At 37.0% G+C, this 71,366-nt stretch overlaps 6 protein-coding genes and 1 non-coding gene across 9 annotated transcripts in view; 4 read left to right on the top strand and 3 right to left on the bottom strand.

The window, feature by feature from the left end:
- The window catches only part of LOC104113732 (ATP synthase subunit epsilon, mitochondrial), a 2,482-nt gene extending 209 nt beyond the window's left edge, over positions 1-2,273 (top strand). Inside the window, exons 1-2 of the mRNA XM_009623995.4 lie at positions 1-35; positions 2,011-2,273. The exon at positions 1-35 is cut by the window's left edge and continues 209 nt beyond it. Of these exons, the coding sequence (XP_009622290.1) occupies positions 1-35; positions 2,011-2,039 (64 nt within the window). The 3' untranslated portion in view covers positions 2,040-2,273. The remainder of the gene's footprint in view (positions 36-2,010) is intronic.
- A 3,805-nt stretch (positions 2,274-6,078) lies between these two features.
- Positions 6,079-14,207, top strand: LOC104113731 (exocyst complex component EXO84B). Its single transcript, XM_009623994.4, has 7 exons — positions 6,079-6,462; positions 9,936-10,033; positions 10,243-11,296; positions 12,014-12,529; positions 13,084-13,272; positions 13,365-13,501; positions 13,781-14,207. Exons 1-7 carry the CDS (start codon positions 6,295-6,297, stop codon positions 13,941-13,943), a joined length of 2,325 nt encoding a protein of 774 aa, XP_009622289.1. The 5' UTR covers positions 6,079-6,294; the 3' UTR covers positions 13,944-14,207.
- A 29,128-nt stretch (positions 14,208-43,335) lies between these two features.
- LOC138908694 (glutamate receptor 2.7-like) lies at positions 43,336-46,660 on the top strand. Its single transcript, XM_070199378.1, has 4 exons — positions 43,336-43,519; positions 45,151-45,356; positions 45,446-46,588; positions 46,647-46,660. Exons 2-4 carry the CDS (start codon positions 45,233-45,235, stop codon positions 46,658-46,660), a joined length of 1,281 nt encoding a protein of 426 aa, XP_070055479.1. The 5' UTR covers positions 43,336-43,519; positions 45,151-45,232.
- LOC104092332 (receptor-like protein kinase) lies at positions 46,251-53,795 on the bottom strand. 2 transcript variants are annotated; one of them, XM_009597916.3, is made up of 3 exons: positions 50,283-53,795; positions 49,779-50,169; positions 46,251-46,818 (listed from the first exon to the last, which is right to left on the bottom strand). In XM_009597916.3, the coding sequence occupies exons 1-2, from the start codon at positions 53,251-53,253 to the stop codon at positions 49,823-49,825; spliced, it is 3,318 nt and encodes a 1,105-aa protein (XP_009596211.1). In that variant the 5' UTR covers positions 53,254-53,795; the 3' UTR covers positions 46,251-46,818; positions 49,779-49,822. The 2 variants fall into 2 exon arrangements, with proteins under 2 accessions (XP_009596211.1, XP_009596210.1); XM_009597915.4 differs by lacking the exon at positions 46,251-46,818 and having other exon boundaries at positions 49,544-50,169; positions 50,283-53,794.
- LOC104092333 (glutamate receptor 2.9-like) lies at positions 46,657-48,413 on the top strand. The gene is made up of 4 exons (XM_009597918.4): positions 46,657-46,785; positions 46,879-47,191; positions 47,293-47,699; positions 47,797-48,413. The coding sequence occupies exons 1-4, from the start codon at positions 46,678-46,680 to the stop codon at positions 48,361-48,363; spliced, it is 1,395 nt and encodes a 464-aa protein (XP_009596213.3). The 5' UTR covers positions 46,657-46,677; the 3' UTR covers positions 48,364-48,413.
- A 3,125-nt stretch (positions 53,796-56,920) lies between the features above and the next one.
- On the bottom strand, positions 56,921-65,049 carry LOC104092335 (cell wall integrity protein scw1). Of its 2 annotated transcripts, XM_009597919.4 has the most exons (9): positions 64,755-65,049; positions 64,493-64,672; positions 64,332-64,407; positions 60,660-60,792; positions 60,282-60,396; positions 59,780-59,871; positions 59,605-59,674; positions 59,413-59,495; positions 56,921-57,355 (listed from the first exon to the last, which is right to left on the bottom strand). In XM_009597919.4, the coding sequence occupies exons 1-9, from the start codon at positions 64,869-64,871 to the stop codon at positions 57,262-57,264; spliced, it is 960 nt and encodes a 319-aa protein (XP_009596214.1). In that variant the 5' UTR covers positions 64,872-65,049; the 3' UTR covers positions 56,921-57,261. The 2 variants fall into 2 exon arrangements, with proteins under 2 accessions (XP_009596214.1, XP_009596215.1); XM_009597920.4 differs by lacking the exon at positions 59,780-59,871 and having other exon boundaries at positions 60,282-60,413; positions 64,755-65,039.
- A 3,244-nt stretch (positions 65,050-68,293) lies between these two features.
- On the bottom strand, positions 68,294-68,410 carry LOC117278841 (U5 spliceosomal RNA). Its single transcript, XR_004509201.1, has one exon. It is a non-coding gene; the product is annotated as a U5 spliceosomal RNA (small nuclear RNA).
- Between the last annotated feature and the right edge of the window lie 2,956 nt (positions 68,411-71,366).

Here is a 71,366-nt window from a genome sequence, read left to right as displayed (position 1 = left end):
CTCCAAATGGGTCGATGGCAAGCCTCAGAAACCCAGTAAACAATCCGCTTCCACTTTTTTTTTTTTTTTTTTAATTTGTGCTATGAAGTTAAGATATTTTGCTTAATACTGATTTGATTGCTCACACAGCTTTAGATCTTTTCGTTTCATTTTCGTTTCAAATTCGCTTATTAGGGATGGACGTGTATTTAGTTTAGGGTCTTCTATATGAATTCTGGCAAATTTGTTATTTTGAGGTAGCATAAGTAGCTGTTTGCTTTGAGATTTCATTTTCCCAGAAGGAACATTCGGTTTTCTCATTCACTATTTCAGTTCTAAAATCAGTTTAAGACAGGTTTCTACAGATCAAATCTTATAGTTAGACTGAGCGCACCAATTTATGTAACTAACTTATATAGGAGGGAGGTGGATTTTGACAAGGATTTTGAGTGATGTTAAGTTTGCATTGAGCTCTATTAATCAGTGATCTCAGAGCCAACTGATTTAGTTTTTTTTATTTTTGATTTCTTCCCTCTTGGTCGTTTAGCTTATGCTGGATTTGAGTATTATTCGTCCTAATATATGTCCCTTCTTGCCATTGTTTTCTAATTTAACTATTTGGTATTTGGTTTCTCCTCTTTGTCAACTTATAAATAGCAATCAGAAATATCTTACCAATCCAATTGGGTTTTTTCTAAATGGTGTTAAATACTTCATTTTCTTATCCAACCAAGCCAACCACAAATTATTCTAATTAATTTGGTACTGCTCAAGTGGGGGGGGGGGGGGGGGGGTTTATATGTCCTCAAGACATGATCCTTTCTTGCCACTGACGTCTAATTTAGTTATTGTGTTTTTGGTTTCTTAGTCTTAGCTCTTTGTTGTTTAGCACTTTAGCTTATTATGGATTTGACTATTATATGTCCTCAAGACATGATCCCTTCCTTCCGTTGTGTACGTAGCAGCGCAAATTAATTCCAGTGCAATTACACATCTTACCACCATCTGCTCTAGTTATAGCTGATCTTTCAACTAGAACAATAATATCATTCTGTCTCCAACATCTTATCGATCATCAGAACATATATCATGTTAGTCAAGGTCTTAGATTTCCAGGAATGTGCTGGATTTGGTTTCTCTTATAGGCATTAAAATTTTCTGTATTTAACTCTTTTTTGCTGATAGAGGATTAACCAAGTGTTCAAACATAACCTTGTCTGTCCTTATCCACCCCAGTTCTTGCCTTGGCTCATTATGAAAAATATATAGTGTGTTTAGTTTTCCATGTTAATATGTTACCTTGAAAAACTATTACTTAATAGTTATTTTCCAGTCTTTGGTTGAGTATAAAGACAGGGGACATATGATAAGGGGGGCCGTAGAGATGGTGCGTTGGTGATATTTTGGGGTATTGAAAGTTCGATAATAATGTTTATCATGTTTACATCTTGAGTGAAACAGAACTGGATAGAGGAGGAAGTGGAGGATCAGAATGGTGAGACTCTATTAATAGATATTAACGTGCGACTGTAATCTACAGATATGTTACAGACATGCATGTATCCGCTCTTTATATTTTGCTTCTACATGCTGAGTCAATAAATGGTTGAATTTATGAAAATTTAGGAATTCAGCATGTTGTGTGACTTTCTTCAGAAAAATTAAAAAGAGTAGTCTTATTAGCATGGCTGTTCACATGTTGATGTGGTGCCTTGGATACATAAAATAAGCAAGCCACCACTTAAAGATTGGTACAATAAGGCAGAAGACGAAAGTCGTGCACTTGTGTCTTATGTTTAATTTGCTACTTAATTAGTGTATTTACATGCAGGATTAAGTTCATACTTCTACATGATTGTTGTGTGTTCCTTTTGGTGTTTCAAATATTTTTTATTTTGGTGGGTCGAGGGGTGTGGAGGATGGGGTTGACTAGTCCGTGCATTCGTTATTTGCTTTACTTGCCTTATTTTGGTTTTAGAAATACTAGTAGTTTGCTCACTGACAAAAGTTTTTGTCTTAACTTCGTCACAGCCATCCGCTCAGACACCCCGGAAGATTGAAAATAAGGTTGAATCTCAAGCATTTTTTCTTCTTTTGAGTGAAATTTGTACTGCCTTGGCACTATACAGAGTGCTTATCTGCTGGAGGTTGAATTTGGGACATTTTAACTTTCAATAATATGGCCAATAGACTTTGATCTTTTCTGTTGGATGGAAATGAGATAATCTTTCTCGTGTTTATGTTGAATCTTCTACAACAACAACACACCCAGTATAATGCCACTTTATGTTGAATCTTCTATTTTTTTTTAAATTCAAGTGAATTGATGATCACTAATTTGCAATTACGCCTAGCGGTGAATTTAATACGAGGATGCTCTAGCCTGTGTTTGAGTAGGCGAGAAGTTAACAAAATTTTGCTCGTAGCTAAAGCGACTGTCTGAAACTGGTCGTTTTTCGTTGCCCTGTCTAAAGAAATGTGAAATTCTTATTGGTGTCATTGTTGAATTTCTTTCTTTATAAGGAGAGCCAAGTCCTTGGGGCCATAGCTCTCTGAATGTAGTACACCGAGTCACATAAAATGTGTTGAAATTCTATTAGTTTTGATACTAGAAGCAGCAATAATTAAACGTTGCAGATTAATTATAAGAAGAATGTCAACGATGTCATCTCAACAGGAAGACAACTAATATTGACGTGTTTTAATCAGATACCAAGCCATATCATTGTCTTTCTTTTAAGCTAATTAATTGGTCCTCATCCGTTATTGCCCCATTTTAAGCTGACCATTCCAACAGTAGCTTATTTTTTTGGGCAATCTTGTCTTTTAACCATTCTTTTCTTTTCCTTCTCTCTTATTTTCTGAGAGGGTGTTGGACTTGAGAGTGTCTTGGAAGATGAAGAGTAAAACTTAACTAAGCAACTGGTAAGTGGTTGAGTTGGTGAATGCTGTTGAACAAAGAGAATGAGTACATGTAAAACAAAAACAAAACAGATAAACCATTGGTATTCTTTCGGTTTATGCCACATGTACATCTCTAGACTCCAAGTATCTTCATACGCAGGTTTAAAATGAAATACAATTTAAATTGCCTACCATAAAACAGATTATTCCACGCACAAAAGGTCCTCTTTTTCTTCTTTTCTATGTGTTTTCTTATAACGGGATTGTGAACTGTGCGAAAGACTGTGAAGCAGCCTAAATTGTTTTTGGCCCCAAGTTTAAGGTGATGATCAACTGCTTGATCATTTTAAACAACTAGCTTTTATGTAAAATTTTGTAGAGCTTTCCCTTTCCTTTTAGTATTCTCTTTACACCAATGTTAAACTCAATACAATCAACTGTTTACAAATTAAATACACGTTTCATTTCATTTGTGAATTTTCGCTGTTGGTGTTTGGAAGTTTGAAGAACTCTTTTTTCTTGCTGACAATTAATTTTGCCTATATTGTCGAACAATATGTTTTGGCTTGAATTTTTAACTTGATGTCATCATATTATTCGTTAAACCGTAAATTTCTTGTTACATATAAGTAGTGATTAATATTTCTTATCTGAAATTTGAGAAAAATGTTACCAAATAGGCATAGATATAAGCTTACTCTAATTGAATGTTTTGATACTTAGTGATTGTTACTATTAACACTGTCATTCTACATTTATACGATAATATTGACTGGCCACAACATTTAAGATAGTAATTTGACTTTATGTATTTGTTATTATATTTCAATATTTTCAAAAGACAAAGGGTGTGTTTGGTACGAAGGAAAATGTTTTCCAATTTTTTCATGTTTGGTTGGCTTAAATGTTTTAAAAAATATTTTTCTCATGAACTCATTTTCCTCCAATAGGCCAAAATTTGACGAGCTAAAAATACAACACAAAATTATGCTCGCTAGTCGAATATAGTATAGAAAATATTGTATCCACAGGGATTAGATTTAAACAGTGTTTTCGTAGCTTCTAGTTTAATTGTTATCCAAGATGATCGCCAATTTAGATTTGTGTGATTAAAACTAAAATTAACTAAAAGTCTAAACTATTGACTAATGACAATCACAATAAAAGTAAGCAAAGACGATATTAATTGGAGAAAATAGGGGTTGATTGGATAGGTGTAAGATATGGAAAATATTTTTTAAAATTTTTTTTCAACATTCTCCATCCTATTCCCTATCCCCACCAAGCCCAAACCACCCCTACCCCAATCACCCAACCATCCCAACCCCTACCCCCACCCACACCAACCTCGTTCACCACCCACCCTAAATAGAAATATTATTAAGAGTATTTTATTTTCATGTTGCAAATAGAGTACTTTTTTTTAATTTCAACAAAATGAGTATATTCTTTTCATGACGTAGAAAAAAATACTTTCTTTCATTTCAATAAAATGAGTACTTTTTTTCATGACGTCGAAAAAGTATTTTCTTTTATTTTAACAAAAAAGAGTACTTTCTTTTCATGATGTAGAAAAAATATTTTCTTTCCTTTCAACAACCTAAGTATTTTCTTTTCCTGATGTAAAAAAATATTTTCTTTCATTTTAACAAAAAGAGTACTTTCTTTTAATCATGTAGAAAAAATAATTTCTTTCATTTCAACAAAATGAATACTTTCTTTTCATGATGTAGAAAAGTATTTTCTTTTATTTCATCTAATTGAGTATTTTCTTTTCATAATATACAAAAACTATTTTCTTTCATTCAACATAATGAGTAATTTCTTTTTATGTTATAGAAAAAATACTTTCTTTTTTAACAAAAAAAAATATTTTCTTTTTAGTTATCGAGCTCAAATTTCAACGTTGTTCGTGTGTGAAAAAGTAAAATAGCACATTAGTTCCTTTGGGTTTGTGTGAATTTTGAAAAGAATAATTAAATTCTTGAAAAAAATAGAATCCGGGAAGGGGGGGAGTACAGGAAACGCGAGGATTTTGGGGAAGGTGGGTTGAAGAGAGTAACATAAAAAATTATTTTCCTAAAAATATTTTATACTCTCTAACCAAACACTAAAAAATTTTTTGTGAAAAAAAACTTTCACTCACAGACTAAACAAGGAAAAATAAGTGATAAAATCACTCATTTTTCGTGAAGATATTTTTCAAAACAATTCCTCCGTACCAAACACACAAAGTCAGAACTTGCTTTAGAACAAGACGCTCAAAGAAAAACTAAAGACATGTAGATTTGCTTGTCTGACGAGGCTTGGGTGTCATGTGCCCTTTACGCTCTCAAGACCCAAATACAAGACTTACCTCACTGTTTTATGTGCAAACGTGTGTGATTTGCCTTGTAAACCTTGAAACCCCGTTAGTTGACATTTCACATACAAAACTCAAAAGCCCTCATAGTTATTCACAAATGTGGGATTAAAGACTTGCAACTCAAAACCAGAGTCCTAATATAGTATATTCTCCGTCGATGGACACAACGACGAGTACTTATGGAACCTTTCATTTGAAAACAAATAATCGGTGTTAAAATCTCAACGCATGTTAGGGTAAAGGTAGTGTTCCATTATATACTAAAGTACAATATTATGAATTATTTCTAAATTATTAACTTGTTGGAAGCATATCACGTTGGGATTGTATTATATGATTGATAATAGTAGCTTTGAGAAGAAAGTTCAAGAATTGTAGTCGTAGATAGAAACATGATATTCTCCTTTATAAGGTTTGTATTTCTAGGACATTGTAGCTCATTTGAATCTCATGTTACTTTATACTTTTTTGTATTATTCATACTTATGTTGGCAAGTTTGAAAATTTTTGTTAGAAAATTTAATATTTTTTATTTTTAAAGTTATGTGATATGCTTGGTGATAGATATAATGTTCAAGTGCCGTAAATATTAAATAATGATTACTCCAAAAGTTAATTTGACATAAAAATATCATATTCCAAATCATGCTAATCTAAAATTTCACGTATATGGTGATAATGTCAAATATTTTAGAACAATTTAAAATGGAATAGGGAGTGAGTTATATAAAAGCTAAAAGGTATGGACCGCGTAAGGAAAGTTGAACAAACAGCACACGGAGGCAACCGGGCAGTAAACGTTAGCTAAGAAAGAGAAAATTCGGTGGCGTGGGTAGGCTGGCGATTAGCGAACCAAAACCCAACGCTATCAAACAAACTCAGCCCTCTTTTTCTCTTTCTACATTCCGCCAACCAACTAATCTCCTGTTGTTTCGTCAATCATAATCCATGGCAGCAATAGCAAGTCGATTAGATCTATAGCCTTTTGATTTTCCTATATTCAACCCTAACCATTCGCCCATTCAATTTTCTTTGATTCACTAGTCATGGCTTCCGTGAAATCCTCTCGGTCAAGAGCACACGCGGTCACTCCGTCTAAAGGAATCAACAAAGAAAGCGGCACCAAGCTCGAAGAAAATCTCAACGTCTTCAAATCCGATAATTTCGATGCTGATGCCTTTGTTCAGTCCAAATGTCATTCTCTCAACGAGAAGGTCCAATTCCTCAATTCCCCTCTTCTTTTCTTTGTTAATAATTGACTGTTAAATTTTCTTAAGTAAACTTATTCACCTGTGATTCATCTAAAATGTTGAGTTTCATTATTTTATTCGATCGGAAGGAGGGGGGGGTTAGAATTAAGCATTTACCTTAGGCCATAGGATTAAATTAATAAATATCTCATATTTTATTATGTTGCACGCTCTTTAGCTACACCACTTAGATACATTTGTATATGATGTAAAATGATGCAGTTATGTAGCTCAAGCTTGAAAATTTCTCAAATTAATTTACTCTTCATACGTATACTTCTTTTTATTTAACTTAACTACATCTTGATGTTCTATGCAAAATCTTGATTTGGATATCAGCTCGTTTTAATTCGGAGAGTTCATCTCAATATTCTTAGTTATTTACATTAATGCTAATGATGATTGCCAATTTCCGCCTGTCTACTAAATTACTGTAATTGTTTACTAGACTTGTTGCACGAAATGTGGTCATATGGAAATTTTTGTTAACAGTTGAGGATTTCTCCTTTCCTTGAAGCTCCATAATTTGATGAAAAATGAGGCTTTTTCTGAGTCTATAAGTTGTTTGAAGAGTTAAAGAGAGACAGAGACTATCGAAGCATTTTCGATTTTCATATATCTCTTTTCTTGTGTTAGACATCATTGCATTTTGAGAGGAGGGGAGGAACTGTTTCAACATACAGCTTTACATGGGTAAAATGTAATCCCCCCCGTGCATAATTGGGTGGAGAATGATGCTGAATGAGGAGGTATCGGATGACTGACCCATTATCCTGTCATTGGAGGCAAAAAAGTATGCAAGGATGAGTCATCTCAAAACTAGAGTAGTTGACAGCTGAAAATGCAAAATAGCGCCAAAGTTTGTTGCGGCTTTAAGGGCAAAGCATAATTAAAGAATTGGCTTTAACGAAAAAGCGCTAATGAAGAAAAACTATGTAATGCAACAAAAATAATTACAAACACAAACAACAATTATTTGGATTAAAGACTGAAGTAACTATAATAAAGCAAAATATATGAACTAAGAATCATACCAATCAAGTTAAAAGCCATTTTGAACTTCCAATTTTGATGAAAGGAAATAGTTTTATGTTTTCCAAAGCAAGTTTTTGTACTAAATTTCAATTTCTTATTCCTACTCCCCCAAAAAAAAATAATTTTTTTTTAACAATTAATGTATCAATTTACCAACTATATTATCTAATACTGCCATCTTAAACACATAGCCCATGTCTGATGCAGCACACCCCTTAACACCTTAGCTCCTGTGCTAAAGTTCTACTTAAGCGAGGCGTAGCGCTCAACCTTGCTTTACCTGAGCTTTAGGGCTTAAGTGCGCCTCAAACGAGTTTTTAACAACACTGCTCATAACCCCTTTTATCCCTATATAATGGACTATTTAATTGTTTAATACCAGAGGAGGTTGTATTAATAGCCAGGGGATGAGAGTCTTACAGAACTAGAATTTAGGAAGACTGATTCATTCTTTAAAAAAAAAGAATTTAAAAAGAATGATAACCCGTAAATTTTAATTACCGAATTATAGACCCTTTTATTTAACCAAATGTTTATGTGCTTAAACAAACTAAGAATATTGTTATATGTTTTTTTAACAAAACTAATTTTGTTCACAGAACCGCAGCACCAAGAGGGTACTGATAGTATGAAAAATATAGCTAGCTTGTCTCCTCTATGTATGAAGGAGTATATGAAGTCTAAGACTATATTAGCATCTTAATAGTATTGTACATTTTATAGTAACCACAACACTCTCTTAGTGCTGGTTTTATGATATCTATAATACTAACAAAAGAAAGTATTATACGTTCTATATTGCTTTGAGGTTTTAGTTTTTAAAATTAACAAATCAACGAAAATAAAAAAATATAAATTAGAATTAAAAGAATTATCCGAAGATGTCTTACCCGATGACTTATCCTGGGCGAGGATGACTCATCCAAAGCTATTCGATTATAGATTACCAGTCCGTGAGCCAAAACATTCTCTATTATTCATCAAAAGGCAGACACAAGCAGTTATACTAAGGGGTCGTTCGATAATGCATTAGAGAAAATAATGCATGCATTAGCTTACTAATCCCTTGTTTGGTACACTTTTTCAACCTATGTATTACTAATGCAAGTATTAGTTATACAACCTATTTGGTATTATCCTATGTATAACTAATACACAGCAAACCATGGTATTAGCAATACCAAGGCTATTAATGCATGCATTAGCATGGTTAAAGACAAAATTGTCCTTAAATTCCCTTAAAGCTAAAGAATATGGAGGGCACTTTTGTAAACAAGTAAACAACTAAAAATTATGCTATGTATTTTAATTTTTAATACACCACACTAAACAGTGGATAAGAAATAATCTCTGCATAACTAATGCTTGCATTACTAACCCATGCATTACTAATCCTTGCATTACTAGTACACCTTATTCAGCACTATTCTAATACACCCTACCAAACGACTCCTAAAGGTTATTATTGCCTCTATTTTACAAAGTAGCTTGTTACTATTGCTATCAGTTTACAAAAGAGGCACAGAAAATGCTCAAATTCTACTTCTTTCTCGGCCTGTTTCCCCTTGCTTCTACGTATAATCTATTCTGTTTAGAGGAGGCAATGCCACATGTTACTATACTCCTTGCTACTACATAATTTTCATTAGCACCTTTTCATGAGTGTCACTTTCTCTTGAAAGACGCTCTGAATTTTCATCATGCCACAAGACATGAATAGCTGTTGAGTCAGCTTCATATTTTAAAGTAGTAACGATGTTGCAGCTAGTTATTGTACTCCTTTCTGGTATCATAATTCTCTTTGGCACCTCTTAATGAGTACCACACTTGTTTTGGTATATGCCCTGAAGTTTGTTCCTTCCACAAAGACTTATAAATCGTCTGAGTCAACTTCATAGTTCATAATACAGTTTGAAACTTTTCATCTTTTGTTTTGATCAACCATAACGTCTCCTGCGAGTTGGGACTACAGGTAGTTGCAATGTTGACAAGTCGAACATGGCCATAAAACTGGAAATGGGTGAATGATAAGGATGATAACTACTTCCAGCAGCTACTTTCCGTCCACCAGATTTTGATTGTTCTTTTTTTTTTTTCCTTTTTTTCTTTTTTTATAACCGTGGTGTCCAAGCCAGCTTGCGTGCTTTGATTGTTCTGTTGCTTTCGTGGTCATGGTATGGAGGAAGGAATGCTTTTGAGTGTTAATAGGGAAAAACACTAATTCTCAGAATCTTTTAGATTTGGGAGAGGATTCAGCTCATTTGACTAAATTCATCTATGATATGAAAATGGTTTTAACAGCAAAGTCATATTTGGGTGTCCATAATTTTATCCTTGGTGTTTAAATTCTTTTGTGCAATGACTGTGGTGAGGTGTTGATAGAAATGTCCATGTATTTGCAGGAAATAAGGCAGTTGTGCTCGTATCTATTGGATCTGAAAAGGGCTTCTGCTGAGGAAATGCGCAAAAGTGTGTATGCCAACTATACAGCTTTCATTCGGTGAGTCCTTGATGTAGCTGCTATAGGACCCTCCTCCCAAACTGAAATACCTATGAATCAAGAGAAGTCTCCCATTGGGCATGAAATTCTGACCTACTACTGACTTTTCAACTGTTTCATATTCTTTATCTGTAGTCTGAGGCAACCTTGACTTCTGTGTTTCATCAATGCTTACCTGCTTTGTACTTCTTTGTCTATATTACTTGCAGCACATCAAAAGAGATATCAGATTTGGAGGGTGAGCTTTCATCCATGAAAAACTTGCTATCTACTCAGGCAACTTTAATTCATGGTTTAGCTGAGGGGGTTCATATTGATTCTTTGTCTGATGATGCTCCTGAGTCTACCTCCAACGGCTCTTCTAATGATGAAGTTAAGGAGCCTACGGACCTAGAGAAGTGGCTAACGGAGTTTCCTGATCTCCTAGATGTTCTGTTAGCTGAAAGGAGAGTAGATGAAGCATTGTCGAGTCTTGATGAAGGAGAACGCATTGCATCTGAAGCAAAAGAGAAGAAGACGTTAGGTCATGCTGTGCTTTTGTCACTACAAACTGCCATTGCTGAACGTAGGCAAAAGCTAGCTGATCAGCTCGCTGAAATTGCTTGCCAACCTTCTACTCGTGGTGCAGAGCTTCGTGCTGCTATTTCAGCTCTTAAAAAGCTTGGGGATGGGCCCCGTGCTCATAGTTTACTCCTTAATGCTCATTACCAGAAATACCAATTCAACATGAAAAATCTCCGTCCATCTAGCACCTCTTATGGAGGAGCTTATACTGCCGCCCTTTCACAGCTGGTATTCTCTGCCATTGCTCAAGCAGCGACTGATTCATTGGCTATTTTTGGTAAAGAGCCAGCTTATACATCCGAGCTAGTGATGTGGGCTACTAAGCAGACAGAGGCATTTGCACTTTTGGTCAAAAGGCATGCATTAACTTCATCTGCAGCTGCTGGTGGCTTACGAGCTGCTGCAGAATGTGTTCAAATAGCTTTAGGACACTGTTCTTTATTGGAAGCTCGTGGGCTTGCACTTTGCCCTGTGCTTCTGAAGCTTTTTAGACCTAGTGTTGAGCAAGCGCTAGATGCCAACTTGAAACGAATTGAAGAAAGCACTGCTGCTTTGGCAGCTGCTGATGATTGGGAACTCACGTATCCACCATCCGTTACACGTACATCCGGTAGGCCAGCCGGTGCTGTTCTTGGCTCTACAGGGGCATATCAGCATAAACTTTCAAGTAGTGCTCATCGTTTCAATTTGATGGTTCAGGTAATGCTATTAACAGAACTGATGACCTGATAAAGCTAAATATAATAATATTTCCTCGTGAACACCTGCTATTTGGTCATAGACACAGCAGCTTGCCTTAGGTGCTTTCCCTGCTAGCAGAATTTGCCCTTTAATCCTCCACAGTGATCGGAAGACAATCTTTATCTTCTACTCTATTTATGTGGTAATTTGCAGTTTTTGAGCGCACTTGCATCGGTAGAAGCAGGAAATTTGATTTCCTTGATATGATCATGAAATGACATCACTGCAACATGAAACTGTGATCAACATCTTTTTAGTTGTGAGATCTGAAAATATTTTATACAGACTGACCTTTATGGAGCATCAGAAGAGCATGTTTCTCGTCTTATCATCCCTAGAATATAGATCCAAATTACTTAAACCTTGTTTATGCCAATCTGTAATGTTGATGCCCTGCATTCCCTTTCTCAACTTTGTTACTGGTTCTTGGCTGTAGATATTCAACATAGATTATTTGCAAGATCTTACTCTTTCTCTTATATCAAAGTGTTACTTTTATAGTATTATCTTGATTTGTTACAGTAGATTTAGTGTCAATCTAGTATCAAATTTGTTTCTATTCATAGTATGGCTAGAACTCAATGTGCTTAGGAAATCATTTTGTGTATGATGTTGTTGCCAATGGTCCTGATGTCTTTTACTTTATTCATTTTGCTACTCCTGCTGCTTATCTAGGATTTCTTTGAGGATGTGGGACCATTGCTAAGTATGCAGTTGGGAGGGAAAGCTTTGGAAGGTCTATTTCAGGTGTTTAATGCTTACGTGAACACACTTATAAGAGCATTACCTGGCTCCATAGAGGACGAGACCAGCTTTGAAGGTTCAGGAAATAAAATTGTTCGCATGGCCGAGACTGAAGCTCAGCAAATTGCTTTGCTTGCAAACGCATCTTTATTGGCAGACGAACTATTGCCACGTGCAGCTATGAAGCTTGCTCCCTTGAATCAGGCTAATTACAAGGATGATCTTCAAAGAAGAGCTTCAGATAGGCAAAGCCGTCACCCGGAGCAAAGGGAATGGAAGAAGCGTCTTGTGAATTCAGTTGACCGGTTAAAGGATAGCTTTTGTCAGCAGCATGCTCTGGATCTTATTTTCACAGAGGAAGGGGACAGCCATCTCTCTGCCGAAATGTATATAAACATGGAGGGGAACGCTGACGAGATAGAATGGTTCCCTTCTCTAATATTCCAGGTGCAGTTTCCTCTTCCGGAGTTTTCTTATGTAATTACATGCCACTTTGAATAATTAGGGTTGTTCAACTACAAGAGCTGCTGAAAAACTGATGTCTTTATTGTGTGTTAGTTACTGCAGCTTGGAGTTTGCACCTGCTTCTTACCAAACATGAGCATTTATTAATCATTAACACTAAGAAAACAATTTTAAGAGCTTTGATCTTCAATTTTTTGGATACTTCATTATCAACACTAAGCAACCAGAAAATGAGATCTCAGCTCTTACACTCTTTGCTTAGTTTTTTTTTTTTAATTTAAAAGGAAAAAACACTAAGCAAACAGTGTAACAACTGAGATCTCTTTTTCTGGTTACTTATCGTTAACAATATAGTAATCTAAGTTGTAATCGACTAATCGTGATAAGAGCACTCCCTTTTCCTAGTGCCTATTCGTCTTTTTGTCTATTAGATTCCAACTTAAATATCCACATCTCGAGGTTTTAGTGGGAGTTCCTGTTTATACATGAGCAACTGTTTATGGTTGATAATCTGTGGTTATTTGTGATTCTGCCAGGAACTTTATGTCAAACTAAACAGAATGGCTGCCATAGCTGCTGATATGTTTGTAGGAAGGGAAAGATTTGCAATATTGTTGTTGATGAGGCTTACAGAAACTGTCATCTTGTGGCTTTCACAAGATCAGAGCTTTTGGGATGATATAGAGGAAGGACCAAGGCCATTGGGTCATCTTGGTCTTCAGCAGGTTTGTAATTACTGGTATCCACTTATCTTGTTTTGCTCCCCACTGCCAATATGTTTTGTAACACTTCATGTTTACCATTGAACTTTTTGTAGTTCTATTTGGATATGAAATTTGTCACATGCTTTGCTTCGCAAGGACGCTACTTATCTAGAAATTTGCTTCGGGTTGTCAATGACATAATCTCTAAAGCAATGTCAGCTTTTGCTTCAACTGGGATGGATCCATATAGGTATAAATTCCCCTCACTTTACGGAATTTCATCCTTTTGCCATTTATCTGATTCTGAGTATATTTTGGGATGCATTAAGGATCACTTCATTTGGTACATAAGAAGAAATAATCCCTATGCTCTGTAGATTAATACTATGCTTAATTTACGGTGTAAAACTCTGCATTTTTTGGGCAGCCGCTTCAACTTATGTCATGACTTACAGGGCAAAATCCTATATAGTTTGTATATCAAAATTATATATTTATGCTTTAACTTAACCGTGGATATTGCTGGCAGTGTTCTCCCTGACGATGATTGGTTCACTGAAATTGCTCAAGATGCGATGGAGAGGCTGAGTGGAAAGCCCAAAGTTGCTAATGGGGAAAGGGATCTGAACAGTCCAACTGCCTCTGTCTCAGCTCAATCTATGTCTTCTGTCAGATCTCACGGGAGTTATTGATGTATAATTAATTCTACTGCTGTAAAATATGTGATGAATGATTGATCTTGGTTTGGTTAGCAAGTGTATTGATAGAAAGCTTCTCGTCTTCCTTTTTATCTTTTTAAGGTTCCTTTTTATTTTTTCCTTGGCAAATTTGTAGATTGTGCTGGATGGTAGTGAGTTTAGGAAATTCTTTGTAGTGTTCATCAGGCAAGCATTTGGAATTTGTATATGCTGATTTTATTATTTGATCATGAATCCAAAGGCTCTTTGTCTCTTTTATATGTCGTTTACAGTCCTAAAAATAATTGGTAATATGATGCCAATGGACCGGGCGATCGAAACCCCTGTGAACAGCTCCCAAAATTGTCGATCTGTAAAGTTCTCTTCGGTTTTCTGAGATTCATTTCCTATCCAGCTTAAGTCTTGATGCAAATATCACAGGGAGAAACTGTCCAGTTATAATGAAGTTTGGTCAATTATGCTAATGCTTGCGTATCATGTTGTCCTCATGATTATAACAGCGGTGACATGCATAATCTCTTTTTAGTGTCTCTTTTTTTTTCTTTCTTTTGGGTAGAAAACCTTTCCGTCTTGAGCGATTGCTCTTCTGGAGAATGAGGAGTTTTGTTTTCTAGCAATTGGCTACCTAGTGTCATTTCCACTTTTTTGAGTATCAATCAGGATCTAATATTTGGATGATACATAAATCCCTCCTCATAATTTTCAGTTGCACACTTGAGCAAAAGTAGAAAGCAGCACGCTGAATTTAACTCTAGCATTTGAAAACCTCTTAGAGTAATTTTGAAAGTTAAGCTGATAACTTTCTTACTATCTGTGATGAATATTTTACTCTTTAGTTAAACGAAACTAAACCTGAGTGCACTAATAAGGTTAGACTTTTGCCAAGTAACTCCCACACTCACCCCTAATTAACACCCCACAGTCTAGAATGTTAAGAAAATTCATTGTAATGAAACTGATGTTAGCGCCTCATCGTAATACAAAAACTGTTATACTCTAGGGCCACCAAACAACTGCTTTTGTACATATATTTTGATAGATAGATCTCACTCCTAATTCTACTGTTAGCGGGTGCATTGAACAATGAAAAATGGAGAACGAAATTTTTTTAAAATAAAGATACAGAGAAGTATCAATCACACAACGAATTTCTTGTTAGTTATGCACAAGACCTCTAGAATCATTTACGGAGAATATTTTGTTAGTTCTTCAATCATTCCCATCCTTAGTAGGTTCTTCTATAAATTTGGGAACTTCCCATCCTCATCAGCTTCTGCCAAAGTTATGGACTTTCCATACTCAGTAGGTAAGTTGGAGACACCAAGCTTTCAATGATCACAATGTATCCTAACATCTGGATGCATGAAACCATTATTATACCACATTAAACTCTCCGATAATGCTCTTACCGCCTTCACCCATGACTCTAGAATCTCGTAATTCTTCATTAGCCACAAATCAGTCTTGTTCTCATAGTAACAAAATAGTCATAGATTCTCCCGAAGAACCTACTTCGCAATCAACATCACTACCTATGTTGGGCAACACTAAATCTTCAAATGATTCATCCATAAGGTTAAATGTAGAAAGAACTCATATTGAATTCTTATCACTAATAGAATTCTCAGCAATCCAATGGATCTTTTCATTCAAAAAAATTTCAGATTGTTCGAGAAGTCTTGAATCCTTCACCAAGAAATTAAAAGATATAAAACAATCCATTACAAGAATCCAAAATTTGATACCTTTTAAATGGATCTCCACGGAGAAAATGAAGTTCAGTATGTCTCAATAGAACCGGTGTCCTAAAACCAAATTTTAATAAGGGGCTTTATTTTATTTGCCTATGATGCAGATATCTTACATAATATCGTATAAATATTTACATTGATTTTTTTCTTTCTTTTTGTCTATAGTGTAGTAATCTTATAAAATATAATATTAATATTTATATTAAAAAATATTAGCCACGTATTTACAATGTGTTACCTTGGATCTTATTGCAAAAAATATTATTTACGAATATGAAAGTTTGAGTAGCTAAATTCAAAGTTCTAAAATATTTTTATTATTATTAAATAGACAGTCTTTCTTTTTATTTTTTATAAGAATTTTGTACTTTTATTCTTTTTTTATATAAGTTTCAATGCGAAAATAAGGAACAAAATTTATAATTATAAATATTTTTGGGCCCCCAAAATTTAGGCCTAAAACAAAGGCTTTACTAGCCTCAGCTTGAGCTGTCCCTGGTAGAAAGTCTAGCCCTTTTTATCATCATGGTTCTTGAAAAGAAGCTTATAATCAGGAGATTCTAGTTTCTTGGTTGAAAATTTGAGATGAATTTCTACAAATTGAGGACTCGAGACGAGGGAACACCAAGATTTAGAAACACACTTCATCCTCATCAATGCTTTTACAAGTAGGTACAAGAGTATTTCGGATATCATATCTTGGTGAAAAATTGAATCAGTCTGCCATTGATGTTCATGCTCTGTGCTTCGACATTGCGCCTTCCAAATTTTGGCGTGTTTCAATAATTTGAGTCAAATGGGAGAGTTGAGGTATGATTTGCCAGAACTAGTATATGAATTCAAACAGGAGCCGCGTTGAGAAAATTAAATTCTTATTAGTCTGTTATAGATTATACCCAAGATACATACGTATCTAATTAATTTTTTATTTTTTATTTTTTATCTTTGTAAATTCAAACAAAATCTAATCATATTGACATCGACAAATGAGTCACCACACGATGATCCACATTGGTCATTCAAAGAAATTTTGTACATTATTCTTTTATGAATAATTTTTTAGCAAAAGTTTTATTTAATAATATTAATATTATTTTATAAAATTATGTATTGCATGACTCGACATACACGTGTAACGTACATGCCAAAAGACTAGTTATTATTAAATAAATAGTCTTTCTTTCTATATTTATAAGGATTTTATATTTTTATTCTTTTTTCTATAAGTTTCAATATTGTCTAAGCAAAAATAAGAAAGAAAATTTACAATTAAAAATATTTTTGGGGTCCCAAAATTTAGGGAGCCTAAAGCAAAGGCTCTACTATCCTCCCTATTGTAGAAAGTCTGGCCCTTTTCATCATCATGGTTCTTGAAAAGAAGCTTATCATTAGGAGATTCTAGTTTCTTGATTGAAAATTTGAGATGACTTTTTACAAATTGAGGACTCGAGATGAGGGAACACCAAGATTCAGAAACACACTTTATCCCCAGCTGTGCTTTTACACGTAGGCGTAAAAGTATTTCTAATATCATATCTTTGTGAAGAATTGAATCACCCCGCAATTGATGTTCGTGCTCTGTGCTTCGACATTGCGCCTTACAAATTTTGGTGTGTTTCAAGAATTTGAGTCAAATGGGAGAGTTGATGAGTGATTTGCAAGAACTAGTATATGAACTCAAAGGGGAGCCGCGTTGAGAAAATTAAATTCTTATTAGTCTGTTATAGAGTATATCCGAGATACATGTGTATCTAATTAATTTCTTATTATTCATCTTTGTTAGTTCAAACAAAACCCAATCATATTGATATCGACAAATGAGTCGCCACACGATGATCCGCGTGGGTCATTCAAAGAAATTTGTACATTATTCTTTTATGTATAATTTTTTAGTAAAAGTTTTATTTTGATAATATTAATATTATTTTATACAATTGTGTATTGCATGACTCGGCATACACGTGCAACGTACGTGCTAAAAAACTAGTTATTATTAAATAGACAGTCTTTCTTTCTACTTTTATAAGGATTTTGTACTTCTATTCTTTTTTCTATAAGTTTCAATAATGTCTAAGTAAAAAGAAGAAAGAAAATTTACAATTAAATATTTTTAGGGCCTAAAGCTTTTCTACTAGCCTCCCTGTTGTAGAAAGTCCAACTCTTTTCATTATCATGGTTCTTAAAAAGAAGCTTATCATCAGGAGATTCTAGTTTTTTGTTGAAAGTTTGAGATGGCTTCTTACAAATTGAGGACTCGAGATGAGGGAAGACCAAGATTCAGAGACACACTTCATCCTCATCAACGCTTTTACAAGTAGGTGCAAGAGTATTTCTGATATCATATCTTGATTAAGAATTGAATCAGGCTGCCATTGATGTTCATGCTCTGTGCTTCGACATTGCGCCTTCCAAATTTTTGTCTGTTTCAAGAATTTGAGTCAAATGGGAGAGTTGGGGTGTGATTTGCAAGAACTAGTATATGAAATCAAATGGGAGTCGCGTTGAGAAAATTAAATTCTTATTAGTCTATTATAAAGTATACTCGACATATATACGTATCGAATTAATTTCTTATTATTCATCTTTGAAAGTTCAAACAAAATCCAATCATATTGATACCGACAAACGAGTCACCACATGATGATCCACATTGGTCATTCAAAGAAATTTGTACATTATTCTTTTATGTATAATTTTTTAGTAAATGTTATATTTTGATGATATTAATATTATTTTATAAAATTGTGTATTGCATGACTCGACATACACGTACAACGTACGTGCCGAAAGACTAGTTATTATTAAATAGGCAGCCTTTCTTTCTACTTTTATAAGGATTTTGTACTTTTATTCTTTTTTCTATAAGTTTCAATAATGTCTAAGCAAAAAGTAAATAAGAAAATTTATAATTAAAAATATTTTTTGGGCCCCAAAATTTAGGGGCCTAAAGCTTCTCTACTAGCCTCCCTGTTGTAGAAAGTCCAGCCCTTTTCATTATCGTGGTTCTTAAAAAGAAGCTTATCATCAGGAGATTCTAGTTTCTTGTTGAAAGTTTGAGATGGCTTCTTACAAATTGAGGACTCGAGATGAGGGAAGACCAAGATTCAGAGACACGCTTCATCCTCATCAATGCTTTTACAAGTAAGTGCAAGAGTATTTCTGATATCATATCTTGGTTAAGAATTGAATCAGTCTGCCATTGATGTTCATGCTATGTGCTTCGACATTGTGCCTTCCAATTTTTTGTCTGTTTCAAGAATTTGAGTCAAATGGGAGAGTTGGGGTGTGACTTGCAAGAACTAGTATATGAAATCAAATAGGAGTCGTGTTGAGAAAATTAAATTCTTATTAGTCTATTACAAAGTATACTCGACATACATACGTATCGAATTAATTTCTTATTATTCATCTTTGAAAGTTCAAACAAAATCCAATCATATTGATATTGACAAACAAGTCACCACTTGATGATCCACATTGGTCATTCAAAGAAATTTGTACATTATTCTTTATGTATAATATTTTAGTAAAAGTTTTATTTTGATGATATTAATATTATTTTATAAAATTTTGTATTGCATGACTCGGCATACACGTACAACGTATGTGCCGAAAGACTAGTTATTATTAAATAGACAGTCTTTCTTTCTATTTTTATAAGGATTTTATACTTTTATTCTTTTTTCTATAAGTTTCAATAATGTCTAAACAAAAATAAGTAAGAAAATTTATAATTAAAAATATTTTTGGGGCCCTAAAATTTAGGGAGCCTAAAGCAAAGGCTCTACTAGCCCCCCTGTTGTAGAAAGTCCAGCCCTTTTCATTATCGTGGTTCTTGAAAAGAAGCTTATCATTAGGAGATTCTAGCTTCTTGGTTGAAAATTTGAGATGGCTTTTTACAAATTGAGGACTCGAGATGAGGGAACACCAAGATTCAGAAACACACTCCATCCTCATCAATGTTTTTACAGGTAGGCGCAAGAGTATTTCTGATATCATATCTTGGTGAAGAATTGAATCACCCCACCATTGATGTTCGTACTCTGTGCTTTGACATTGCTCCTTCCAAATTTTGGTGTGTTTCAAGAATTTGAGTCAAATGGGAGAGTTAAGGTATGATTTGCAAGAACTAGTATATGAAAGGAGAAGGGAGAGAGGAGACAGAGTTCTATGTATATAAGACTCTTGTGGAGATAAGAAAGAAACTCATAAGATACAACTTAAACTAGACCTCCTAGATTGGCTTGGAGTGCCTATCCTTATCATGCCTCCTCAAGATGGGCTCAATCTCCTTGAGACCAATCTTGTTGACAAAGTGTGTAAATGATTGTTTAGGCAAGGCTTTTGTGAAGGCATCAACAAGTTGATCGCCAGTGGGTATGTGATTAACATAGAGCTCATTGCCTTCTACTTGATCTCGAACAAAGTAAAAAATAATAGCTACATGTTTCATACGACCGTGAAAAACTGGGTTGCAACTAAGGTAAGTAGTACCAATGTTATCACAAAACACCACAGGAGAACTGGATATTGGGATGTGAAGCTCCTTCAGCAAGTTGGTTATCCAATTAAGCTCCGCAACAACTTTATATTCAGCTTCTGTGGAGGATCTAGCAATTGTTTATTGCTTTTTGGAGCACTAACTTATGGGATTGTTTCTAAGAAGGATAACATATGCTGAAGTCGAATGTCGCTTATCAAGAAGTCCACCCCAATCAGCATCCGAGTATGCTTGAAGTTTGAGTGAGCTATTGGGATGTAAATGGAGACCATATGTGATAGTGCCCTTCAGGTAGAGTATAAGTCGTTTGGCAGTATGCCAGTGCTTCCAACTAGGTGCATGCTGAAATTGAGCAAGTTTGTTTACTCCAAAGCAGATGTCTGGCCGAGTAAAGGTTAGGTATTGTAGGGAACCAACAACTTGCCTATACAGTTTGGCATCATCAGGTGTGAAATTATTATTCAGTGAGAGTGCTTCACTGACTGACATCGGTATGCCAACACTGTTAGAGTTTAGCATGCTAAACTTTTCTAGTAGATCAGCAATAAAGCCACTTTGAGAGAGAATTAAACTATGTGCATTTTGTAGAACTTCGACTCCAAGAAAGAAGTGCAATGGACCAAGGTCTTTAATGGAGAACCTATCACCTAGGAGTTAAATGGTGGTTTGGACTTGAGAGGAGCTGGAACCAGTGACCACAATATCATCAACACAGATCATGACAAAGCGAAGCGAGTTAGGAGAGCATTTTATGAACAGAGAATCATTTGATTTTGCTCTAAGGAACCCACAGGAAAGAAGAAAGGTTTTAGCTCATTGTACCAAGCTCTAGGAGCTTAACGAAGTCCATAAATGGATTTATGAAGCTTGCAGACATGTTGTGGAAAGTTGAGGTTGACAAAGCCCGGTGGCTGCTGCATATAGACAACCTCATTGAGAGTTCCTTGCAAGAAGACATTACTTACGTCTAGTTGACGTAAGGCCAATTGAACGACACTGCTAGAGTGAGAATAAGCCTAATAGTAGTGTGTTTTTATTATAGGACTGAAAGTGTGATGCTAGTCGACCCCAGGACGTTGATGAAAACCTTTGGCTACTAACCTAGCTTTGAATCGATCAATAGATCCATCAAGTTTGTGTTTTACATGATAAACCCACTTGCAACCAACACCGTTATGTGATGGGGAGTTAGGAACCAAAGACCAGGTATTGTTTTTAAGAAGATCACTGAATTCATCTATGATGACCCAAAATATCATCTTTAAATTTAATAATTAATTCTATATTTTAAGACCTCGAAAAGCACCATTTATCATTCCTCGACTTGTGCGCTGTCCGTATAATTTTTCGGAAAGTTTTTATGTGAAAAATGGATTAAAAGGTGAAATAGAGCTTTAAAACTCAACTGGTTGACTTTGGTCAATATTTTGAGCAAATAGATCCGGATCAGTGTTTTGACAATTTCAGTAGGTCCGTATCATGATTTGGGACTTGGGCGTATGCCCGGAATCGAATTCAGAGGTCCCTAGCCCGAGATATGGAATTTTGATAAAAAATTAAAAGCTTAAAAGCTTAATAATTTTTAAGAAATTACTGATGTTGGATTTATTGACTTCGGGTCCGTATTTTGGTTTCGAAGCCCGGTATAGGTCCACTATAATAGTTATGACATATTTGCCACATTTGGTGAGAATCAGAGTTGATTTGACATGATTCGGACATCTGGCTGTAAAAATATAAGTTTTAAAGTTTTCTTGAAAACTTCCTTTGATTTGATGTCCGATTCGTAGTTCTAGGTGTTATTTTGGCGATTTGATCACGCGAGCAAGTTCGTATGAGATTTTTGGACTTGTGTATATATTTGGTTTGGAGCCCCGAGGGCTCGGGTGAGTTTCGGGTAGGCTACGAGATGAGTTTGAACTTAGAAAATCTGCTTTTTCTACAACTTCAGGCTTCTGGTATTTCCTTCATCGCGTTCGCGAATGTACTCTCGCGAACGCGAAGAGCAAACGGGGCTGGCTGAATCTTCCTTCTTTGTTAACGCGAAGAATGGGTCGCGAATGCGAAGCTATAGGGACTTCACCCTTCGTGAACGCAACCAACTCAACGCGAACGCGAAGCTTTTGAGGCCTGGGGGAGGGATCTGTTGTCCTGCTACGTGAACGAGCACTGGCACACGAACACGAAGGCCAGGAGGGAAAAAGCCTTTGCGAACGCGAAGGAGGACTCGCGAACGTGAAAGCCATGGGCTGCTATTCATCGCGAACGTGACATGCCCTTCGCGAACACGAAGAAGGCCTAACGCCTGTGACTTAAAACAAAACCAAAACGGGATTTTTCCTCTTTTTCACAAACCCTCAATTAGAACTCGGTTTAGGCGCGATTTCAAAGGCGTTTTTCACAATTTCAAACTGGGTAAGTGTTCTTCATCATATAGTGATTATATTTCATAAATCTAAATCTATATTCATCATTTATTTTGAATTTAGATGGAAGAAATTGGAAGTTTTATAAATTCTTCCAAAAACGAAAATTTAAGATTTAAAGGTCCATTTTGATATCGGAATTGGATAATTTTTGTATGGTTGAACTCGTAACGGAACGGGAGTTCGGATTTTGTGAATTTCTTCGGAATTTGAGATGTGGGTCCCACTGTCGAATATTTTAATGAATTTTAAATTTTTATCCGGAAAATTAGTACATTCATATGGAATTAATTCCTATGATTCGCATTGAGTATATTGAATTGTTTGTGAATATATTTGAAGCTTTTGGAGACAAATTTAAAAGAAAAAGTTGTGGTCGAGTAATTGATTGGATTTTGCAAAGCAAGGTAAGTGTCGTGGTTAACCTTGACTTGAGGGAATAGAACCCTTAAATTAATTGTTATGTGAATTGCATGTGAACGACGTATAGGCGAGGTGACGAGTGTCTATACATAGTCAAAGAAAATGACGCCAGTGTTGGTATTACCCAAAGGTTCAGGATTGTATACGGCATATTGTGACGCATCTCACATTGGGCTTGGTACAGTATTAATGCAAGATGGTAAGGTAATTGCATATGCGTTGCGGCAGTTGAAAGTTCACGAGAAGAATTATCCTGTTCATGACTTAGAATTGGTAGCCATTGTTCATGCGCTGAAGATTTGGAGGCATTACCTCTACGGTGTCTTGTGTGAGGTATTTACTGATCATCGTAGCCTTCAGTATCTGTTCAAACAAAAGGATCTTAATTTGAGGCAGAGAAGATGGTTGGAGTTGTTGAAAGACTATGATATCACCATTTTGTATCACCCCAGAAACGCCAATGTGGTGGCCGATGCTTTGAGTAGAAAGGCTGTGAGTATGGGCAGTCTTACGTATATTCTGGTTGGTGAGAGGCCATTAGATGCAGATGTTCAGACTTTGGCTAATCAGTTTGTGAGGTTAGATATTTCAGAACCCAGTAGGGTTCTAGCTTGCGCAGTCACTCGGTCTTCTTTATATGAGCGCATCAGAGAGAGGCAGTATGATGATCCTCATTTACTTGTCCTTAAGGACACGGTACGGCACGGTGATGCCAACTAGGTTGCTGTGGGGGAAGATGGGGTTATGCGAATGCAGGGTCGTATTTGTGTTCCTAATATGGATGGGCTTCGTAAATTAATTCTTGAAGAAGCACACAGTTTCAGGTATTCTATTCATCCAGGTACCGCCAAAATATATCAAGATTTGCGGCAACATTATTGGTGGAGGAGAATGAAAAAGGATATAGTTGCATATGTAGCTCGGTGTCTGAATTGTCAGCAAGTTAAGTACGAGGATCAGAGACCTGGTGGTTTGCTTCAGAAGTTAGAAATTCCTGAGTGGAAGTGGGAGCGTATCACTATGGATTTTGTTGTTGGGCTCCCACGGACTCAGAGAAAATTTGACGCAGTTTGGGTCATTGTGGACAGGTTGACCAAGTCATCACATTTCATTCCAGTGGCAGTTACCTATTCTTCAGATAGGTTAGCTGACATTTACATTCGTGAGATTGTCCGCCTTCACGGTGTGCCTGTGTCTATTATTTCAGATCGAGGTACGTAATTTACCTCACATTTCTGGAGGGCTGTACACCGTAAGTTAGGCATGCGGGTGGAGTTAAGTACAACATTTCATCCACATACAGACGGACAGTCAGAGCGCACTATTCAGATATTGGAAGATATACTCCGCGCTTGTGTTATAGACTTTGGAGGTTTTTGGGATCATTTCTTGCTACTTGTGGAGTTTGCTTATAATAATAGCTACCAGTCGAGCATTCATATGGCTCTATATGAGGCATTATACGGAAGGCGATGCCGATCGCCAGTTGGTTGGTTTGAACCGGGAGAGGCTCGATTTTTGGGTACTGATTTAGTATAGGATGCCTTGGATAAGGTCAAGATTATTCAGGATCGACTTCGCACAGCTCAGTCTAGGCAAAAGAGTTATGCCGACCGAAAAGTGTGTGATATTGCATTCATGGTTGGAGAAAGAATATTGCTCCGAGTTTCACCTATGAAAGGTGTAATGAGGTTCGAAAAGAAGGGCAAGTTGAGCCCTAAGTATATCGGAGCCTTTGAAATTCTTGAAATGGTAGGTGAAGTGGCCTACTGGCTTGCATTACCACTTAGTTTATCAGTGGTTCATCCGGTGTTCCATGTGTCTATGCTCCGGAAAAATCGTGGTGATCCGTCTCATGTGTTAGATTTCAGCTCAGTCCAATTGGACAAAGATTTGACTTACGAGGAGGAGCCGGTGGCTATTCTAGCCAGGCAGGTCCAACAGTTGAGGTCTAAGAGTTATCCTTCAGTTCAGGTGCAATGGAGAGGTCAGCCGGTAGAGGCATCTACCTGGGAGTTTGAGTCGGATATGCGGAGTAAATATCCACACTTATTCACCAGCTCAGGTACTTTTTTCTAACTCCGTTCGAGGACGAACGTTTGTTTTAGAGGTGGAGAATGTGATGACCCAAAATATCATCTTTAAATTTAATAAGTAATTCTATGTTTTAAGACCTCGAAAAGCACCATTTATCATTCCTCAACTTGCGTGCGCTATCCGTATAATTTTTCGGAAAGTTTTTATGTGAAAAATGGATTAAAAGGTGAAATAGAGCTTTAAAACTCAATTGGTTGTCTTTGGTTAATATTTTGAGCAAATGGATCCGGATTAGTGTCTTGACAATTTTAGTAGATCCGTATCATAATTTGGGACTTGGGCGTATGCCCGGAATTGAATTCCGAGGTCCCTAGCCCGAGATATGAAATTTTGATGATAAATTAAAAGCTTGAAAGCTTAATGATTTTTAAGAAATTACTCATGTTGGATTTATTGACCTCGGGTCCGTATTTTGGTTTCGGAGCCCGGTATAGGTCCACTATAATATTTATGACATGTCTGCCACATTTGGTGAGAATCAGAGTTGATTTGACATGATTCGGACATCCAGTTGTAAAAATATAAGTTTTAAAGTTTTCTTGAAAACTTCCTTTGATTTGGTGTCCGATTCATAGTTCTAGGTGTTATTTTGACGATTTGATCGCGCAAGCAAGTTCGTATGAGATTTTTGGACTTGTGTGCATGTTTGGTTTGGAGCCTCGAGGGCTCGGGTGAGTTTTGGGTAGGCTACGGGATGAGTTTGAACTTAGAAAATCTAGTTTTTCTACAACTTCAGCCTTCTGGTATTTCCTTCATCGCGTTCGCGAATGTACTCTCGTGAATGCGAAGAGCAAACTGGGCTGGCTGAATCTTCCTTCTTCGCGAACGCGAAGAATGGGTCGCAAACGCGAAGCTATGGGGACTTCACCCTTCGCGAATGCGACCAACTCAACGTGAACGCGAAGCTTTAGAGGCCTGGGGGATGGGTCTGTTGTCCTGCTACGCGAACGTGAGCACTAGCACATGAACGCGAAGGCCAGGAGAGAAAAAGCCTTCGCGAACGCGAAGGAGGACTCGCGAACACGACAGCCACGGGCTGCTATTCATCGCGAACGCGAAGAACTCGGTTTAGGCGCGATTTCAAAGGAGTTTTTCACGATTTTGAACTGGGTAAGTGTTCTTCATCATATAGTGATTATATTTCATAAATCTAAGTCTATATTCATCATTTTTTTTTATTTAGATAGAAGAAATTAGAAATTTTATAAATTCTTCCAAAAACGAAAATTTAAGATTTAAAGGTCCATTTGATATCGGAATTAGATAATTTTTATATGGTTGAACTCGTAACGGAACGGGTGTTCGGATTTCGTGAGTTTTTTCGAAATTTGAGATGTGGATCCCACTGTCGAATATTTTAATGAATTTCGGATTTATATCCGAAAAATTAGTAAATTCATATGGAATTAATTCATATAATTCGTATTGAGTATATTAAATTATTTGTGAATAAATTTGAAGCTTTTGGAGACAAATTTAAAAGGAAAAGTTGTGGTCGAGTAATTGATTGAAATTTGCAAAGCGAGGTATGTGTCGTGGTTAACCTTGACTTGAGGGAATAGAACCCTTTAATTAATCGTTATGTGAATTGAATGTGAACGACGTATAGGCGAGGTGACGAGCATCTATACGTCGTCAAATTAATTGTTTGCCTGCTTACTTGAAAAAAAAATCATAAATTATTTTAAATCATGAATTAATTATTATAATAATTATTTCTCTCCTATTCTTTGTCAAATATTAATTCTTGAATTCCTGCATTAATTGTTACATGCTATTTGAATTATGTGCCTTAATTGTTATTTGACATTTAGCATATTAAATATTAAACTGCATATTTTCTCTCTGATTTTCATAATAATTTGTTATTTGCCTTTGTTTGTTTCATAATTAAATCATAATTATTGTATGCTTATTGTCTTATAATTTTATATTAATTATTGTATTTATTGGGGAAATCTCTTCTATAAGGATTGGTAAATGAATATGTTGGAGGATCGGGTTGCACGCCGCAACAAAATTAATTATAATGAATATATTGGAGGATCAGGTTGCATGCCGCAATAGACTTATTAAAAGTCCATATTGGAGGATCGGGTTACACGCCGCAACAGACTTATTAAAAGTTTATATTGGAGGATCGGGTTGCACGCCGCAACAGACTTATTTAAAAGTCCATATTGGAGGATCAGATTGCACGCCGCAACAGACTTATTTCAAAGTGGACATACATATATATGTATTGGCGGATTGGGTTGCACGACGCAACAAACTTGATTAAAATGAATATATTAGAGGAGCGGGTTGCACGACGCAACAGAACTGAATGTGAATATATTGTGAGAGCGGGTTGCACGCTGCAACAGAATTGAATGTGTATACATTGTGAGAGCGGGTTGCACGCTGCAACAGAATTGATAAATATGATAATTGGTTATGACTGCTGAGTTGGCTTCAATTATTATAAATGAATTACCTGATTTATTTCTATTATTGTTGTTGTTACTAATATTGCGTACAGGTAATGTAAGTGACCCGCCTTAGCCTCGTCACTACTTCGTCGAAGTTAGGCTCAACACTTACCAGTACATGGGGTCGGTTGTACCGATACTATACTCTGCACTTCTTGTGCAGATTTTGGAGTTGGTCTCAGCGGCGTACCATAGACTTGCTCGGATTTCAGCTACCAGAGGAGACTTGAGGTATAACTGCATGGCATCCGCAGTTCTGAAGTCCCCGTCTATTTTACTTTAGTTGTGTGTTTATTTTCAGACAGCTTTATTTTATTTAGACCTTTATTTATATTTATTCTAGAAACTCGTGCACTTGTGACACCAATTCTAGGATAGTATTTAGACACCGTTATTTTTATGAATTATTTTACTATATTTCAAACTTTGCTTCCGCATTTTTTCCTTGATTATTAATAATTTAAAAAAATTAGTTAATATTATTCTAACGTTGGCTTGCCTAGCAGGTGAAATGTTAGGCGCCATCACGGTCCGAAGGAGGGAATTTTGGGTCGTGACATCATCATGCATAGCAGCCCGCCACTCAGGGTATTTCTTGGCTTGAGAAAATGTGGTAGGAGCAAGAGGTAGCTGCTTTGGTGAGGATACAACAAGGTAGTCAAAAATGACCTTAGGTTTGAAAATGTTGTTCTGTGCTCTAGTGACCATGGGATGATTGGAAGATTTCAACCTAGGCTGTGGTTGAGACAACGATGATTGAGATGGAGAAGACATATCAGTAGGTGAGTTAGGTGTAAAAGATACCTGTGAAGGAGAAGATGAACTTACAGATGTCTCTGGTGGCGTGTCACCCGCAATGGTAGGAGTTGAGGTGATCTCTGGAGTGACCTGTGCAGCAAGTTGTTCAAGGTGTGAAGGTGTAGGGAGTGGGATTGGTGTAGCAGTGTCACCTTGCGAGTTGGAATGTACAGAAGGGCTTTCTGAAGGATAGTTCCAAGAGTCAATATTGTGAGAAGATGCTCGGGCAAGAACGGAAAAGTTTGATTTGAAGGGAAAGATATGTTCAACAAAAGAAACATATCTGGAAAGATAATTTATAATTAAAAATATTTTTGGGGCCCCAAAATTTAGGGGGCCTAAAGTAAAGGCTCTACTAGCCTCCATGTTGTAGAAAGTCCAGCCCTTTTCATCATCACGGTTCTTGAAAAGAAGCTTATCATCCCTTTGCTCGAATTACCCCCGATCTTTTCTTTTCTTAGTCATAAATAATCTACCAATGCACCGATAACCAGAAATCGCACAAGCAGACAACCACGCGATCCAATCATAGACGGTGGGCCCCCCCACTTAGCTTTAAGCTACCATAAAGATTCCTCATTCTCAATTACCATGATCTCGCACCGTCAACTCGCCAAATTTCTCGTAGTCCCTTGTTAAACTTTTCATGAACATTCCGAATTATCATCCCTAATCATATGTTCGACACTTCGCCGGGTAGTAGGTAGAACTCTTGCAGATTGTAAGGAGGACTTATTAGGTGTTGAATGCCATGATTCAACAGAAGAGACTTGAGAGCAACAAATTCGCCTCCTCCATCTGTATAGAATGTTTTAATTAACATATGAAACTGATTTGTTATCATGCGAGTGAAGTTTAGAAATATATCCTTAACTTCTGATTTAGCTTTTATGGGAAATAACCAAGTGTATTTGGTAAAATAATCAACAAACACCACATAGAAACAAAAATTATAAAATAGAAGAGATAGGGGAAGGACCCCAAACATCAGAGTAAACAACATCAAATGGTTTCGTACTAGAAATAGTGTTTGCACCGCAGGGTAGTCGGTGACTTTTATTATATATATACATGAATTGCAAAAGTTGAAAGACTCATTATTCACTACTCGAAGCTTAAAGCATGAAACACAAGCTTTAGTGATGCGAGGTTGTGGATGACCAAGTCGAGCATGCCAAAGATGGAGCGATGGTAATACTTGTGTGGTGAAATGAAATTTTGGGAAACTAGGTGATGAACAACTTGCTGTAGATGGTCATTCGTAGAGATCTCCATTACTCTGACCTTGCAGAAGACATGCTCCCGTATTCAAATCCTTCACAAGAAAGGAATACGGATAAAATTCAATAGAGGTTAGATTTTGACGACAAAATTTCACAACAGAAATTAATCTTTTCTTAATATAAGGAGAGCACAAAATATTGTGAAGTTTAAAGGAATTGGGAGGTGAGGAGAGAGAAGTATGGCCTATGTGTGTGATAGGAATAGTTTTACCATCTCCAACAATGATTTCATCCGTACTTAGAAATTCAGTAGAGGCCTGTAGAGATAGAGAACTATTGGTAATGTGATGAGAAGCTCCAAAATCAACTATCGAGTTGTTGGAAGGGCTGGAAGCATAATCCATATGATTGGCAAAGTTGTCTTGAGCTTCAATTGCATTATGAGATCTTGAGTGACAGATTTGGCTATATGGCCATATTTATCACATAACTGACATTGGATACGTTGTTGGTTGTTGCGATTAGTGTAAGAGGGATTGAAAGAGGTAGGATATTGAGATGTGTTGTTACAATGAGGGTTGGGGTTGCCTTCTGATGTGTTCCTGCGATTGAAAGTAGTAGGGTTTTTATTCTTGGAATTAGAGTTGCGGGACTTTTGGTGAAATTGGGCAGTGATGATTGGTGCGACGCTCTTTGGTTCTGAATGTTTTATGAATATTTCATGTGCCAGCAGTTTGTTGTAAAGTTCTTCGAAGGAAATAGGGTTATCTCTAGCCCTAATAGCAGTAGAGAGTTCCTTGTAGTCAGAACCTAGACCACTTAGAACTTTGATAAAAATTTCTTCATCCGATAATGGGAAACCACTAAAGGCGAGATCATCAACGATTGATTTGATTTCTTTCATGTATTCACCAAACTGAACGTGAGTCCTTTTTTTGGTTGGCAAGAGTATCACGAAGGCCGAATATGCGTGAATGAGATTTATTGGCATAAGTGGTTTGAAGTATATTCCAGGCATGGTTGGCAGTGGATGCGTGAGCTATCAGAGGTGCTATTGTGGGATCAACTGATGCCATGATGGCATTGCGAACCAGACTGTCTTGCCTTAGCCAAAGGTGAAAGGTGTTGTTGGGAACTTCTTTGTTAGATTCATCTGGTATATGAGTGGGTGGAGGAGTGGATGAACTATCAACAAATCCACAAAGATCATATCCAAAAAGATATGTGGTGACTTGGGATTTCCAAGTGGAGTAGTTCGAACTCCCAAATAGTTTCAAGGAGAGTTGGCTGGCAGGATTGAAAGAGATGAGTTGAGAGGGTTGAACAATGCTGCTCTGGTTGACTGGAACGATGAGTGAGGAAGAGGTTGATGACAAAGATAGTGGTGTTTTGTCACCCATTCTGGAAAAAAAGGACAACTCGTGTGAGTTTATTTTAAGCTTTTGATACCATATAAGAGTTGATAAGAATTGTAAAAGGCTTGTCTATGTTGATTATAGTAGAGAAGTTTATATATTACTACAAGAGGAGAAGGGAGAGATGAGACAGAGTTCTATGTACATAAGACTTTTGAGGAGATAAGAAATAATCTCATAAGATACAACTTAAACTAGGACTCCTGGATGGGCTTGGAGTATCTATCCTTATCAATATATACATATCGAATTAATTTCTTATTTTTTATCTTTTAAAGTTCAAACAAAATCCAATCATATTGATATCGACAAACGAGTCACCACACGATGATCTACATTGGTCATTCAAAGAAATTTGTACATTATTCTTTTATGTATAATTTTTTAGTTAAGGTTTTATTTTGATAATATTAATATTATTTTATAAAATTATATACTGCGTGACTTGGCATACACGTGCAACGTACGTACCGAAAGACTAGTTATTATTAAATAGACAGTCTTTCTTTCTACTTTTATAAGAATTTTGTACTTTTATTCTTTTTTTTACAAGTTTCAATATTGTCTAAGCAAAAATAAGAAAAAAAATTTATAATTAAAAATATTTTAGACGCCCCAATATTTAGAGGGCCTAAAGCAAAGGCTCAACTAGCCTCCATGTTGTAGAAAGTCCATCCCTTTTCATCATCATGGTTCTTGAAAAGAAGCTTATCATCAGGAGATTCTAGTTTCTTGGTTGAAAATTTGAGATGGCATTTTACAAATTGAGGACTCGAGATGAGGGAACACCACGATTCAGAAACACAATTCATCCTCATCAATGCTTTTACAGGTAGGCGCTAGAGTATTTCTGATATAATATCTTGGTGAAGAATTGAATCGCCCGTCCGTTGATGTTCGTGCTCTGTGCTTTGACATTGTGCCTTCCAAATTTTTGTGTGTTTCAAGAATTTGAGTCAAATGGGAGAGTTGAGGTGTGATTTACAAGAACTAGTATATGAATTCAAATGGGAGCCACGTTGAGAAAATTAAATTTTTATTAGTCTGCTATAGAGTATACCCGAGATATATATGTATCTAATTAATTTTTTATTATTCATCTTTGTAAGTTCAAACAAAATCAATTATATTGACGTCGACAAACAAGTCGCCACACGATGATCTGCATTGGTCATTCAAAAATATTTGTACATTATTCTTTTATGTATAGGTTTTTAGTAAAAGTTTTATTTTGATAATATTAATATTATTTTATAAAACTGTGTACTGCGTGACTCGGCAAATACGTGCAACGTACGTGTCGAAAGACTAGTTATTATTAAATAGACAGTCAATCTTTCTACTTTTATGAGGATTTTGTACTTTTATTCTTTTTTATATAAGTTTTAATATTGTATAAGCAAATTTAAGAAAGAAAATTTATAATTAAAAATATTTTTGGGGCCCCAAAATTTAGGAGGCCTAAAGCAAAAGCTCTACTAGCCTCCCTGTTGCAAAAAGTACAACCATTTTCATCATCATGGTTCTTGAAAAGAAGCTTATAACCAAAAGATTCTAGTTTCTTGGTTGAAAACTTGAGATGGATTTTACAAATTGAGGACTCGAGATGAGGGAACACCAAGATTCAGAAACATACTCCACCCCCATCAGTGCTTTTACATATAGGCGCAAGAGTATTTCTAATATCATATCTTTGTGAAGAATTGAATCTCCCCGCCGTTGATGTTCGTGCTATGTGCTTAGACATTGCGCCTTCCAAATTTTGGTGTGTTTCAAGAATTCGAGTCAAACGGGAGAGTTGAGGTGTGATTTGCAAGAACTAGTATATGAATTCAAATGGGAGTCGTATTGAGAAAATTAAATTCTTATTAGTCTGTTATAGAGTATACCCGAGATACATACGTATCTAATTAATTTCTCATTGTTCGTCTTTGTAAGTTCAAATAAAATCCAATCATATTAACATCGACAATCGATTCTTCACACGATGATCCGCATTGGTCATTCAAAAACGTTTGTACATTATTCTTTTATGTATAATTTTTAGTAAAAGTTTTATTTTAATAATATTAATATTATTTTATAAAATTGTGTACTGCATGACTCGGCATACACCTACAACGTACGTGTCGAAAGACTAGTTATTATTAAATAGACAATCTTTCTTTCTACTTTTATAAAGATTTTATACTTTTATTCTTTTTTCTATAAGTTTTAATATTGTCTAAGCAAAAATAAGAAAGAAAATTTACAATTAAAAATATTTTTGGGGGCTCAAAATTTAGGGGGCCTAAAGCAAAGGCTCTACTAGCCTCCCTATTGTACAAAGTCCAGCCCTTTTCATCATCATGATTCTTGAAAAAGAAGCTTATCATCAAGAGACTCTAGTTTCTTGGTTGAAAATTTGAGATGACATTTTACAAATTAAGGACTCGAGATGAGGGAACACCAAAATTCAGAAATACACTTCATCCTCATCAATGCTTTTACAGGTAGGCGCTAGAGTATTTCTGATATAATATCTTGGTGAAGAATTGAATCGCCCCGCCGTTGATGTTCGTGCTCTGTACTTTGACATTGTGCCTTCCAAAATTTTTATGTGTTTCAAGAATTTGAGTCAAATGGGAGAGTTGAGGTGTGATTTGCAAGAACTAGTATATGAATTCAAATGGGAGCCACGTTGAGAAAATTAAATTTTTATTAGTCTGTTATAGAGTATACCCGAGATATATATGTATCTAATTAATTTCTTATTGTTCATCTTTATAAGTTCAAACAAAATCAATCATATTGATATCGACAAACAAGTCGCCACACGATGATCTGCATTGGTCATTCAAAGAAATTTGTACATTATTCTTTTATGTATAAATTTTTAGTAAAAGTTTTATTTTGATAATATTAATATTATTATATAAAATTGTGTACTGCATGACTCGGTATACATGTGCAACGTACGTGCCGAAAGACTAATTATTATTAAATTGATAGTCTTTCTTTTTACTTTTATAAGGATTTTGTACTTTTATTCTTTTTTCTATAAGTTTCAATATTGGCTAAGCAAAAATAAGAAAGATAATTTATAATTAAAAATATTTTTGGGGCCCTACAATTTAGGGGGGCTAAAGTAAAGGCTATACTAGCCTCCATGTTGTAGAAAGTCCAGCCCTTTTCATCATCACGGTTCTTGAAAAGAAGCTTATCATCCCTTTGCTCGAATTACCCCCGATCTTTTTTTTTCTTAGTCATAAATAATCTACCAATGCACCGATAACCAGAAATTGCACAAGCAGACAACCACGCGATCCAATCATAGACGGTGGGCTCCCCCACTTAGCTTTAAGCTACCATAAAGATTCCTCATTCTCAATTACCATGATCTCGCACTGTCAACTCGCCAAATTTCTCGTAGTCCCTTGTTAAACTTTTCATGAACATTTCGAATTATCAGCCCTAATCATATGTTCGACACTTTGCCGGGTAGTAGGTAGAACTCTTCGTAGAAACTTCATCAAAATCATGCAACCGCTAACCTGCTCATAGGAGATAACCCGCCTGTGGAATTCCATACCGACACCTTCCAACGATATTGCACTGGGTACAACTACTACGAAATCAGTAAACCCTCCTGAGCCCATGCTCGTCCACCGGTTGTACAAGCCTGCCCATTCCCCATTGACACCAACTGAAAGTTCGACAATACATTCCAAACTCAAACGCACAAGTCATAAATCACGATAAAAACCTATTCCAAGGCTCGGAACTCCAAACGGGCATTGATAACATAAAAATTCACTTCAAATCAAACTTAAGAAATCCTTAAACTTTCAAAATGTCAACCTTCAATAATTGGCATCGAAATACTCCTAGGCGACCCGATACTCAACCTGAACATACGTCCAAGTCTGAAATCATCATACGGGCCTATTAGAACCTTTAAATCCCAATTCCGAGGTTGTTTACTCAAAAGTCAAACGCTTGGTTAACTCTCCCAACTTAAAGCTTCTAAATTGAGAATTTTCCTTCCGAAACAACTCCGATCTTCCGAAATTCAATTCCGACCACACGTACAAGTCCTAAAACATTAAGTGAAGCTATCAAGGCCTCAAACCGCCGAACGACACACTAGATCTCAAAACGACTGGTCGGGTCGTTACAATCTCCCCCACTTAAAACATATGTTCGTCCTCGAACGTGCCTAGAGCTGCTCCGGAGTTGCCCCAAAATCACTGTTCAATACCTTGTGCACCTACCCGTGCCACCACAACCCAGGTGAGCACATTAGCTCGCGCCAGACTGAAGATCCTCCCTTTTATTTTAGCCAACAAGCCTTAGGACCAAATTCCAACTTCTGAATTTCCTTACAAGACTTGATCCTAACGTACGAACACCGTACCAATCTCCACATGATGAACCCACACATGATCATCCATCCATGCTGACATCACACAATGCACTACATAACTCATTTGCCCATGGTAACCTCCTCCAAGCACAACAACTGCAAATCACTGACATGATGCCCATAGCATACCTCATGACACATATAAGCCCGGTCTCAACCCTCACAATAATGCAACGAAGAAGGAGACGTGCAGGAACTCATAACCACCTGTCAAATCAATAACTCCCGGAGTTCTCCGCTTGACAAGAACTGTTACCTCATTCTGAACTGAATAATGACATTTTCTCTTTAATATATCTTACATAGATCTGATCGCACTAACTTCAGGTCCAATAATCCCGTCTCACCCAGTACAAGCTGCTCAGGCAATAATCCACCTCAAATACTGATCAAGATCTCATATAACCCCATAAATGCGCCAACAAGTTACAACCCGAATACGACATATAAGGGAGAACGAACTCTGGAAAAAGAACTACCCGGCTTGCGTAATGAATAAAACGACCGAAGAGATTCTATGAACCTTTCTCAGAGAATGATAAACAAATACACAAAAATAAGTATAGGGATCCGTACTCAACATTTAATTATCGCGGCGTGCAACCCGATCCAAATAACATACTCGTGGCGGCGTGCCACTCGATCCACTCATAACAATCAATAAGAAAATACTCATCGAGCCATAATTCTCATACCTACGGAATGCCCGAATATCGACCACAAGTATGCCAAGTGCATAATACAACCCTGGGGAGACGGATAGCGCCATGTGCTACAAAACTCGAGGTCGACTACGGTGCAATAACGACAAGCTAGACAGGACCACAACACACGTGTAAAAAATCAAGCCGTCTCATAACCCACATGGCATAATCGAGTATTACAGAGAATAGCTGACAACGGGAATAACACCCAATACTCGAAGACTTCTCCATAAACAGTACTAGGCTGAATGAGCACATCCGATCTGATGTTAATCTACTAGAGGACCTCAAGACGATTCCACTTATCCCATGCTAGGTTAATAACCTTGCAAGGATCCACAATAACCATATTCATGGCACATAAGAGCAGTCGTCGAATCCGAACAAACTCACACAGTCCACAACCAAATAAATAGAGCGCCTTTCAGGCATAAACTCCCACATTAGCGATAGTACCAGAATCTCCATACTTGATTTCAATCTTTAACAATCAAGTGACTAATATGACACACTTATACGATTTTTCCTGTTGGATACGCTTCCACGACCTTCTGTACCAGGTAGCAAGTCTGCACTTCCACACCACTAACCGTACTAATTTTGTAAAGCAAATCAAGAACCCACAATTCGATACACAATTCCTCTTCTACAAAACACCATTCTCAGGCGACACTAAGATAATGCTAGCTCACTCTGAACATCTGAATTCTTCCCCGATCATCTAATATCGTGACATTCTTATCAACACCGAGCCACAACCTTGATCCTCAACTTCCAATTCCCATGCCGCTCACTGCACCTATTATGTCGCTACGTGAGAGTACAAGAATTCATCATAACCCCTGAACTACTAGTAGAATGAACACTCCATTGGCTAGGAATATTTCACTTAACTCATTTCAGAAGAACCATTGCAACACGCAACTGAATTCCCATAACCGCATAAAATACAAATCTCAAATCATGGTCTAAACTGCCATAACTCTTCCGGGATCCATTTACATATAACAAGGCCATTTGAACCAAATACCTCCCAAATCAATCAAATTATGGTAGTTGTCAAGCCTGCGGATACAACCACAAACCACATGCATAACTTAACACGCCGAAGGAACTAATCATTGCCACAATCATGTTGATTCAAACCATTACTAACTAACCCTACTTCTTCCAATTTACTCTTGACTTGCCTTAGAAATAATAATAGCTCCATTCAAAACATAATTGAACTTAACAACACTCATCCCGAGTGACCCAATCCACGAGGCCACATCATCTCAATACCCATGAACCATCTCATACCCTCCTCAAGCGCACAATGGCATCTCTCACTGGTACACCCATTCTGCAAGACCTTCCGCGAATCCGAAGTTATTTCTCCCATTCCTCCAATACTACCCCACAGACTCGATGATAACATAGAAAATTCCCCCAAGTATTCTTCACACCCTACTGCAAACTCCCGGTCTTCAGCCACACAATAAACCCAAAAATCCTTAGACACTGCACTTATTTCCTTGAACCCATTAGAACCACTGTTGAGAGTCACCCACTCCGACTTGGTCCCAAATGTAATCAAACTCCAACGCTCCGTTAGCACATGAACACTCCCAAAGAAGCAACCAGATGAACTCCTTTCCTTGTACAACACATCCACAAGAAGCATAAACTCTGAGTCTTTCTAAAACTTGCACCTGAATCGATAAGGCGAAATATAGCACACATTCATCAAGTTCTTTGCTCGAATTACCCCTGATATTTTCTTTCTTTAGTCATAAATAATCCACCAATGCACTGATAACCAAAAACCGCACAAGCAGACAACCACGTGATCCAGTGGTAGGCGGTGGGCTCCCCCACTTAGCTTTAAGCTACAATCACATAAATCTAGAACCCACAAAGATTCCTCCTTCTCAATTAGCATGATCTCGCACCGTCAACCCGCTAAATTTCTCACAGTCTCTTTTTAAACTTTTCATGAACATTCCGAATTATCAACCACAATTGCATATTCGACCTTCTACCGAGTAGTAAGTAGAACTCTTCATAGAAACTTCATCAAAATCATGATATCGCTAACCTGCTCATATGAGATAACCCACATGTGGAGTTCCATACTGATATCTTCCAACGATGCTACGCTGGGTACAACTACCATGAAATCAGTAAATCCTCCTCAGCCCATGCTCGTCCATCAGCTGTAAAAGTCTGCTCATTCCCCATTGACATCAACTGAAAGTCCGATAATATATTCCAAGTTCAAAATCACGTCGCATCCCATAATGATAATCGAGCTTTTATACCCTTCTTCATTCCAAGCAAACTTATTTCCGCCATATTCAACCTTCTTTAGCATAGTAGCCACTATTCCAAATAAAATTCGTAGACATAGTCACTCTCCACCATGATTCCCAATCGCTCTAACTTTCCTCAAAGCATGTGGCTATCCTACCACAGAATCCATATGCTACTCTGCCACCCCCACTTCGGTTAAACCATCTCCTTTAAGCAAATTCTCGACCTCTGCTTTTCATACTTGACCTGCTAGCAATTCAATCACTGCGAGACACATCCCACCATGTCCTTACTCCTCCTTTGCTGCCAAAATTCTACCTCTAATCTTAATCCATCTATAGCATCCGAACGGATAAATTGCCACCAACTCTAAGCCTCCCCGAAGATCATCTTTCTCGAGCCATCAACATTACAAATACCAATTCGATTTTGAAATCCATCTCTGACAACCACTTCCCAGGCACCATTTCACAACACCCTGCCCACAAGGCAAATCAAAGAAGACCACAACACCAACGAGCCTTAATGCATTCAAACAAGGACGACGTCACCACATCACGAATAAGAATTCCTCCACACTCGAAAATATCAAATCTCGTTACTCCATCAAATAAACCCTGAACACCCATAGTCCGATTGCCTTTCCTCTGCTGGAATTAAATGTCGAACCTCTAAGCCATGAACCGAGTAGTCCTCCTTTCAAGTCATTCATTGTTGTGGCACATAAATAAGCATCTTATCATTTATACCAACACTGTGTGATAACCATTCATGAATAGCATAATGCACCATGCGTAGCCGCGAACCCGTAGGCAACACCAACATTGCCCTGAAATGATAGAGCATCCCTCCATGAGGTGATGACAATAGCCCAATCAAATATGCAGGGAGAAACATCATGCACCACATCTGCAGTACCATTACAACTCCTCGATGCCCAATTGATAACAAGCACTCCACATTGTATAAGAATTAATAGAAAGGAAACGAAGGCATGATCCTTAGTGGAATCAAATTGTACGACGAGGAATCAAGAAGGGAAGTGATCCTAACAGTCATGTAGCCTCTCGAAGATAATAACAGACGTCGTTGTACCGATACGCAAGACTCTACTAGGCTTGCTCATGACTCGTGAGACCTAAGTGAACCTAACGCTCTGATACCAAACTGTCACAACTCAAAATCCCCTATAGGCCGTGATGGCGCCTAACGTCGCCGTCAGGCAAGCCAACAATGAATTTTTTAACTTAATTACTCATTTTTAATATTTTTGAAATCATAAATCCCATTAAATAAATAAAGTAAAAATCTGGTACTCGGTCAAACCCGTGATTCTCTTTACCAATTTCCGTATAAAGTATAAATTACAAGATAAAATGATAATAATTACGTGACTACAATAATGAACATCCACTAGGAACCCCTAAAACCCGGTGTCATAAGTGAATGAGCATCTACTAAGAAATATAATAAAATACAATATTTGCCTGGAATACAAGTTAGACAGGAGAATGTAAGTAACTCTGATGGAGACTCTATATGCTGTGAATCGTAATATGGAATACAAATTACCATAAAGTCCCCGCAATAGCCGCGCCTCTGCGCCCAAAAGACCACCAGAAAAAAAAAAAAAAAAATATATATATATATATATATATATATATATATATATATATATATATATATATATATATATATATATATACATACATACATACACACACCTGCACAATAAGTGCAAAAATATAGCATGAGTACGCAAATCAATGTGTACCCAGTAAGTATCTAGCCTAACTCCGGAGAAGTAGTGACGAGGGGTCGACATTGACACTTACTAGTGCTCCAATATATCAAGTGCAATAGAAAGTAAACAAGTATAAGGCAAGGTAAAAGTAAATAAACAGTATAAACAAATATAGGTACGTAGTACGTTCCTCCTCTGAATAGTAAATACAAGCTCTCAGTTATCGATCACCTCCTCAACAGGAGTATATATGTAAAATGGTCCCCACCAGATAGGTCGTCACAACTCAAATTAGGAAAGCTCACGGATACGATGGCTTCTTGTCAAATATTACGCATGACGTTGCCGAGGCGAACGGCCCGATCCCATAAGAGCGTTTCATAAAGCTGACGAGGCAAATGGCCCGATCCCATAAGAGTATTTATAGAAATGCTAAGGCGAATGGCCCGATCCCACTATAATATGTACACTGCTGAGGGTCGAACGGCACGAACCATAGATGCATTTATTATACTGCTGAGGCGAACAGTCCGCTCCCATGAGAATATGATACTGCTGAGGTGAACGGCCCAATCCCATTAGAATATGAAGCTTTAACGGGTCCTTGACCCCACTCACGAAGATACGTGTGCGTTATGAAATGTAAAGAAGCTTTTCAATGAAAACGCACAACGCGAGAGAATTTCGTAAGGGAAACAAAACTATTTTGCGGCTAATCAAGTAGCTCGTCAAATCTCTACAATAGCGAGTCTATCACTCTACGCAAGCCTAGTCTTAGGTCGCAACGCGAAATAAGGGAATTATACAGGCAAGGATAACTCAAAAAATACAATTAAAGCATGGCGTGAACCTAAGTCTACCCGGGCATAATCAGGAACTATAGCATGCGCACGGACACTCGTCACCTCATACGTGCGCAACTTCCACAACATGTAGCATACAATAAGAACAGCACATACGGGGTAATTTTTCCCTCACAGGGTTAGACATGAAATCTCCCCTTGAAGCTCTCCAAAAAAATGCCCAAACCAACAGAGAAATGAGGGAAATGAGCAAAAATCACGTACTTAACAAAGCATTATGCCCAGCGACTTTCGCACCAGCGGACCATTAGCCGCACCTGCGGAATAATCCATCGCAAGTGTGGTCCCCTCTATGGCCAGCCAAACCTGCTTCTGCGGAAAAATATTCGCTTCTGTGATCCTTCACTAGCCTGCCCAGCTCCGCTTCTGCCGAAGATTTGGTCGCTCCTGCAGAAGCGCACATGCGCTTAGGCCTTCGCATCTGCGGAAAGCCATGCCTCTTCACCTTTCGCTTATGCTCTCCCTTGCCCGCATCTGCGAGCTCGCATGTGTGGTGGATTCCTCGCACCTGCGCATCCAGCTAACCTCAACCTCATGCGCTTCTACGACTTTTGGGCCGCTTCTGCGGTCTCGCACCTGCGGCCAAAACCTCGCAGGTGCGATCACACTAGAACTGGAACTCCAGTTTTTCCTCAGGTCCAAACCTTGATTCATTAGCCATCCGAACTCTGCCTGAGGCCCCCGGAACTAGGGGTGTTCAACTGAACCGAAATCGAAAATCGAACCGAAACCGAGGCTTAATGGCTTATTGGTATCAGTTTAACGGACGGGGAACGGATTGAAATTTTTTTATTAACGGCTTATCGGTTTGGGGGCGGATTATTTAATTTTCTTAACGGATAATCCGTTAACCCGTTAAGAATATATATATATATATATATATATATATAATAATCAAAAATTCTTCTTCCACTACTAGTACTCTATCTATTACTAATTTACTATAAGACATTTAGTTATAATTTACTATTCCAATTCGTTACTATTAGATAATTTTGATGTCATGTGTTATACCCGGTATTCTCTTCTATTTCTTCTAATAGTTATAAGTTGTTAATAGGCTCATCCCCAGAGATGATTCTACTGGAAAATAAGCTGGAATGTAGCTCTATATTTCTTCTATTTAGCTCTCTTCTTAGGTGCCATATTCTATAGACTGGAATGTAGTTTGCTAAGTATAAAAATTTTATTTTGAGTCACAGCAGTCAGCAAACAATCCGATAAACCGTCCGATAACCGCCCGATAAGAGCTAAACTGATACCAATCCGCCCGATATCTTATCGGGTGGCTAGCGGATTAATATATTTAAAAGCCGATAACCGATAAGCCAAACCGTTAAGAGCAAATAACCGCCCAATCCGCTCGATAAGCAGCCCTACCCGGAACCTCAACCAAACATACCAACCAGTTCTAAAACACGATACGAACTTAGTCGAAGCCTCAAATCACGTCAAACAACATCAAAACTATGAATCGACGATCGAAACCTTTCTTTAAACTTTCAAACTTCGCCGAGCGCGTCCGAATCATACTTAAACATTCTGGAATGACGCCAAACTTTACGCACAAGTCATAAATCACGATACGAACCTATTCCAATGCTCGAAACTCCAAACGGGCATCGATAATATAAAAATTCACTTCAAATCAAACTTAAGAAATCCATAAACTTTCAAAATGCCAATCTTCCATAATTAGCATCGAAATACTCCTGGGCGACCCGATACCCAACTCGAATATACGTCCAAGTCCGAAATCATCATACGAACCTATTGGAATCTTCAAATCCCGAATCCGAGGTCATTTACTCAAAAGTCAAACACTTGGTCAACTCTCCCAACTTAAAGCTTCCGAATTGAGAATTTTCCTTCCGAAACGACTCTGATCTTCCGAAATTCAATTCCGATCACACGTACAAGTCCTAAAACATGAAGTGAAGCTACTCAAGGCCTCAAATCGCCGAACGACGCGCTAGAGCTCAAAACGACCGGTCGGGTCGTTACAATCTTTTAGTAAAAGTTTTATTTTGATAATATTAATATTATTATATAAAATTGTGTATTGCATGACTCGGTATACACGTGTAATGTATGTGCCGAAAGACTAGTTATTATTAAATAGATAGTCTTTCTTTTTACTTTTATAAGGATTTTGTACTTTTATTCTTTTTTTCTATAAGTTTCAATAATGTCTAAGCAAAAATAAGTAAGAAAATTAAAAATTAAAAATATTTTTGGGGCCCCAAAATTTAGAGGGCCTCAAAGGCTCTACTAGCCCCCTGTTGTAGAAAGTCTAGCCCTTTTCATCATCATGGTTCTTGAAAAGAAGATCATCATTAGGAGATTCTAGCTTCTTGTTTGAAAATTTGAGATGGCTTTTTACAAATTGAGGATTTGAGATGAGGGAACACCAAGATTCAGAAACACACTTCATCCTCATCAATGCTTTTACAGGTAGGCGCAAGAGTATTTCTGATATCATATCTTAGTGAAGAATTGAATCACCCCGCCGTTGATGTTCGTGCTTTGATGTTCGTGCTATGTGCTTCGACATTACGCCTTCCAAATTTTTGTGTGTTTCAAGAATTTGAGTTAGATGGGAGAGTTAAGGTGTGATTTGCAAGAACTAGTATATGAATTCAAATGGGAGCCGCGTTGAGAAAATTAAATTCTTATTAGTCTCTTATAGAGTATTCCCAAGATACATACGTATCTAATTAATTTCTTATTGTTCATCTTTGTAAGTTCAAACAAAATCCAATCATATTGACATCGACAAATGAGTCACCACACGATGATCCGCATTGGTCATTCAAAGAAATTTGTACATTATTCTTTTATGTATAATTTTTTAGTAAAAGTTTTATTTTGATAATATTAATATTATTTTATAAAATTATGTATTGCATGACTCGGTGGTCTATGCCTGGAAATTAAAATCTGATTTCTCTCGTATCATGCTAGTACGTGCAAGTTTTAATTTTACGCGACAAAGCTCAATGAGTTGGATTTGAGAGAGACGTGCCTATTGAAATAGGTGGCTTGCCTTGCATGTCAAATTAGTAGACTTTTCTCATTTTATACCCCCCATATAAAATCCAGAATCCATATATACGAGAAAGTAGAGTCAAACTTCAAATTCATTTAAAGAAGAAAGCGATTGCAAAATTGGTGGTTGTGAGGGAGGATTTTTCAGCACATGCTCCATCGTAAGCTGCTAACTTCTCTCAACTGTTCCAGACTGAATATTTTTACTCCTTAGTTTGTTATAAAACCTGAGTGCATTAACATTGTGATTGTCTACTAATTACTAATAATATTAGTAGGTGCCTCTTTGATGTTGAAATGAACGTGTGTGTGTTGTACCTGTACTTCTACATTATAAATTTAGTTCAAGTAGTTAGTCATTTAACTTTTAATTGGGGGGTCAATTTTGAAGCCTAATTTCCCAGTCGTTTCCTCCGTTGTTTGCATTACTCAACAAGTCCAGATTCCTACTCAATTCATCAGTCTTCAGTTATGTATTTCACTGTCAATGATCTCTAATCCAGAAAAATTATCAAAATTACAAAACCAAGTCAAGGATTCAAGAATTGAAATAATGCACAAAATAACAAAATACTGGTCCTATTCTGAATCTTCTCCGTATTTCTAAACTAGAAAATTCACACCCTCTTCGTCAGTTGTATACTAGCCTGTTAAGAGCTCAAAAGATCCTATTTTATCTGAGTCTCTAAAATATTTCTTTTCCTATGATTTAATTTTACAGAAGTATAGTACTTATCTTTGATCAGGTACAATGTCACTTAGGATAACGCCAATTTGAAGCAACTGCATTATATAATACATTTTTAAAAGGAAAGAATCAACTGTAAGGTATCTTCACATTAGAATATTGAAAGCAAGCTTGGACTTTTACCAAGTCAACTAACACAACCCACCCCCGAAATACCGAAGACAGAAGATTGATAATTTGTGATATATGGAGTAGTTTGAAACGTCTCGACCTACCAATTCAGGTATTGGAAGGAGATGAAACTGATCCTACTATTCTGTGCCTCACTCTGGTTGTGTTCCACTTTCAGCAATTCACAAAGGAGCGTCCATAATCGCACTTCTAACTTCCAAGTGGGAGTGATTCTTGATTTGAAGTCAGTGGTCGGAAGTATGTGTCTAAGCTGCATGTCCATTGCCCTCTCTGATTTCTATTTGATTCACAGCAACTACTCGACGAGGCTGTCTCTTCATGTTAGGGACTCTCAAGGACAAGCCATTGAAGCTGCTGCTTCTGGTAAACACTATTGCATATTAAGCACCTACATCGGATTGCTAAACCTTAGAACTGAAGAGAACTTATCAACATTATTTGCCTTGTTGCAGGTCTCAATTTGCTGAAAGATATCAAGGTAGATGCAATCTTAGGTCCTCAGAAATCAGCTCAAGCCAACTTTCTGATGGATCTTGGAGACAGAGCTCAGGTCCCCATAATTTCTTTTTCTGCAACAAGTCCTTCTCTTCATACTCGAACTCCTTACTTTGTTCAAGCTGCACAAGGCGATGACACTCAAGTTGGCGCCATTGCTGCCATAGTTAAAACCTTCCAGTGGAGTCAGGTTGTTATGATATTTGAAGACTCAGAATATGGTAGTGGCATTGTTCCCTACTTATCTAATGCATTCCAAGATGTGAATGCTCACATTTCATATAAAAGTGTTTTTCCTGTTTCGGCAAGTGATGAATTTATACTCAAAGAGCTATACAAGATGATGACTTTACAAACAAGGGTGTTTGTGGTCCACATGTCACATACACTTGGCGCCAGACTCTTTCTGAAAGCCAAAGAAATCGGAATGATGGAGAAGGGCTATGCCTGGATCATCACCAGTGGACTAATGGATTTAGCCTACTTGATGGATTCTGATGTTGCTGAAGCAATGCAAGGGGTATTAGGTGTGAAACCTCTTATACCAAAATCTGAACAGCTCCGGTCTTTCTCTAATAGGTTGAAGAAAAAGTCCCTTGAGAAAAGTCCTGGCATCGGACGAGCAGATTTGAGCGTTTTTTGCCTGTGGGCATATGATACTTTGTGGGCACTGGCTATGGCTGCAGAAAGAGTTGGATTGAAAGAGCCACCGAAAACTTTAAAGAATTCAACTGTTAATCTCAATGTTTCAAACCTTTTCAATTTTGGGAACTCAGAAGTCGGCCCAAAACTTCTAAAAGCAATATCAGAGACCAAATTTGAGGGGCTTTCAGGGAAGTTTCGCCTTTTAAATGGCAAGATGGAGTCATCATCTTATCAGATGATTAATGTGCTTGGGAACGGACAGAAGGAAGTAGGAATATGGAAACCATCTCTTGGAATAAGGAGGGAACTGAATTGGAACACCACAACTCATGATACAAGCTCAAGGGAAAATATGAAGAGTATCATATGGCCTGGTGATTCAACAGTCGTGCCCAAGGGATGGGAAGTTCCAATGTCTGGTAAAAAGCTAAGAATTGGAGTGCCAGTGAAAGCTGGTTTCACGGATTTTGTGAGAGTAGTAAAGGACACTCAGGTCAATGCCCACATTATCAGCGGATTCTACATAGACGTGTTCAAATCTGTCATGGAAGCGTTGCCATATTCTGTGCCATATGAGCTTGTTCCCTTTGAAAATCCTGATGGCTCTAGTGCAGGGACTTATAATGATCTTATTTACCAAGTGTTTCTTCAGGTAAGCTGGGTAGACTTTATTTTCCGTCCTCTCCTGCAAAATCAGTAAGTGAACAATTACTAACTTCAGTCAGTAATGATACAATGTATGCAGAACTATGATGCTGCAATTGGAGATATAACTATCACAGCAAACAGATCAAAATACGTGGACTTCACGTTGCCATTTGCAGAAGGAGGAGTTATTAGCATCGTGCCAATCACGTACGAAGATGTCAATGATATATGGGCTTTCCTAAAGCCCCTAAAGAAAGAACTTTGGCTAACAAGTATAGCATTTTTCTTTCTTACGGGTCTGGCGGTCTGGATACTTGAACATAGGGTGAGCTCTGCCTTTCGAGGTCCTCCTTCTCAACATGTTGGCATGATCTTCTACTTTCCCTTCTCAACACTAGTATTTGCACACCGTGAGTACTAAATAAATCTCTCAGATTTTATTTTAAAGATTTTCCTATAATAGGGTACAGGACAACACGTGAACTCACAAATATGTATGATCTGTTTGTAGGAGAAAGAATAGTGAACAATTTAGCTCGACTGGTTGTAGTGGTATGGATGTTCGTCATACTCATCCTGAACTCCACTTACACTGCAAGCTTATCATCAAGATTAACCGTACAAAGACTACAACCAGCAATCACAGATGTTAGCGAGCTAATCAAGAATAGAGATTTTGTTGGGTGCCAAGAAGGCTCATTCATAGTGGACTTCTTGAGAAAAAAGGGATTTGATGATTCCAGGATCAGGACATTCACTTCCCCATATGACTGTGATGAAGCCTTGTCTAGAGGAAGTAAAAGTGGTGGCATATCAGCATACTATGATGTCATTCCCTACTCCAAGCTCTTCCTATCCAAACATTGCGACAAATATATGACAGTTGGGCCTACCTATCGCACGGACGGCTTTGCCTTTGTAAGACATTTCATCTCCATCCATGCTGTTCTTGTTTGTGAAGATTAGTTTGCCCTGAAAATGACTATCTCATGCTACTGCATTTAAAATCAAACAGGTTTTCCCTAAAGGATCTCCTTTAGTTGCTGATGTGTCTCGAGCAGTCATAGAATTAACAGAGAATGGGAAGATATTGGAAATGGAGCAACATTGGTTGAGAAATGAACAAACCTGCGCAGGACCAGATGACAATATGAACTCAATCACGATCTCGTTGCAAAGTTTCAAAGGCCTTTTTGCCATTACAGGAGGAGTTACAGCAGTAAGCCTCCTCATTTTTATAGCCAGCTACTTGTACAAGTACAGAGATTTCCACAGAAGAGTATCAAATTCTAGAATCACAATTTGGTCAAAAGTTGTAGCAATTTGCAGACACTTCGATCAGAGAGACCTCTCATCTGGACAACCCCAAGATAAACTTCCAGAATCTGGAATTAGTCCAAATAGTTCTTCAGACCATTCTGTTCAACCACCAAATTTACCAAGAAATCATTCCAACTCCAATGAAATAGTGTCCTCTGCACCAGAAGAGCTGCATGATGCCACTACTGCGACAATTCATTCTATGAATTTGGAAGACATGTCTGATGTACAACACTCAGGAGTAATTCTTCCATCTGCATAACTGAGTTGACTGTAAAGTTGCACTGTACATACTACCAGCTAATTGTGCAATTCTTTGATTTCTTACTTGTTAACGTTTTACTTGCCTCATCTTTTTCGACATCAGATAAGAATCAAACCAACTAAAATGGCTGCATTTCTCCATACGCTTCATAGGCACTAACTGCAAGGACTTGTGTGACCAACTTATGTATTATTCCTGAAAGTTGCTAGACCTCTACAATTTGTAGCTCAGGATCGTCACTCTTTCATGACTTAACTAACTTTTGTACTTGTTAAATAGAGGTGGCATATAGGCATTAACTTGGGAGGGTCAAATTAATAAGGGGGTCAAGATGAGTCAAATAACTGGCCTTAATTCAACCTGCCCAACAAGATCCAACCTCCCCACCTTTTTATTTTTATTTTTGAAAAAAAAAAAGTGAAACTAATGTATGTTTCTTAAATTATTAGCTTAAATTCTTCCAATTTACATAATTTTCAATCTCAATATTTAATTTTGGATATTTGGATTTGGGTTGCATGTAGACCCGTAGGGTTACTCTGTTTGACATGTTTCGACCCAATAGTTTAAACTTGAGCAATTTAGGATTTGTCTGTCACAACTTCCTGTCTCAAGCAGTTGTTTTACCCTTCTTTGTTTTTCTTTTAACCCTATTGTCAAGACTTCATTCCTCAACATAAACACATCAAGGGGATATATAAAAGTTAACGTCGATAAACTCTTGCTGAAGTCAAATGTCATGCACAAAAATGCACCACTTGGGAAACACAAGTTAACGTCGATAAACTACTGCTGAGTCCTGCATCTTACCCTACACGGTAGGACTGCAAACTCGTTGTTGAATAATGAACTTGGAAAATACTAGGTAGTTGATAGTCTTAGCTAGCTCGAGATTAGCACTTTGACATTTTCACCTTGTTGTATATGTTTTCCAACTTTGACAACATGAACCTTGGACTACCATGAAATCCGGTCTCACTATGTTAGTTTTTCCCATTTCTAACCGAAAGATTGGTTCACAATTCAATGGTAAGCCGATTTGTCCAGAAAAGAGAAGCAATCATATATAGAAGCCTATAGATAAAGGTAAGGAAATTTTGTAAATAGGGATATGGCTTTAACATAGTAGATCCTGCTAAGAATTGCAAAAGGAATTGCTTTTTGCCTGAGAATAAGATTAGCTAAGATGAACAGTCACAGCAGTAAGTTATATTTAGTTTTCATCCATGTATACATGATGGAAAAAACATTTACAGCTACAAGGCAAACGCCTTCTCTTCCCAAGCTGCAGTAGTGTAAATAGATTTCTACCATCCTCTACCAATACAAAGAGACGGAACCTAACAAGGATTCAGAAATCAAATTTTGAGAGCTACAAAATTAGGACTACGTTAATCAGAAGTCTATTGTACCTAGAACACATCAGAAGTTACATGGAGTGGCCTCTGATTGATAGCTAGTACTTGCTTCTTATACTCGAACTGGACCTTGTTAATTGCTTGACCACCTCTCTCATTGTGGGTCTTTTGCTAACTTCCTTCTCTGTACATCTAAGAGCCAGTGAAAGCACTTCAATTACTTGTTCCATGATATTTGAGTCTATGAATTCATCCAAAATGCTTGGATCCACAATCTTCTGAATTTCTTCAGCTTCTGCCCAAACAGACCTAACCCAACTCACGAAATCTGTACCCCCATAAAGTGAAGGATCCAAGGCCTTCTTTCGAGTTATAAGTTCCAACAGGACAACACCATAACTATAAACATCTGACTCCTTGCTCTTTGCAGCTGCAAATGCAGTCTCTGTCGACAAAACAGACAAGACATAGATATATTATTTTCTACAGACAACGAGGTCTCTAAAGAGAGGACAAACTGAAAGGCTGTATAAGAATAAATGAAAATTAGGAAAATACCTGGAGCCATGTATCCAACTGTACCCTGGAGGGTATTGGAGGGGGAAATTGCAGCAGACTGATCCAGAAGCTTCGCAATGCCAAAATCTGATATGTGAGGGTCCAGATCAGAGTCCAACAAGATATTCATGGGCTTGATATCTCTATGCATGATGGCAGGATCACAGTCAAAGTGGAGATATGACAACCCTTGAGCAGTTCCAAGAGCAATACGGTACCGAACGCTCCATTCCAATGTTACGGGTGGATTAGTCTCATGGAGGATATCATGAAGACTCCCGTTCTCCATGTAATTGTAAAGAATCAGTCCATAATCCTTTCTCAGCCAGAAGTCTTCTAATTTGACAAGATTACGGTGCCTAACCTTTCCAATTGTTTGAATTTCTCTAACCATACTTGTGCTTCCATCCTTTATACCAACAAACACCAGCTTTTTCACAGCATACGCTTTCCCTGGACCCAAGATGGCCTTATATACAATTCCATGTGCTCCCCTCCCAATGACATACTTATCATTTAGGTTTTCTGTAGCTTCCAATACTTTATTAAGCAGGGACGAAGCACCTTCTTGAGCAAATATTGCAACTTCTTTCCCAGAATTTTTGCGCCACAGAAGCATGTAAGCAATTACTAGGAATAAGGAAATGGTAAATAACAGCACCCCAAGTGCAATCAGTGCAGTTTCTGCTCCACTTAGGTGTCTTCCATTGCTTGATTGAAGATTACAAGGTCGTAGATTGCTATTCTCGGTGCAACTTGAGCCTTCTTCTGGATCATAGCGCAGGCAAAGTCCCAAGTTTCCTGAGAAAGAGGTAGGAGTTGAGTTTAGGAACTTCATCAGATTTGCTGGCACTGGACCAGAAAAGAGGTTGTGTGATACATTGACGAAAATCAACGAACTCATTCCATCAAGAACTCTTAAAGTTCCAGAAAGATTATTGCCAGCTATATCTAACTCCTCCAGGAAAGTAAATTTCCCTAGCTCGGCAGGAAGTTCACCTGTCAACCTGTTACTACTCAGATTTAACCACCTCAGTGTTTCTCTTGATGCAGTCGCAATTGCTGCAGGAATGCCCCCACTGAGTGCATTTCCACCAAGCTGCAGCATGGAGAGCTTCTTGAGTTCAAACAAGGAGGTTGGAATACCTCCTGAAAGATCATTCTCCTTCAGACCCAAAACGGATAGTTCTCTAAAGCTTCCAAACGTGGACGGGATCGAGCCACTCAACAAATTATGACTTACGTCAAGCTTCAACAGTCTCTGGCAGTTTGAAAGTTGAGGTGGCAGTACACCTTCCAAACTATTGTAAGACAGATCCAAACCCTGGAGGTTGACAAGGTTTGCCAGCTCCGGTGGTATAAACCCTGAGAGCTTATTCATTGATAAGTCAATTGATGTAACATTGCCAAGATTTGCCAAACTTGGGGGTATTTTCCCACTGAAGCCATTCTCACTGAGATCCAAGAAAATAGGATTTGTGTTCTTAACAAAATCTGGAATGGCACCTGAGAGATTATTCTTTTTGAGAATTACTCTCGTCAAAGTAGAACACTTTCCTAATTGAGAAGGAACGCCACCTTCAAGATGATTATAACCTAACATAAGCTTATTCAGTTGCTTGCCAAAACAAAGATTTGGTGGAACAGGACCTGAAAAGTTGTTCTTGGTGAAATCCAGCAGTGTTAGACTGCTGTTAATCCCCAAACCTTGAGGTATAACTCCAGTAAACCGATTTTCAAATAAGGATATGTTCTTCAGCTGTTCCAACTCGGTCATTTGAAGAGGTAACTCTCCGGTCAGGTTGTTCCTGTAGACAAGAACATTTTGAAGGCTTTGAATCTTCCAAATGCTAAGGGGAATTTCACCACTCAAATTGTTGGAATACAAAAAGAGATTCTGCAACTGACTGAGAGACCCTAGTTCACTAGGAATTTCACCTTCCAGTTGGTTTTCCGGTAAAAGTAATTCCAGCAAGGCTTGGCACTCGCCCAGCTCGGGTGGTATTTTTCCAGAGAAATTGTTGTCAGTAAGGTAAAGCTTCTCCAACTTTGTGAGCTGGCCCAGAGAAGCAGGAATAGGGCCACTTAAACCAGAAGAGATAGCAGCAAGAACTGTTAGGTTACTACAATTCCCCAAACCTTGTGGAAGTCCTCCATTAAAATGGTTGTATGACAAGATCAGATTGTCAAGATATTTGCAGTTACCCGAACAGAAAGGGATAGTGCCTTCTAGTCTATTATTGCTTACATCCAAATAAACAAGGTGTACTAGCTTATCTAAATTCTCAGGCAGGCTACCAACTAAACGGTTATCATTCAAATACAACTCTTTCAATTTAGTACAGTTTACTATAGAGGAAGGAATAGGACCTGATAACTCATTATCATAAAGCCAGAGAGACAAAAGCTGAGGCATGTTACCAACGCTAGATGGAATGGGACCACTTAACTTGTTACTATTAAAGAAGATGGTCTCCAAGTGTGGGATAGTAAACAAGGAATCAGGAATATTACCAGTCAATGAATTTGAAAACAAGTTTATGTAGGTTAAACTCTGTAAATTTCCAAGATTCTGAGGGATTTGTCCAGTAAAGGCGTTGTAGGACAGATCCAAGTAATCAAGAAGAGTGCAATTTCCCAGCTGCGAAGGAATGGAGCCAAAGAAAGCATTAACGCCCAAATCAATGGTACGCAAGCGCTGCAAATGACCAATTTCGGGCCCCAATTGGCCTGAGATTCCGTAGCCAGAGAGGTTCAAAGAAGTGATAAATTGTTTGCGATCACATTCAACACCAACCCAAGAACAAGGAGTGGAATCAGAAGCATTCCAAGAAGAGTTAATAGCTGAGGGTACAGTATCCCAGTGCCTAAGAAGGGAAAGTAGAGCTGTGCCATCAGAGCTAAGAGCATAACCAGACACAGAGAAGCAGCAGCAGTAGAAAAAGATGAAATTTTTAAAAGCAGCATTCATAATTTGAACAAGAAGAGTAAGAGAGTAACACTGAAAACTGGATTTTTAAGTAAAATAATTGGGGGTGTGGGAATTAAGAAGAACAATGCGGTTGTGAAGAAATTTGAAGTGTAGTTTAAGGAGGGGAAAACAAATGAAGAAGTAAGCTGCTCTTCTTCATTTGGAATTTTGTAGAATAGAGTGTTGGTCTTCTAAGTGTGAAAAGGAAATGGGAACATGTTGAAAAAGCATAATAAGGGCTGTCAAAGGGATAAATGTGAACTCTGTAAAACAGGAGTGGAGTTTTAACAACCTTAATAAGGAGTGGAGGGAAGTTGAGGTCGAATTCTTTATTCAGTAAAGCATACCTTAATAAAGAAATGGTCCCCTAAATGTTTCTGCCGGACGTGGCCCACATCTTCTTTTTCTGCCGAATAGCACTATTCTTCCTCTTCATTGACCTTCTTTTACCCAAATTCCATGTCCGACGACGAAGACCTCCTACCGGTAGCTACTGCCACCCACAGACCCACTCACTGTCCCGTCTTAGTTATGAGGTTTCATACGATAATTAAGAAGGAAGGCATAATACATACATAGATTTTTCCATAATATAATGCAATCGCTATAATTTAATATCACCAACACCAATTATATGATGAATAATGTATTATTATACTGATTATTTTTTATACAACCAACCAAGAATTGTATTATCTCATGCACAACTTTATGCTGGGTTTAATTATTCATTTATTACTATATAATCAACCAACCGGCCCCGAAAAAATGCATGAGATCCGACCTTTTACAAAGTTACAGAAAGATTTGTATAAGGTATATCAACATCACCAAAGATTCAAAGTATAGTCCATAAATAAATATGTACTATGGACTATGGTCCATAATTCATAAAAATTATTGTTGTTGCTAATTGCTTATCAAGTTACGTAATAAGTTTTGTTAGGTGTTGTCGTGATTTTCTTACCATATTTGATTCTCCTATTTCTTGAAGGAAATGGCAACATATTTATCATAATTGGATTTTCCTTCTTGTAGAAGGAAACTATATATCTCTCATATTTGGCTAGTTACTTTCCTTGTACCAAAAGGTTTGGACTTCTATAAATTGAGGATTCTTCCTTCTCATTCATTAGCATCCACAATGTAGCTATACGAGGTTTGAGAGTCGTGTTTAGGGGAAGAACTTTACGGGACAAGTGTTAGTTTGTCACTTGTGTTTGCCTCTTTGTAAGGTTGTTCTCTCGATATTTTGTACTCTCTTTTATTATAGTGGATTGCTCATCTCCGCCATGAACGTAGGTCAGTTGACCGAACCACGTTATATGTTTGTATCTCTTTTGGTATATTTCTCTTTTGTTGTCTGATTTATTGTCGTTCAAGGTTTGCTTTATAAGCTTCCGCATGGCACCTGATTTTTTGCGGTCATAACAAGTGGTATCAGAGCGAGGTTCAAGACAGGTTCATCTTGGCGGGTTCAGTTCTAGCCGCAACATATTAGACGATAATCGTGATTTTTGTCTGAGAAATTTTACCAGTGCGCTACGCACGTTGAGACAAACTTTGTGGTGGAGATTTGGAGATGCGACTTGTTGAAGGCTATGTGAAGAAGGTGGATCAAGTTTATTTTGTCAGAAAATTCAGGTCAAGGGGGAGAATTGTTAGGTGGTCCTGATTTTCTTACCATATTTGATTCTCCTATTTCTTGAAAGAAATGGCAACATATTTACCATAATTGTGTTTTCCTTCTTGTAGAAGGAAATTATATATCTCACATATTTGGCTAGTTCCTTTCCCTGTAGAAAAATATTTGCACTTCTATAAATTGAGGATCCTTCCTTCTCATTTATTAGCATCCACAATGTAGCCATATGGGGTTTTGAGAGTTGTGTTTAGGGGGGAACTTTACGGAATAAGTGTTAGTGTGTCACTTGTGTTTGCCTCTTCGTGAGGTTATTCTCTCGATATTTTGTACTCTCTTTTAATATAGTGGATTGCTCATCTCCGCCGTTGACATAGGTCAATTGACTGAACCACGTTAAATATTTGTGTCTCTTTTGATAGATTTCTCTTTTACTTTCTGATTTATCGTCGTTCAAGGTTTGCTTTATTAGCTTCCGCATGGCACCTGTTTTTTTGCGGTCCTAACGAGTTTCATGTAAATATTGGATATGAGTAAATTTTCTCTATATGTAATTGTGTGTCTCATATCTAAAAGTATCGTTTCGATGTCCCATATGTTTGTACAGTACATATGTCTGTAAACTAGCTGAATTTTCTGGCAAACATTCCCGCTGTCCCATATTTTATTACAGATTTGATCTGCTTTTCTACCAAGGACCATTACTTTTCCTTATCAAAAAAAATGACCATTATTTTGCTTACGGTTGACTTTGAAATTCAGCGTCCCTATAAACTAGTTTTGGCAAAAAAAGTTTCACCAACTAGTTTTGCAATAACTTCAATATTCTCTTCTACCACACTTTAAATTATATGAAAATCGAATTACTATTTCAAACCGGGCATAAAATTGAAACAAAATGAGAAATACAAACTGAAAGGCCTAAATTGTTTGTTTGCTTCTTATCTTCTTTGGGGCCTTTCCTTCTTCAATATTTGTCCTTTTACCGGGGAGAATTTTCTCCAAACGGTAACCAGTTTAATGGATCGGGTAAATACTTCCGCCACAGGACGAAGTTGTTGGGAAACGTGCCATAAACTCTTTGCTAAAACGCACTAAAGCCAAAATAACTAGTTGTTGTATTTTTATAGTGCAATCACCAACATAATCATCTGCTTTCATACTATGAAGAAAGCAAAGAAAGTTGCCGTTTGCCATGACATGCGCTGGAAAGTTCGCCGAGTGTCCATCAATCTCGCTGTTGACTGCACTAACTATGTGGAGATTATCTTTCCAGTCCATCCAACCTAACGACCCCCAAATATGCAAATACTATTTGCATATAACTTACCGCTGAGAGATTCGGTGCAGTCACTGCACCATGATGTCATGTACCGTTCCGTAATACTATTAATCAATGAAATAAAGCTATTCGGTCAGCACCTTTAAGAGTAGTAATGCTGGCTGATTTGGATTTCCTAATTCCTACAAAATCCTTTAACTATTTCTTTTCTAAGTCACCCAACTCTAATTGTTACAGATCATATATCCAACCAGTCAACTATGTATAAAATTTCCACGAATCAACTTTTGTTTGCAATTAGAGTTAGCTGAAAAAGCTAAAAGGAAACAAGCAAGAAAGTTCAAAGCTACCACACCAGCCTGAAACAAACCAGAACCATCTTCTCGTAGGGTGCCGCATCAACATCTATAATATGATGTGCACATTCTGCAAGCGGAACAAAATACCTGGACAAAGCAACTCCAGCAATTGGACATCCCCAAATAAAAGGAAGCACTGTCTTTTTGCACAATTACCTGCATAACACAAACACAATGCTATTTCCAGACAATCCAGCCGTCTAGGATCTGAAACATGGATGTTATAGTGTTATCATCAATTTGCATTACGAGGTTAATGGAGTGACTGACAACCCTAACCAGAGAGTTGAGATGCATTCTAACCGCATTATGATCTCACTTTATGATGCACATTCTATTTCATTCCACACATAATATGATGATAAGGTGCTAAAGAAGTTAGACTTGAGGGTTTAAAAATATATCTTAGCACTAAAATATATTCAGCAAAGCAATTCTCAAAATGTAGAATAGCATGTGACATAATAGACCAACAAGATTTAACACCAGAAATTAAATGCATCCTTCCTATGACATGTCATAAAATGTGAACCCTGAATAAGCTGACAATTTTTGAGATGACCGTGCTTCAAATGCATGTCTTGGATAAACTATGATATGATCCAAAAAGATGTTCATGTCAAGATGCTAATGCTCATGACTTGATGATAGCAAGGATGCATGCAACAGCTGCATGATGTGTTTGTATTTGGCAGAGCATAGAGAACAGAATACATCCCCTGCAGCTACTGGTAGGTAAGAGGTGGAGGAGCTCCATTTGCATTAGGGGCACCAGCTGGGTGGCCATCCTTCCTTTTCCCAAATGGATTCTTTGAATATGTAGCTGAATATTAAGAAGAAACATGGCCATCCAAAGAATGTTGTGATAGATTATACAATTTAAAACTCAGATAACTAAAAGGAGTATTTCCCATGAGATGGTGACTATACATTTGTAGCATAAAGTACCATATCTTACTCTTTTCATATAGACCTCTGCTTACATAAGTATTTGGGAAAAGGCTATAAATAAAGTTTATGGTTCTAAGGAAACATAACCCTTTCTCAAAAGGCCAAATACATCGACAGCCCCTTAAAGTTGTCCGCACTTTTTCACTTAGACACTCTATCTTAAGCCTGTTCCATTTGAACACTCCAAGCACAGCTCAAATGTGTCATTTGAACACAAAATTATTAGGCAGCCACACACAAAAGGAGCGTGTAATTCACACGCCAGATTGACGAATAAGACAAAGACACGTGTATTTTACCTTAACCCCACCCGTCTGTCATCTTCCCCAATGATCCCCTGGCCATTTTTTTTTCCTTCAAAATGCAGCAGCAAACGACCAATAAAATCATTGGCAAACAAACAGAATATAATACAATAGTTGAGAGTAGTGAAATCAAACCCAATCTAAATGTACCAAAGATGGGACTCAATCATAAAAATCAACGAACATAAGCAGGTTGCCGGAAAAATGAAAATCCGACCAAACCACAAAGTTGCCGGAAATAAAATTCCGACCGAATTAAAAGATGGTGGAGTTTCACCATATGTTTTTAGATCTATAACCTGTAGACAGAAATAAAAAGAAAAAACGAGGAGAAGACACCAATGCAAAAGGGAAACCAAAAACTTGTTATTTCCGGTCAGATCCGCTCGAATCTAGCCGAATCTGATTCAAGTCACATTTAACTATTGAGAAAAAAATGAAACTTCGTCAGAAAAATAAAATTTCGCCGGACGAGTGAAAATGAGAGGGCTCTTGTCACCGTTCTTGTTCGTGCCATTCCATGGTGGAAGATAATGGAGAAGATGAGGTAGGCAGGTAGGGACGCTGCTACTTTTATGGCCAGAATTGCAGTGGCCAACCAGATCTTCAAAATGAGAACTTTATGATGGTGGCCAGATTTAAAGGTGGTGATGGTGTGCCCAGATCTAAAGAAGGATACAATTGTATTAATGAGAACAAATCTAAAAAAAATTGGGCTAAGAAGATGGCCGGAAAATTTTCTGGCAGAAGCTGTACATTTTTCGACAAGTATGTGGAGTTTGTTTTTTGGAATGATTTCACGCGCTTGGAAAATGTAAGAAACACTTACCTTGCCATATCAGCATAGTGTGTCTAAATGACACAGTAAAGACTTCGTTGAAATGTTCAGATGGAACGGACTTAAGATAGAGCGTCTAAGTGAAAAGTGCGGACAACTTTAAGGGGCTGTCGATGTATTTGGCCTTCTCAAAAGTCACATGCAGAGGTAGATAAAGCACTATCATCATCTTCTCTTTTCCTTTTGGATGTCAAAAAGGACTTGTGTCATCTCACGGAAGAAAAAGAAAATGAAAAAAGTTTTAGAAGGTTGGCTACAAAATTTTCGCAGGAAGAACAAACCAACATCAGGAATAAAACATTAGTCAGGTGTCATCCTGTTAACAGCAATCTCAATGATATTTCAAAACAGATGGTTATCCAATTTCTGGAAGCTCCAAGCTCCAAATACCAAAGGGAAAACACTTGGAAGTGTTTTGAAATCTCAATGATATTTCAAAACAGATAGTTATCCAATTTCTGGAAGCTCCAAGCTCCCAATACCAAAGAGAGCTTCAGCATGCAAATATTGCCCCTTCAGTGTCCCAACTCAGGATAATTTTGTTCAACTAGGTTGTATCTGCAGAGGCACCAAGCCCACAGGATACTGCCCCAACATCAACTCCAAGTCAACACTTGGAAGTGTTTGATATTTTTTATATTAGAAAAAAAAAAATCAGCACTTCCAAATCGGCAGTCAGATTCAGACTGCTAAAACAACAGAGTGGCAGAAGCAAGAGAAAGGCACGATTGAAAAATATCAAGCTCCAGCAGATGAGACTGCTAAACAAGAATAAAGGATATTGAATTCGCATGCCAACTGAACCAGAGCTCGGTATGACAGCACCCTGCAAACTGTGATGGACATTGGTGGCACTATTCACATCCTGCATATGCCATCAGACAGAAGTTGATGATTACATGAAGTAGGAGCATAAAATATGCACACAATCAAAAAATGCATAAAAAGGGATCCCAAACAGGCAAGGAACTTACTTCAAATTCAATGAAACACACCGTATGTCTTTCCTGTCTCAAAACCTTCATCTGTTTAAAACCAGGTTGTCTGGTAGTACATTAAGCAAATGAATAGATTAGAAAATAGTTAAGACAGAAAAATAAGAAATAGTCAACTTTTGCATAAAAGCAATAGCAAATGGCAGAGCCGTACGCGCTGAAAAGGCCTCTCAGCTCTTCCTCGTTTATATTCTCTCCAAGATTGCCAATAAATAGGGTATTGCAAGGAGGGTTATCTTTAGTATTCTACAAGAATGCAATAAATAGATCAGTGGACACAGCAAAATACAAACTATGTCATGCATGATGCATAATCTTTAGAACGAACATATACTGCACAAATGCTACATCCACCAGCTGTATAAAGCATAACACTTCCCAACAATTTCAGCAGTAACACTGTCTCAAAAGAATCAGCAGAACCACAGATATTACCATACTGAAGGAAGTCAGATCCAACCAACTTAACAATAAAAATAATATTTCTAGTCCTAAGCGCATATGCCATAGTAAACCCAAATCAAAAACAGAAAGAACAAAACCTAAAAAGGAAACATAAACAAAAAGGCATGCAGGAAAGATGTCAACCGTTAGTTAACTCTGGAAAAATTTCAAATCTAACACAAATGACAAAGTTAGAGACATGCATGCATCACCTGGATTGGCACATAACTGCTTGGTGCTGGCACAGGAGCAGGTGCAGGCATTGGCATGTGAGGAACAGGGTAGCCTCCATATGGATCGTACGGTGGAGGAGCTTGAGCGAGATACCTGAGAGACAAGAATCGCTGTACTTTTTTTAGTTTGGGGGGTTTGGGTAGGAAATAAAGGAGATACAACCATTAACAAGGAACCATTAACCTCCTTTTAACTTTCATTTCTTTTTTCAAAAGAAATAAACCAATGAGGAACTTGATTATACTACTCCAGGAATTAGCTCTATGTTGTGAGAACAATCAATCCCTATCACTATCACACTTTTCATCATGGAGTTCGTCTTAAAACAAACATTTTGCATATAGAGAAACTCTCACCCATGTGGTCCCCAGACAGGTGCAGGGGGAGGGGGGTGGAAAGGAGAGGGACTTGAATAACCAGAGTGTGTGTAATCACCCCCAGTACGCAAACGTTTACTCTGGTCATGTGCATTTGAATCACCTACAATCCCTGCAAACAAATCAAAAAAGGAGAATTGTTATCATAAAAATAGTAGAATCCCGTGTAAACGTAGTTGTGAATTGTGATAACTATAAACAAGTAAATAACATAAGAGCTTCAGAAATGGAGATCAATAATAACAACAACAACAACAACAACCCAGTAATATCCCACTAATGGGGTCTGGGGAGGGTAGTGTGTACGCAGACTTTACCCCTACCCCGAAGGAGTAGAGAGGCTGTTTCTTTAAGACCCTCAGCTCAAAAAAAAACAAAAAGACAAAAGAGGCAAAAAGAGGCAAAAAGGGAGACAATATTAGTATCACAACAACAATCATAGGATAAATAAGAACACCATGAAATCCAGAAGAAAGATGCAAAGTAAAGGGAGACAATATTAGTAAATATTAGTATCACCACAATAGTCATAAGAAAAATAGGAACCTCATGAAATCTAGAAGAAAGATGTAAAGCAAAAGCGATAGCTAGTAAATAGGACCTGCACTGTAAAAAGAAATAGTAAGCCACAACATTCCCACTAGTTATCTCAGAAAGAAGAAAAAAAAAAAAAAAACCTACATGGCTAGTCCCACCATGTTACGAAGTAAGGCACGACTCAACTACCTCCTAACCTACAACTCTTATACTCGACCTCCACATCCTCCTATTAAGTGTCATGTCCTCGGAAATCTGGAGCCTTGCCATATCCTGCCTGATCACCTCTCCCCAATACTTCTTAGGCCGCCCTCTACCTCTTCTCGTGCCCTCCACAACCAGCCGCTCACACCTGCGTACCGGAGCATCTAGGCTTCTCCTCTGAACATGTCTGAACCATCTAAGCCTTGCTTCCCGCATCTTGTCATCAATGGGAGCCACGTGCACCTTCTCCCGAATATCATCATTCCTAATCTTATCTATCCTAGTGTGCCCGCACATCCGCCGCAACATCCTCATTTCTGCTACTTTCATCTTCTGGATATGTGAGTTCTTAACGGCCAACACTCAGCCTCATACATCATGGCCGGTCTAACCACCGCTTTATAAAACTTACCTTTGAGTATCGGTGGCACTCTCTTGTCACACAGGACTCCAGAAGCTAACCTCCACTTCATCCATCCTACCCCAATACGGTGTGTGACATCCTCGTCGATCTCCCCTTCCCCCTGGATAACCGAACCAAGGTACTTGAAGCTGCCTCTACTCGGGATGACCTGCGAGTCAAGCCTCACATCCACGCCCACTTCCCCTGGCTCAGCGCTGAACTTACACTCCAGGTATTCCGTCTTCGTCCTGCTCAGCTTGAAACCCTTAGACTCAAGAGCATGTCTCCAAACCTCTAGCCTCTCGTTAACACCGGCTCGCGACTCGTCAATTAGAACTATGTCATCGGCGAATAGCATGCACCATGGCACATCCCCTTGAATATGGTGTGTTAACGCGTCCATCACCAGGGCGAATAAGAACGGACTGAGCGCAGAACCTTGGTGTAGCCCCATTACAACAGGAAAATGGTCAGAGTCGCTTCCTACTGTCCTAACCCGAGTCTTAGCCCCATCATACATGTCCTTAATCGCCATAATGTAGGGAACCGACACACCTTTTGCCTCCAGACATCTCCAGAGAATTTCTCTAGGAACCAGAATTTCTCTAGGAACCTTGTCATACGCTTTCTCTAGGTCAATAAACACCATGTGTAGATCCTTCTTATTCTCTCTGTATAGTTCCACCAACCTTCTAACAAGGTGTATAGCTTCTGTAGTCGAACGACCCGGCATGAATCCGAACTGGTTGTCGGATACAGACACCGTCATCCTCACCCTCGCTTCAACCACCCTCTCCCACACTTTCATGGTATGACTCAGTAATTTGATACCCCTATAATTGTTACAACTCTGGATATCACCTTTGTTAATTAAGCCATTAGAGTTTCTTTATGTATCTTGATGTACTATCTAAAGATAAATCCTGCCCTTTAGGTTAGTAGAAAAGCGAGAAATCTTCCAACTTGCAACCGAATTCATGTAAGCATTAGGTAAGATGATTACAACAACAAGGGCAATACATTTTTTTAAAAAGAGTTAAGAGTAATCTGAGGCACTAAAAGATCACTTACAAATTAGGAAAATTAAGAAAATTTGCAAATAGTGGAACAAAAACCAATAGAAAATTAGAAACCAGAAAATTCCATACTAAAGCTATAAAGTTGAGGAGCTATAAATGTGCTCCAAAGTATTGCCCTTTCCTTTCTTTTCTTTTTAATCAGTAAAGTGCTCCAAAGTATTCATGTTTGCGTTGCTTAACACTAACGTGAAATTATCCAAGCAAGGTGAATAAGCAGTTTTCTCAGGGGAACTCGTATTTTGACTCTAAGAACCGTTTGCACCAAGGTTTATCCTCTACAACAATAGACATAGCCATTTTCCGCATCGCAAATCTTACCCTCTAATGTGGGCTGGGTGGCAACGGGTGCAGGAGGAAGAACAGGCAAAGCCAATAAAACATGTTAATTCCCTAATCTCCTGACAGAGTGGTTACAATACTGTTTGACGTTCAAACAAAAGTTAGTTGAAGTTTCACCTACTACCATCCCTAAGGAAATCTCATGTAAGTTACTTAAGTTCTTTTCATTGGATATCTACTCAAAAGAACAAGGTTGACCCTCTGAGTACGTATAGCCTTCTCCAAGCAGTGTCCTAATATCCAGCACACAATCCCACACGAATTTAAACTAGAGATTATCAACCAAAGCAATTCTAGATATGTAAACTAAACTCAAGACAGTCCACAACACATCTCACTGAGTAATTACTAGCCAGCACTTACCACATACAATAGCTTGCTCTTGTAAGATTTATGTGAAAAGCTGAGTCGCCTTAAAAAGGAACAACAGTCAAACTCTTGTTTTTCTTTTTTTTAATATTAACAGTCAAATTCTTTATTAATCTTCTCAAGCACCTTAAAGTTTATGGTTACATAAGCACATGCTGTCAGAAATACAATGGACCATAGACTTCCAACTGACAATCGCTTAGCATTTACTCTGTTAGAGTAACACAGTGGTTGTGGATGGGGTATTTGGTCTCCTATATAGTTTTAAGCAATCATCACCTCAAGGCCTAGAATTTGGAATGAGTTAGGCCCAGGAGTCTTTACATACTCAAATAAAATGGAGTATGTACTTATTCTTTGGAAAATGACAGTTGGAAAGTTGTCTTTGACTCGAACAAAACTGCACTTGTAACTAAATGTTATTGAGTTCATATTAGTTAGTTTCACAAATCCCCCCCCCCCCCCGAATAAAATAAGAGAATAATCCTAAATGACTTCTCAGTTGCCTTTGTGAACATCCTCTACAACATTTCACTCGAGCATGGGCTTATTGGAGCTCCTCAAACAAATCCACCAAAGATAGTACCCCAATTTGTAAAACTTGCATTATTTAACCAAAGAAAGTAAGCTTCTTTTTTATGCAACACCTCGATTATATGAATTTAACTTTTCAATAAAAGCAAGAAGCTAAAAATGATAACTTGAAGAATAAAAAAGCACCTCTTTTGACAAAGAGATTCTTCTTTGCCATCTCCGTGTGCAGAATACATTTCGCCTCCGTGTCGAAACACAAACCCTAAATCCATCCAAGAACGAATCCATGCAAAATTAATACGTTTATGGCGGGAAATAATCTCAATAAAAGTATAATGAAAAAAGACCTGAAGGGCGTCCTTGGCACCGATAGCGAATTGATGGTTAGAGAATAGGGCAAAACCCATGGGAACTTCGCCTTTGAAATTGACCTGAGATGCTTCGTAACCTGGTAGCCACCTCAAAAGGTTCACCAATTCTCTCTCCTTTACGTCCTGCGGTAGCCCAGAGATGAATATTGTCCGAACCTGAAAATGCCAGCACACGTAATGAATCAGAACAACGGCGGATAAAGCGCGAATTTGAATGTGTGAGGATATGCGTGTTTACCTCGTCGATAGGCATTGATGGAGGGTGGTGATGTGGCGGAGCTGCAGCAGAAGCAGGCGGAGGGCCTGGAGCTGGGGGCCATTGTTGGTGGTATGGGTGAATCCCAGTACCGGCCATCTGCAATCGATGAATCCTTTGGCTCAAAGCTCAATTCCAATGACAGCACTATACAATCTAAACCCTAGAACGAGCGATTTGGGACTTTTGGGTATAAGAAAGACGACAAAGAGAAAGTTTTTTTTTCTTTTTCTTTTTCTTTTGGGTGAAGAATGGTCCTCGTTAGAAGAAAAAAAGTAAAAACGTCCTCGCGACCCCGTACTTATACTGTGTTACGAAGATATACGAGCAATTACATATATTTCCAAATTTATTCTGAAAATTTTAATTTGGGTAAAATTTAGTTTAAAGATGAAAATGTGTTTGGACATCTGTTTTGGGTGAAGTTTGGTTTGGAAAAATATGAAATATGACTTATACACACAAGTTCTAAAAACTATCACAAATACTCAACAGTACCATTATCAATAACATTCATTATATTATCGCAAACTATAGTCCTGAACATAAATAAATTTGATACAAAATTATCATTTTTATAATAAACTACATGATACACTATCAGATGACGGAGAAGACGAAGCAACATCGTTACAAAATAATAAATGGTGGGCTCTTTTATAAAATATAAAAAATTGGGACAATTTTTAAAAAATATAATAGTGATATTTTGGCCCAAAACCAGCTGGTTTTGGGATTTGGGATTTGAGATTTGGGATTTGGCCAAAATATAGGCAAAATCTATGGCCAAACATGTGTTTGCTAAATAAAATCCAAATTTATTTTGACAAAATCTATGACCAAACGGGTCCTTAGAGTACACGTACCCTATCTCGTGAGTGATTTTTTAAAAAAGAATCACACAAATATTACGGAAAAGGTCCATATATGCCAGTGAATTATACAAAATTGTACACGTTTGCCCGTCGTTAAAAGGTAGCTCACATATGCTTTTGCGTGAATAAGGTGACTCACATATGCCCTCTATTAGACGGACCTCACTAATAAAATATTTAGCACCAGATTTTGACACGTGTCACAATCTGGTGCATTCCATCTATACCCTAATTTAAATAATAAATCAATCCGACCTATCACCCTTATTTTATTAAACCGACCCGACCCAGTACCCTACAATAAACCTCAATCCTATTATATTACTCCACGACTTGCTACTCTTCAACTGTGTTGACCCAACATCTGAACCCCATTTTCGACCATCGGCGTTTTCAAGACTTTCATGACCTCCACAGTTCAACAGAATATCATCACTAGGCGCAGAATTTTGAGCCAACGTCACTTTAACAATAACAATCAACAACATGAAAGTGGAATCCAAGAGAAAACATAATTTATTGCCTTCTGTCATTAATGTTATACACGTCAATGGTAAAAATCACTGGAAAACAAAAAAGAATTGCTAAGAAAATATCAATATCCTGTTGTTGACCTCCAATAAGAAAGCTGGATTTTTTAAGTCCTGATAAACAATCAATTATGGGTTTAAACCATTCTGCACCTAAAACCAGTTGAGATGAGCACACTTTTCAAATAATGAGCTCACATTGTATTGACCAATCAGCTATGGTGAGAGAAAAATTTAGGAGAAGAAAGCAGAGGTGAGAGAGTGTGTAATATAATAGGACTGGGGTTTATTGTAGGGTACCAGGTAGGGTCGGTTTAATAAAATAAGGGTGATGGTTCGGGTTGATTTATTATTTAAATCAGTGTAGAGATGGAATGCACCAGATTGTGACACGTGTCAAAATCTGGTGCTAAATATTTTATTAGTGAGATCCGTTTAAAAAATGGCATATGTGAGTCATCTTATACACGGCAAGGGCATATGTGAGCCCACCTTTAAACGACGGGCAAATGTGTACAATTTCGTATAGTTCACTGGCATATATGAGCCTTTTCCGTAAATATTATGCTAAAAGTTATGTAAGATTACAAATTAAAAATTTATGCACTTGAATTGATGATTGTTAATCATATATAGCTAACTCAATAAAGGAAGAAGCTTTGTTTCATAGAATTCCTAAATCATTACTCTATATATTCACCTACATTTAGTTTCAGTTCTATAATTTAACTATATGAATTTTATAACTTATCATGCCTCCTTTTTAGTTTCAGCCAGAACATATAGCCTTTAATAATTTAGAAAATTTTTTGAATTTTTTTAAGAAAAGCTCTTTCAAGTTCATTCCTTTTTCCCCATCATTTTCAAGTTCTCTAACTCACACAAGCATGGTAACTAATAGAAGGTGATTTTTTCTTTTTCGCGAGCAAAATATAAATTATTCTATTTCTTTAATCAATAGAAAATACTATATAAATTTCTCTGATAAATTAAAAAGGAATAAATTACTATAGCAAGAGTAGAATCCAATAACTATACTGTAAACCATAAAATTTAGTTAATATTAAATATTAAAAAATAATAAAATAACAACTTTATTTAATGTGAAATCAACTAAAATTTTAATTATTAAAATATATTATTATTTTAAACCATGTAGGAGTCTTAATATTAAAAATAAATTAAATTGATTAATACTTCACTTTATATAAACTCTTTCTTAGAAATACCTTTCAAATCCTAATATTAAAAAAATTGTCTTAAATTTAGAAGTTATAAACCAATTAAGATCTTGTCCATATTATTCCATGTTGGATATACCTTCTTCTTTCCTTATTGCATTGAACTTATTTGCATACCATATTTGACCATAAAAGTTTTTCTATGTATATTTAAAGCCATTTGTTTAACGGCGAGGATTTATTTATAAGGAATTTTGCCTAAATTAAATCCCAACTCTACGTAACATAAGATTTCGAATATTGAGAATTTTCCTTAAATTTAGGAGTTATAAATTAAGAATTTAAATATTAACTTTATAATTAAATTTAAAATATATATTAAATTAAATTGATTAATACTTCACTTTATATAAACTCTTTCTTAGAAATACCTTTCAAATCCTAATATTAAAAAAATTGTCTTAAATTTAGAAGTTATAAACCAATTAAGATCTTGTCCATATTATTCCATGTTGGATATACCTTCTTCTTTCCTTATTGCATTGAACTTATTTGCATACCATATTTGACCATAAAAGTTTTTCTATGTATATTTAAAGCCATTTGTTTAACGGCGAGGATTTATTTATAAGGAATTTTGCCTAAATTAAATCCCAACTCTACGTAACATAAGATTTCGAATATTGAGAATTTTCCTTAAATTTAGGAGTTATAAATTAAGAATTTAAATATTAACTTTATAATTAAATATTAAATATATATTAAATAACAACAACAACAACAATAACCTAGTAAAATCCCAAAAGTAAGGGGTCTGGGGAGGGTAGTGTGTACGCAGACCTTACCCCTACCAATACCCCATGGAGTAGAGAGGTTGTTTCCTATAGACCTTCGGCTTAAGAAAACGAAAAAGACAAAAGAGACAATATATCAGTATCATCAACAGAGGAGAACCCCTCCAAAAATTAGCGCATGCCACTAAGTGCGGCGCGCACACGGTATTCTTTAGTAAAAGGCGAAAGAATAGTTCGCTTTGTGCTCACTGCGTGGCTGCGTTAAATAACTATACCTAAATATTAGTGAATTAATTAAATGGCTATTTTTAACTATTAAAAAATTAAGTAAATAATTTTTCCGCCAATTCTTTTTAAATGACTTAAGATATAGTTAAATTGTTCCTAATATTGATTATTAGGGAATTTGCATCTTAACAATTTTGGCTCTTAATATCATAGTATAAGTGACTTTACCCTATTTTATGATTTCTTTCGCCGCAGTGTTATTCTTTTAGAAATAAATTTATATATTCCGAGAGATGTGTTACGTAAAAATGTATTTTACTTATATAATAAATATAAAAAAATTTAAATTGGATTGATTTGTCAATTAGTTAATTCAAATACTTAGTTATTTGTTCTCAATATTAAAAAAATATTTATTTTCGTTGATTCAAATTCTTAATATATATTAGTCCATCCCATATGATAAATATTTAACCACAATTATAATTTTTTCAATAAGAATTTTATTTACAAAGGATAAAATATTGATGAACAACTCAGTTTTGAATCTTTGTGTCCGCGGGACTTTCCATTCCCCCTCTCTTTCTCTTTTTTATTGTTGAATATCTTCTTTGTTATATGTTCTAAGTGTTGAATGTAATTTTCAATCATTATACAAAAAATGGATGAAGAAAAAATATGTTATTTTAGTAGGTAAAAATGTATAATAGTTCGAATAGATAGAGATAATCTTCTTCAACTCTAATTCATACTTCTCAAGTTTATCTCCATGAGCATTTTGATCGAAAGGTTCCAATATGAATATGAACGGTTGAGGAAAATTAAATAATAGGAAAATTTATGGAAGATATTATAGTTATGTGTATAGTTTAAATAAGGAAAAATATATTATGAAGTCCTAATTATTAGCATTTTCTACATAGTTTCCATAAGAATAAAAATTCAAATTGATTCCAAAGTTCTAAATATTAGGAAAGTAACTTAAATTACTATTTAGTCCGATGTGAAATTGATTTTGAAAGGGTAAAAAAGACGAACGATATTTCGCTAAGGGTTTCGTGCTTTTAATATAGTATAGATAAATATAGATATAGATATTTATGCATTATATTAACCATTTAATTGCAACTCTAATGTTTTAAGAGATACCTTTTCTTTAAAAAAAATATTCTTTTTTCTATTTATCCCTCAATATTGAGTATTTTTAATTGAGATCTATGGTGTTAAATATAAAACTATTTTTCTACATACATTAAAAATAAGATGAAATAACAATACTACTACTAATTTTTCTATGTATGTTAAAAACAAGATGAAATAACATGTGGACAGTGGATCCGTAAAAAATAACTTTAAAGTCTTTAGTGAAACCTTCATCTCTTGGATGAGAAATAACCTACACAATTTTGAATAAACTTCAAGGAAATTCAAACTAACATAATATCAAAAAATGAACAATGAATATCATTTTGTTAAAGAATTAGGTGAGTCGAGATCAATTTAGGAGAGAAGAACAACCAAAACAATATGATAAGCAAAAACATGGCTTGTAATCGTCAAATTCAGATACATGTAATGGAAGCCCTTTATAATTTTAAAATTCACATAGATCTATATTTATAAAAAGAAAAATCGTTGTTGTATCCCTAGAGTTGGAGATTTTGGATTTGATGGAAAAGTAAGTCGTATAGCATATTAATATTAAGGATCTCATGTCCCGTATGCTTCTCTCTAATGTGCCACCCATGTTTCTTAAAACTCATTTAATTAATATATTTATTGGTGATCACCTGTTAGATCTATAATTAGTTTGTATAGATGTCAGATTAGAGCCATTAATAATCAGAGACAAGTTAAATTGTAACATCACAATAGGAATCAAAGATATAAGAGCATTTGCTTTGGTGTTATTGTTTGACCAAAAATATAGATTCTGGTTCAACCAATTAGATTTAAATAAAGAAGAGTTAATCTTAGTTAAAAATAATATCCTAAAGACAAAACAATCGGTGTCGTGATAAATAACAAGTATATTTGTCCGGATGGCAATGAATATAAGCATAGTAACAGTATTCAATGATCCAAAAAGATGGAATATGACACTAAATAGTAACAGATAGCAATAAATAACATTTAAGTAAATAAAACGTGTGAGTCACCCGAAAATGGATGAGATCACTTGATATTCTTTCTGATAATGATGAATGATTGATAAGTCTTTGAACACTTAGGTTGTTCTTGGATCTGGTGAAAATGCCAGACAAGAATCTTAGTAAAATTGTTGTTTTTGTATGCTTGCAATAGGACCCGATTCTCTCTATAAAGTCAACGTGTTTTTTACAAATGAATATCTCATGTCCCCTATCATTGTGTCTCTTTCTATTCATATGAAACATGTTCCTAGAAACCCTAATAGTACAAGTGCAGAGAATATACATTAGAATATTCTCTTTAGTGTACTATCTTGAAATTAGCCGTTATAACTCTGTCAAGAATGTTCGGCCTCGACCTTGATCTTTGATGACTCCTCGACCTTAATCCTTGTTGACTCTTCGACCACAACCTTCATTGTTTCTAGAGCCACTTCGTCCCTCGGCAAGTCTCTATTAGAGTCGCATTGGTGACACATGGCGGCCTGTGAATGCCTCATTAATGCTAACATGACTTAATCATATTAGAGATAATTTTTGACCCATACGGTTCTGATCTACGATATAATCATGTAGCACATGTTTAGAGGATTATAATCCTATAGGTTAAAATCATACCTGCTGAAACTTATTTGTTGTATTAGTAAATTAACAAAACTATATTTTTTAGTAAAAAAATTAATTTGAATTTTCAAATAATAGGAGTAACACTTTTGTTATAATATGGGAGTTGTATTTTCTTTATTATTCTGCTGGCCTCCGCTAAACCCAACTGATAATGGAGAACCAGTACATGGCGATTTCTCTCTATACATACAGATACAGTTGTTTATTTT

The sequence above is a fragment of the Nicotiana tomentosiformis genome, chromosome 3, assembly GCF_000390325.3.
Source record: "Nicotiana tomentosiformis chromosome 3, ASM39032v3, whole genome shotgun sequence".
Lineage (NCBI taxonomy): Eukaryota > Viridiplantae > Streptophyta > Magnoliopsida > Solanales > Solanaceae > Nicotiana > Nicotiana tomentosiformis.
Note: the sequence above shows the minus strand (reverse complement) of the source record. Positions and strands in the feature narration are given on the sequence as shown.

Coding starts and splice junctions, on each gene's coding strand:
- LOC104113731 (XM_009623994.4), top strand. CDS start 6,295: ATGGCTTCCGTGAAATCCTCTCGGTCAAGAGCACACGCGGTCACTCCG. Junction 12,530..13,083: donor TCCCTTCTCTAATATTCCAG/GTGCAGTTTCCT, acceptor TGATTCTGCCAG/GAACTTTATGTCAAACTAAA. Junction 13,273..13,364: donor GTCATCTTGGTCTTCAGCAG/GTTTGTAATTAC, acceptor AACTTTTTGTAG/TTCTATTTGGATATGAAATT.
- LOC138908694 (XM_070199378.1), top strand. CDS start 45,233: ATGTGTCTAAGCTGCATGTCCATTGCCCTCTCTGATTTCTATTTGATT. Junction 45,357..45,445: donor CATTGAAGCTGCTGCTTCTG/GTAAACACTATT, acceptor GCCTTGTTGCAG/GTCTCAATTTGCTGAAAGAT.
- LOC104092333 (XM_009597918.4), top strand. CDS start 46,678: ATGGAAGCGTTGCCATATTCTGTGCCATATGAGCTTGTTCCCTTTGAA. Junction 46,786..46,878: donor TTTACCAAGTGTTTCTTCAG/GTAAGCTGGGTA, acceptor CAATGTATGCAG/AACTATGATGCTGCAATTGG. Junction 47,192..47,292: donor AACACTAGTATTTGCACACC/GTGAGTACTAAA, acceptor ATCTGTTTGTAG/GAGAAAGAATAGTGAACAAT.
- LOC104092332 (XM_009597916.3), bottom strand. CDS start 53,253: ATGAATGCTGCTTTTAAAAATTTCATCTTTTTCTACTGCTGCTGCTTC. Junction 50,170..50,282: donor AGTTGGATACATGGCTCCAG/GTATTTTCCTAA, acceptor TTTTGTCGACAG/AGACTGCATTTGCAGCTGCA.
- LOC104092335 (XM_009597919.4), bottom strand. CDS start 64,871: ATGGCCGGTACTGGGATTCACCCATACCACCAACAATGGCCCCCAGCT. Junction 60,397..60,659: donor CCTGTCTGGGGACCACATGG/GTGAGAGTTTCT, acceptor CTTGTCTCTCAG/GTATCTCGCTCAAGCTCCTC. Junction 59,675..59,779: donor CTGAGAGGCCTTTTCAGCGC/GTACGGCTCTGC, acceptor ATGTACTACCAG/ACAACCTGGTTTTAAACAGA.